Source organism: Sinohyriopsis cumingii, chromosome 5, assembly GCF_028554795.1.
Source record: "Sinohyriopsis cumingii isolate HCF-2022 chromosome 5, ASM2855479v2, whole genome shotgun sequence".
In the NCBI taxonomy this organism is placed as follows: domain Eukaryota; kingdom Metazoa; phylum Mollusca; class Bivalvia; order Unionida; family Unionidae; genus Sinohyriopsis; species Sinohyriopsis cumingii.
In genome coordinates this window covers 25,375,221-25,447,309 of record NC_142965.1, presented here as the reverse complement: position 1 = coordinate 25,447,309, position 72,089 = coordinate 25,375,221, and the positions used below count along the sequence as shown (strand labels likewise).

The window sequence follows — 72,089 nt, the reverse complement described above, 5'->3', positions numbered from 1 at the left end:
TTTGTATATAAGTTGATGTTGATGAGTCCATGGCTGACTGAGCTCATTTGTCCTACTGACGTTTTGTATACAATTTGATGTTGATGAGTCCATAGATGACTGAGCTCATTTGTCCTACTGACGTTTTGTATACAATTTGATATTGATGAGTCCATGGCTGACTGAGCTCATTTGACCTAATGATGTTTTGTATACAATTTGATGTTGATGAGTCCATAGATGACTGAGCTCATTTGTCCTACTGACGTTTTGTATACAATTTGATGTTGATGAGTCCATGGCTGACTGAGCTCATTTGTCCTACTGACGTTTTGTATACAATTTGATGTTGATGAGTCCATAGATGACTGAGCTCATTTGTCCTACTGACATTTTGTATATAAGTTGATGTTGATGAGTCCATGGCTGACTGAGCTCATTTGTCCTACTGACGTTTTGTATACAATTTGATGTTGATGAGTCCATAGATGACTGAGCTCATTTGTCCTACTGACATTTTGTATATAAGTTGATGTTGATGAGTCCATGGCTGACTGAGCTCATTTGTCCTACTGACTTTTTGTATACAATTTGATGTTGACGAGTTCATGGCTTACTGAGCTCATTTGTCCCACTGCCATTTTGTATATAATTTGATGTTGATGAGTCCATGGCTGACTGAGCTCATTTGTCCTACTGACGTTTTGTATACAATTTGATGTTGACGAGTTCATGGCTGACTGAGCTCATTTGTCCTACTGACATTTTGTATACAATTTGATGTTGATGAGTCCATGGCTGACTGAGCTCATTTGTCCTACTGACATTTTGTATACAATTTGATGTTGATGAGTCCATGGCTGACTGAGTTCATTTGTCCTACTGACATTTTGTATACAATTTGATGTTGACGAATTCATGGCTGACTGAGCTCATTTGTCCTACTGACGTTTTGTATACAATTTGATGTTGATGAGTCCATAGATGACTGAGTTCATTTGTCCTACTGACGTTTTGTATACAATTTGATGTTGATGAGTCCATAGATGACTGAGCTCATTTGTCCTACTGACATTTTGTATATAAGTTGATGTTGATGAGTCCATGGCTGACTGAGTTCATTTGTCCTACTGACGTTTTGTATACAATTTGATGTTGATGAGTCCATGGCTGACTGAGCTCATTTGTCCTACTGACGTTTTGTATACAATTTGATGTTGATGAGTCCATGGCTGACTGAGTTCATTTGTCCTACTGACGTTTTGTATACAATTTGATGTTGATGAGTCCATAGATGACTGAGCTCATTTGTCCTACTGACATTTTGTATATAAGTTGATGTTGATGAGTCCATGGCTGACTGAGCTCATTTGTCCTACTGACGTTTTGTATACAATTTGATGTTGATGAGTCCATAGATGACTGAGCTCATTTGTCCTACTGACATTTTGTATATAAGTTGATGTTGATGAGTCCATGGCTGACTGAGCTCATTTGTCCTACTGACTTTTTGTATACAATTTGATGTTGACGAGTTCATGGCTGACTGAGCTCATTTGTCCTACTGACGTTTTGTATACAATTTGATGTTGATGAGTCCATAGATGACTGAGCTCATTTGTCCTACTGACGTTTTGTATACAATTTGATATTGATGAGTCCATGGCTGACTGAGCTCATTTGTCCTACTGATGTTTTGTATACAATTTGATGTTGATGAGTCCATAGATGACTGAGCTCATTTGTCCTACTGACGTATTGTATACAATTTGATGTTGATGAGTCCATGGCTGACTGAGCTCATTTGTCCTACTGATGTTTTGTATACAATTTGATGTTGATGAGTCCATAGATGACTGAGCTCATTTGTCCTACTGACATTTTGTATATAAGTTGATGTTGATGAGTCCATGGCTGACTGAGCTCATTTGTCCTACTGACGTTTTGTATACAATTTGATGTTGATGAGTCCATAGATGACTGAGCTCATTTGTCCTACTGACGTTTTGTATACAATTTGATGTTGATGAGTCCATAGATGACTGAGCTCATTTGTCCTACTGACATTTTGTATATAAGTTGATGTTGACGAGTTCATGGCTGACTGAACTCATTTGTCCCACTGACTTTTTGTATACAATTTGATGTTGACGAGTTCATGGCTGACTGAGCTCATTTGTCCCACTGACTTTTTGTATACAATTTGATGTTGACGAGTTCATGGCTGACTGAGCTCATTTGTCCCACTGACTTTTTGTATACAATTTGATGTTGCTGAATCCATGGCTGACTGTGCTCATTTGTCCTACTGACGTTTTGTATACAATTTGATGTTGACGAGTTCATGGCTGACTTAGCTCATTTGTCCTACTGACATTTTGTATACAATTTGATGTTGATGAGTCCATAGCTGACTGAGTTCATTTGTCCTACTGACATTTTGTATACAATTTGATGTTGATGAGTCCATGGCTGACTGAGTTCATTTGTCCTACTGACGTTTTGTATACAATTTGATGTTGATGAGTCCATAGATGACTGAGCTCATTTGTCCTACTGACATTTTGTATATAAGTTGATGTTGATGAGTCCATGGCTGACTGAGCTCATTTGTCCTACTGACTTTTTGTATACAATTTGATGTTGACGAGTTCATGGCTGACTCAGCTCATTTGTCCCACTGACATTTTGTATATAATTTGATGTTGATGAGTCCATGGCTGACTGAGCTCATTTGTCCTACTGACGTTTTGTATACAATTTGATGTTGACGAGTTCATGGCTGACTGAGCTCATTTGTCCTACTGACATTTTGTATACAATTTCATGTTGATGAGTCCATGGCTGACTGAGCTCATTTGTCCTACTGACATTTTGTATAGAATTTGATGTTGATGAGTCCATGGCTGACTGAGTTCATTTGTCCTACTGACATTTTGTATACAATTTGATGTTGACGAATTCATGGCTGACTGAGCTCATTTGTCCTACTGACGTTTTGTATACAATTTGATGTTGATGAGTCCATAGATGACTGAGCTCATTTGTCCTACTGACGTTTTGTATACAATTTGATGTTGATGAGTCCATAGATGACAGAGCTCATTTGTCCTACTGACATTTTGTATATAAGTTGATGTTGATGAGTCCATGGCTGACTGAGTTCATTTGTCCTACTGACGTTTTGTATACAATTTGATGTTGATGAGTCCATGGCTGACTGAGCTCATTTGTCCTACTGACGTTTTGTATACAATTTGATGTTGATGAGTCCATAGATGACTGAGCTCATTTGTCCTACTGACATTTTGTATATAAGTTGATGTTGATGAGTCCATGGCTGACTGAGCTCATTTGTCCTACTGACTTTTTGTATACAATTTGATGTTGACGAGTTCATGGCTGACTGAGCTCATTTGTCCCACTGACATTTTGTATATAATTTGATGTTGATGAGTCCATGGCTGACTGAGCTCATTTGTCCTACTGACGTTTTGTATACAATTTGATGTTGACGAGTTCATGGCTGACTGAGCTCATTTGTCCTACTGACATTTTGTATACAATTTGATGTTGATGAGTCCATGGCTGACTGAGCTCATTTGTCCTACTGACATTTTGTATACAATTTGATGTTGATGAGTCCATGGCTGACTGACTTCATTTGTCCTACTGAGATTTTGTATACAATTTGATGTTGACGAATTCATGGCTGACTGAGCTCATTTGTCCTACTGACGTTTTGTATACAATTTGATGTTGATGAGTCCATAGATGACTGAGCTCATTTGTCCTACTGACGTTTTGTATACAATTTGATGTTGATGAGTCCATAGATGACTGAGCTCATTTGTCCTACTGACATTTTGTATATAAGTTGATGTTGATGAGTCCATGGCTGACTGAGTTCATTTGTCCTACTGACGTTTTGTATACAATTTGATGTTGATGAGTCCATGGCTGACTGAGCTCATTTGTCCTACTGACGTTTTGTATACAATTTGATGTTGATGAGTCCATAGATGACTGAGCTCATTTGTCCTACTGACATTTTGTATATAAGTTGATGTTGATGAGTCCATGGCTGACTGAGCTCATTTGTCCTACTGACGTTTTGTATACAATTTGATGTTGATGAGTCCATAGATGACTGAGCTCATTTGTCCTACTGACATTTTGTATATAAGTTGATGTTGATGAGTCCATGGCTGACTGAGCTCATTTGTCCTACTGACTTTTTGTATACAATTTGATGTTGACGAGTTCATGGCTGACTGAGCTCATTTGTCCTACTGACGTTTTGTATACAATTTGATGTTGATGAGTCCATAGATGACTGAGCTCATTTGTCCTACTGACGTTTTGTATACAATTTGATGTTGATGAGTCCATGGCTGACTGAGCTCATTTGTTCTACTGACATTTTGTATACAATTTGATGTTGACGAATTCATGGCTGACTGAGCTCATTTGTCCTACTGACTTTTTGTATACAATTTGATGTTGATGAGTCCATGGCTGACTGAGCTCATTTGTCCTACTGACGTTTTGTATACAATTTGATGTTGATGAGTCCATAGATGACTGAGCTCATTTGTCCTACTGACGTTTTGTATACAATTTGATGTTGATGAGTCCATGGCTGACTGAGCTCATTTGTCCTACTGACGTTTTGTATACAATTTGATGTTGATGAGTCCATAGATGACTGAGCTCCTTTGTCCCACTGACGTTTTGTATACAATTTGATGTTGATGAGTCCATAGATGACTGAGCTCATTTGTCCTACTGACGTTTTGTATACAATTTGATGTTGATGAGTCCATGGCTGACTGAGCTCATTTGTCCTACTGATGTTTTGTATACAATTTGATGTTGATGAGTCCATAGATGACTGAGCTCATTTGTCCTACTGACGTTTTGTATACAATTTGATGTTGATGAGTCCATGGCTGACTGAGCTCATTTGTCCTACTGACGTTTTGTATACAATTTGATGTTGATGAGTCCATGGCTGACTGAGTTCATTTGTCCTACTGATGTTTTGTATACAATTTGATGTTGATGAGTCCATAGATGACTGAGCTCATTTGTCCTACTGACATTTTGTATATAAGTTGATGTTGACGAGTTCATGGCTGACTGAACTCATTTGTCCCACTGACTTTTTGTATACAATTTGATGTTGACGAGTTCATGGCTGACTGAGCTCATTTGTCCCACTGACTTTTTGTATACAATTTGATGTTGACGAGTTCATGGCTGACTGAGCTCATTTGTCCCACTGACTTTTTGTATACAATTTGATGTTGCTGAATCCATGGCTGACTGTGCTCATTTGTCCTACTGACGTTTTGTATACAATTTGATGTTGACGAGTTCATGGCTGACTGAGCTCATTTGTCCCACTGACATTTTGTATATAATTTGATGTTGATGAGTCCATGGCTGACTGAGCTCATTTGTCCTACTGACATTTTGTATACAATTTGATGTTGATGAGTCCATGGCTGACTGAGCTCATTTGTCCTACTGACATTTTGTATAGAATTTGATGTTGATGAGTCCATGGCTGACTGAGTTCATTTGTCCTACTGACATTTTGTATACAATTTGATGTTGACGAATTCATGGCTGACTGAGCTCATTTGTCCTACTGACGTTTTGTATACAATTTGATGTTGATGAGTCCATAGATGACTGAGCTCATTTGTCCTACTGACGTTTTGTATACAATTTGATGTTGATGAGTCCATAGATGACTGAGCTCATTTGTCCTACTGACATTTTGTATATAAGTTGATGTTGATGAGTCCATGGCTGACTGAGCTCATTTGTCCTACTGACGTTTTGTATACAATTTGATGTTGATGAGTCCATAGATGACTGAGCTCATTTGTCCTACTGACATTTTGTATATAAGTTGATGTTGCTGAATCCATGGCTGACTGAGCTCATTTGTCCTACTGACTTTTTGTATACAATTTGATGTTGACGAGTTCATGGCTGACTGAGCTCATTTGTCCCACTGACATTTTGTATATAATTTGATGTTGATGAGTCCATGGCTGACTGAGCTCATTTGTCCTACTGACGTTTTGTATACAATTTGATGTTGACGAGTTCATGGCTGACTGAGCTCATTTGTCCTACTGACATTTTGTATACAATTTGATGTTGATGAGTCCATGGCTGACTGAGCTCATTTGTCCTGCTGACATTTTGTATACAATTTGATGTTGATGAGTCCATGGCTGACTGAGTTCATTTGTCCTACTGACATTTTGTATACAATTTGATGTTGACGAATTCATGGCTGACTGAGCTCATTTGTCCTACTGACGTTTTGTATACAATTTGATGTTGATGAGTCCATAGATGACTGAGTTCATTTGTCCTACTGACGTTTTGTATACAATTTGATGTTGATGAGTCCATAGATGACTGAGCTCATTTGTCCTACTGACATTTTGTATATAAGTTGATGTTGATGAGTCCATGGCTGACTGAGTTCATTTGTCCTACTGACGTTTTGTATACAATTTGATGTTGATGAGTCCATGGCTGACTGAGCTCATTTGTCCTACTGACGTTTTGTATACAATTTGATGTTGATGAGTCCATGGCTGACTGAGTTCATTTGTCCTACTGACGTTTTGTATACAATTTGATGTTGATGAGTCCATAGATGACTGAGCTCATTTGTCCTACTGACATTTTGTATATAAGTTGATGTTGATGAGTCCATGGCTGACTGAGCTCATTTGTCCTACTGACGTTTTGTATACAATTTGATGTTGATGAGTCCATAGATGACTGAGCTCATTTGTCCTACTGACATTTTGTATATAAGTTGATGTTGATGAGTCCATGGCTGACTGAGCTCATTTGTCCTACTGACTTTTTGTATACAATTTGATGTTGACGAGTTCATGGCTGACTGAGCTCATTTGTCCCACTGACATTTTGTATATAATTTGATGTTGATGAGTCCATGGCTGACTGAGCTCATTTGTCCTACTGACGTTTTGTATACAATTTGATGTTGACGAGTTCATGGCTGACTGAGCTCATTTGTCCTACTGACATTTTGTATACAATTTGATGTTGATGAGTCCATGGCTGACTGAGCTCATTTGTCCTACTGACATTTTGTATACAATTTGATGTTGATGAGTCCATGGCTGACTGAGTTCATTTGTCCTACTGACATTTTGTATACAATTTGATGTTGACGAATTCATGGCTGACTGAGCTCATTTGTCCTACTGACGTTTTGTATACAATTTGATGTTGATGAGTCCATAGATGACTGAGTTCATTTGTCCTACTGACGTTTTGTATACAATTTGATGTTGATGAGTCCATAGATGACTGAGCTCATTTGTCCTACTGACATTTTGTATATAAGTTGATGTTGATGAGTCCATGGCTGACTGAGTTCATTTGTCCTACTGACGTTTTGTATACAATTTGATGTTGATGAGTCCATGGCTGACTGAACTCATTTGTCCTACTGACGTTTTGTATACAATTTGATGTTGATGAGTCCATGGCTGACTGAGTTCATTTGTCCTACTGACGTTTTGTATACAATTTGATGTTGATGAGTCCATAGATGACTGAGCTCATTTGTCCTACTGACATTTTGTATATAAGTTGATGTTGATGAGTCCATGGCTGACTGAGCTCATTTGTCCTACTGACGTTTTGTATACAATTTGATGTTGATGAGTCCATAGATGACTGAGCTCATTTGTCCTACTGACGTTTTGTATACAATTTGATATTGATGAGTCCATGGCTGACTGAGCTCATTTGACCTACTGATGTTTTGTATACAATTTGATGTTGATGAGTCCATAGATGACTGAGCTCATTTGTCCTACTGACGTTTTGTATACAATTTGATGTTGATGAGTCCATGGCTGACTGAGCTCATTTGTCCTACTGACGTTTTGTATACAATTTGATGTTGATGAGTCCATAGATGACTGAGCTCATTTGTCCTACTGACATTTTGTATATAAGTTGATGTTGATGAGTCCATGGCTGACTGAGCTCATTTGTCCTACTGACGTTTTGTATACAATTTGATGTTGATGAGTCCATAGATGACTGAGCTCATTTGTCCTACTGACATTTTGTATATAAGTTGATGTTGATGAGTCCATGGCTGACTGAGCTCATTTGTCCTACTGACTTTTTGTATACAATTTGATGTTGACGAGTTCATGGCTTACTGAGCTCATTTGTCCCACTGCCATTTTGTATATAATTTGATGTTGATGAGTCCATGGCTGACTGAGCTCATTTGTCCTACTGACGTTTTGTATACAATTTGATGTTGACGAGTTCATGGCTGACTGAGCTCATTTGTCCTACTGACATTTTGTATACAATTTGATGTTGATGAGTCCATGGCTGACTGAGCTCATTTGTCCTACTGACATTTTGTATACAATTTGATGTTGATGAGTCCATGGCTGACTGAGTTCATTTGTCCTACTGACATTTTGTATACAATTTGATGTTGACGAATTCATGGCTGACTGAGCTCATTTGTCCTACTGACGTTTTGTATACAATTTGATGTTGATGAGTCCATAGATGACTGAGTTCATTTGTCCTACTGACGTTTTGTATACAATTTGATGTTGATGAGTCCATAGATGACTGAGCTCATTTGTCCTACTGACATTTTGTATATAAGTTGATGTTGATGAGTCCATGGCTGACTGAGTTCATTTGTCCTACTGACGTTTTGTATACAATTTGATGTTGATGAGTCCATGGCTGACTGAGCTCATTTGTCCTACTGACGTTTTGTATACAATTTGATGTTGATGAGTCCATGGCTGACTGAGTTCATTTGTCCTACTGACGTTTTGTATACAATTTGATGTTGATGAGTCCATAGATGACTGAGCTCATTTGTCCTACTGACATTTTGTATATAAGTTGATGTTGATGAGTCCATGGCTGACTGAGCTCATTTGTCCTACTGACGTTTTGTATACAATTTGATGTTGATGAGTCCATAGATGACTGAGCTCATTTGTCCTACTGACATTTTGTATATAAGTTGATGTTGATGAGTCCATGGCTGACTGAGCTCATTTGTCCTACTGACTTTTTGTATACAATTTGATGTTGACGAGTTCATGGCTGACTGAGCTCATTTGTCCTACTGACGTTTTGTATACAATTTGATGTTGATGAGTCCATAGATGACTGAGCTCATTTGTCCTACTGACGTTTTGTATACAATTTGATATTGATGAGTCCATGGCTGACTGAGCTCATTTGTCCTACTGATGTTTTGTATACAATTTGATGTTGATGAGTCCATAGATGACTGAGCTCATTTGTCCTACTGACGTATTGTATACAATTTGATGTTGATGAGTCCATGGCTGACTGAGCTCATTTGTCCTACTGATGTTTTGTATACAATTTGATGTTGATGAGTCCATAGATGACTGAGCTCATTTGTCCTACTGACATTTTGTATATAAGTTGATGTTGATGAGTCCATGGCTGACTGAGCTCATTTGTCCTACTGACGTTTTGTATACAATTTGATGTTGATGAGTCCATAGATGACTGAGCTCATTTGTCCTACTGACGTTTTGTATACAATTTGATGTTGATGAGTCCATAGATGACTGAGCTCATTTGTCCTACTGACATTTTGTATATAAGTTGATGTTGACGAGTTCATGGCTGACTGAACTCATTTGTCCCACTGACTTTTTGTATACAATTTGATGTTGACGAGTTCATGGCTGACTGAGCTCATTTGTCCCACTGACTTTTTGTATACAATTTGATGTTGACGAGTTCATGGCTGACTGAGCTCATTTGTCCCACTGACTTTTTGTATACAATTTGATGTTGCTGAATCCATGGCTGACTGTGCTCATTTGTCCTACTGACGTTTTGTATACAATTTGATGTTGACGAGTTCATGGCTGACTTAGCTCATTTGTCCTACTGACATTTTGTATACAATTTGATGTTGATGAGTCCATAGCTGACTGAGTTCATTTGTCCTACTGACATTTTGTATACAATTTGATGTTGATGAGTCCATGGCTGACTGAGTTCATTTGTCCTACTGACGTTTTGTATACAATTTGATGTTGATGAGTCCATAGATGACTGAGCTCATTTGTCCTACTGACATTTTGTATATAAGTTGATGTTGATGAGTCCATGGCTGACTGAGCTCATTTGTCCTACTGACTTTTTGTATACAATTTGATGTTGACGAGTTCATGGCTGACTGAGCTCATTTGTCCCACTGACATTTTGTATATAATTTGATGTTGATGAGACCATGGCTGACTGAGCTCATTTGTCCTACTGACGTTTTGTATACAATTTGATGTTGACGAGTTCATGGCTGACTGAGCTCATTTGTCCTACTGACATTTTGCATACAATTTCATGTTGATGAGTCCATGGCTGACTGAGCTCATTTGTCCTACTGACATTTTGTATAGAATTTGATGTTGATGAGTCCATGGCTGACTGAGTTCATTTGTCCTACTGACATTTTGTATACAATTTGATGTTGACGAATTCATGGCTGACTGAGCTCATTTGTCCTACTGACGTTTTGTATACAATTTGATGTTGATGAGTCCATAGATGACTGAGCTCATTTGTCCTACTGACGTTTTGTATACAATTTGATGTTGATGAGTCCATAGATGACAGAGCTCATTTGTCCTACTGACATTTTGTATATAAGTTGATGTTGATGAGTCCATGGCTGACTGAGTTCATTTGTCCTACTGACGTTTTGTATACAATTTGATGTTGATGAGTCCATGGCTGACTGAGCTCATTTGTCCTACTGACGTTTTGTATACAATTTGATGTTGATGAGTCCATAGATGACTGAGCTCATTTGTCCTACTGACATTTTGTATATAAGTTGATGTTGATGAGTCCATGGCTGACTGAGCTCATTTGTCCTACTGACTTTTTGTATACAATTTGATGTTGACGAGTTCATGGCTGACTGAGCTCATTTGTCCCACTGACATTTTGTATATAATTTGATGTTGATGAGTCCATGGCTGACTGAGCTCATTTGTCCTACTGACGTTTTGTATACAATTTGATGTTGACGAGTTCATGGCTGACTGAGCTCATTTGTCCTACTGACATTTTGTATACAATTTGATGTTGATGAGTCCATGGCTGACTGAGCTCATTTGTCCTACTGACATTTTGTATACAATTTGATGTTGATGAGTCCATGGCTGACTGACTTCATTTGTCCTACTGAGATTTTGTATACAATTTGATGTTGACGAATTCATGGCTGACTGAGCTCATTTGTCCTACTGACGTTTTGTATACAATTTGATGTTGATGAGTCCATAGATGACTGAGCTCATTTGTCCTACTGACGTTTTGTATACAATTTGATGTTGATGAGTCCATAGATGACTGAGCTCATTTGTCCTACTGACATTTTGTATATAAGTTGATGTTGATGAGTCCATGGCTGACTGAGTTCATTTGTCCTACTGACGTTTTGTATACAATTTGATGTTGATGAGTCCATGGCTGACTGAGCTCATTTGTCCTACTGACGTTTTGTATACAATTTGATGTTGATGAGTCCATAGATGACTGAGCTCATTTGTCCTACTGACATTTTGTATATAAATTGATGTTGATGAGTCCATGGCTGACTGAGCTCATTTGTCCTACTGACGTTTTGTATACAATTTGATGTTGATGAGTCCATAGATGACTGAGCTCATTTGTCCTACTGACATTTTGTATATAAGTTGATGTTGATGAGTCCATGGCTGACTGAGCTCATTTGTCCTACTGACTTTTTGTATACAATTTGATGTTGACGAGTTCATGGCTGACTGAGCTCATTTGTCCTACTGACGTTTTGTATACAATTTGATGTTGATGAGTCCATAGATGACTGAGCTCATTTGTCCTACTGACGTTTTGTATACAATTTGATGTTGATGAGTCCATGGCTGACTGAGCTCATTTGTTCTACTGACATTTTGTATACAATTTGATGTTGACGAATTCATGGCTGACTGAGCTCATTTGTCCTACTGACTTTTTGTATACAATTTGATGTTGATGAGTCCATGGCTGACTGAGCTCATTTGTCCTACTGACGTTTTGTATACAATTTGATGTTGATGAGTCCATAGATGACTGAGCTCATTTGTCCTACTGACGTTTTGTATACAATTTGATGTTGATGAGTCCATGGCTGACTGAGCTCATTTGTCCTACTGACGTTTTGTATACAATTTGATGTTGATGAGTCCATAGATGACTGAGCTCATTTGTCCCACTGACGTTTTGTATACAATTTGATGTTGATGAGTCCATAGATGACTGAGCTCATTTGTCCTACTGACGTTTTGTATACAATTTGATGTTGATGAGTCCATGGCTGACTGAGCTCATTTGTCCTACTGATGTTTTGTATACAATTTGATGTTGATGAGTCCATAGATGACTGAGCTCATTTGTCCTACTGACGTTTTGTATACAATTTGATGTTGATGAGTCCATGGCTGACTGAGCTCATTTGTCCTACTGACGTTTTGTATACAATTTGATGTTGATGAGTCCATGGCTGACTGAGTTCATTTGTCCTACTGATGTTTTGTATACAATTTGATGTTGATGAGTCCATAGATGACTGAGCTCATTTGTCCTACTGACATTTTGTATATAAGTTGATGTTGACGAGTTCATGGCTGACTGAACTCATTTGTCCCACTGACTTTTTGTATACAATTTGATGTTGACGAGTTCATGGCTGACTGAGCTCATTTGTCCCACTGACTTTTTGTATACAATTTGATGTTGACGAGTTCATGGCTGACTGAGCTCATTTGTCCCACTGACTTTTTGTATACAATTTGATGTTGCTGAATCCATGGCTGACTGTGCTCATTTGTCCTACTGACGTTTTGTATACAATTTGATGTTGACGAGTTCATGGCTGACTGAGCTCATTTGTCCCACTGACATTTTGTATATAATTTGATGTTGATGAGTCCATGGCTGACTGAGCTCATTTGTCCTACTGACATTTTGTATACAATTTGATGTTGATGAGTCCATGGCTGACTGAGCTCATTTGTCCTACTGACATTTTGTATAGAATTTGATGTTGATGAGTCCATGGCTGACTGAGTTCATTTGTCCTACTGACATTTTGTATACAATTTGATGTTGACGAATTCATGGCTGACTGAGCTCATTTGTCCTACTGACGTTTTGTATACAATTTGATGTTGATGAGTCCATAGATGACTGAGCTCATTTGTCCTACTGACGTTTTGTATACAATTTGATGTTGATGAGTCCATAGATGACTGAGCTCATTTGTCCTACTGACATTTTGTATATAAGTTGATGTTGATGAGTCCATGGCTGACTGAGCTCATTTGTCCTACTGACGTTTTGTATACAATTTGATGTTGATGAGTCCATAGATGACTGAGCTCATTTGTCCTACTGACATTTTGTATATAAGTTGATGTTGCTGAATCCATGGCTGACTGAGCTCATTTGTCCTACTGACTTTTTGTATACAATTTGATGTTGACGAGTTCATGGCTGACTGAGCTCATTTGTCCCACTGACATTTTGTATATAATTTGATGTTGATGAGTCCATGGCTGACTGAGCTCATTTGTCCTACTGACGTTTTGTATACAATTTGATGTTGACGAGTTCATGGCTGACTGAGCTCATTTGTCCTACTGACATTTTGTATACAATTTGATGTTGATGAGTCCATGGCTGACTGAGCTCATTTGTCCTGCTGACATTTTGTATACAATTTGATGTTGATGAGTCCATGGCTGACTGAGTTCATTTGTCCTACTGACATTTTGTATACAATTTGATGTTGACGAATTCATGGCTGACTGAGCTCATTTGTCCTACTGACGTTTTGTATACAATTTGATGTTGATGAGTCCATAGATGACTGAGTTCATTTGTCCTACTGACGTTTTGTATACAATTTGATGTTGATGAGTCCATAGATGACTGAGCTCATTTGTCCTACTGACATTTTGTATATAAGTTGATGTTGATGAGTCCATGGCTGACTGAGTTCATTTGTCCTACTGACGTTTTGTATACAATTTGATGTTGATGAGTCCATGGCTGACTGAGCTCATTTGTCCTACTGACGTTTTGTATACAATTTGATGTTGATGAGTCCATGGCTTACTGAGTTCATTTGTCCTACTGACGTTTTGTATACAATTTGATGTTGATGAGTCCATAGATGACTGAGCTCATTTGTCCTACTGACTTTTTGTATACAATTTGATGTTGACGAGTTCATGGCTGACTGAGCTCATTTGTCCTACTGACGTTTTGTATACAATTTGATGTTGATGAGTCCATAGATGACTGAGCTCATTTGTCCTAATGACGTTTTGTATACAATTTGATATTGATGAGTCCATGGCTGACTGAGCTCATTTGTCCTACTGATGTTTTGTATACAATTTGATGTTGATGAGTCCATAGATGACTGAGCTCATTTGTCCTACTGACGTTTTGTATACAATTTGATGTTGATGAGTCCATGGCTGACTGAGCTCATTTGTCCTACTCATGTTTTGTATACAATTTGATGTTGATGAGTCCATAGATGACTGAGCTCATTTGTCCTACTGACATTTTGTATATAAGTTGATGTTGATGAGTCCATGGCTGACTGAGCTCATTTGTCCTACTGACGTTTTGTATACAATTTGATGTTGATGAGTCCATAGATGACTGAGCTCATTTGTCCTACTGACGTTTTGTATACAATTTGATGTTGATGAGTCCATAGATGACTGAGCTCATTTGTCCTACTGACATTTTGTATATAAGTTGATGTTGACGAGTTCATGGCTGACTGAACTCATTTGTCCCACTGACTTTTTGTATACAATTTGATGTTGACGAGTTCATGGCTGACTGAGCTCATTTGTCCCACTGACTTTTTGTATACAATTTGATGTTGACGAGTTCATGGCTGACTGAGCTCATTTGTCCCACTGACTTTTTGTATACAATTTGATGTTGCTGAATCCATGGCTGACTGTGCTCATTTGTCCTACTGACGTTTTGTATACAATTTGATGTTGATGAGTCCATAGATGACTGAGCTCATTTGTCCTACTGACATTTTGTATATAAGTTGATGTTGACGAGTTCATGGCTGACTGAACTCATTTGTCCCACTGACTTTTTGTATACAATTTGATGTTGACGAGTTCATGGCTGACTGAGCTCATTTGTCCCACTGACTTTTTGTATACAATTTGATGTTGACGAGTTCATGGCTGACTGAGCTCATTTGTCCCACTGACTTTTTGTATACAATTTGATGTTGCTGAATCCATGGCTGACTGTGCTCATTTGTCCTACTGACGTTTTGTATACAATTTGATGTTGACGAGTTCATGGCTGACTGAGCTCATTTGTCCCACTGACATTTTGTATATAATTTGATGTTGATGAGTCCATGGCTGACTGAGCTCATTTGTCCTACTGACATTTTGTATACAATTTGATGTTGATGAGTCCATGGCTGACTGAGCTCATTTGTCCTACTGACATTTTGTATAGAATTTGATGTTGATGAGTCCATGGCTGACTGAGTTCATTTGTCCTACTGACATTTTGTATACAATTTGATGTTGACGAATTCATGGCTGACTGAGCTCATTTGTCCTACTGACGTTTTGTATACAATTTGATGTTGATGAGTCCATAGATGACTGAGCTCATTTGTCCTACTGACGTTTTGTATACAATTTGATGTTGATGAGTCCATAGATGACTGAGCTCATTTGTCCTACTGACATTTTGTATATAAGTTGATGTTGATGAGTCCATGGCTGACTGAGCTCATTTGTCCTACTGACGTTTTGTATACAATTTGATGTTGATGAGTCCATAGATGACTGAGCTCATTTGTCCTACTGACATTTTGTATATAAGTTGATGTTGATGAGTCCATGGCTGACTGAGCTCATTTGTCCTACTGACTTTCTGTATACAATTTGATGTTGACGAGTTCATGGCTGACTGAGCTCATTTGTCCCACTGACATTTTGTATATAATTTGATGTTGATGAGTCCATGGCTGACTGAGCTCATTTGTCCTACTGACGTTTTGTATACAATTTGATGTTGACGAGTTCATGGCTGGCTGAGCTCATATGTCCTACTGACATTTTGTATACAATTTGATGTTGATGAGTCCATGGCTGACTGAGCTCATTTGTCCTACTGACATTTTGTATACAATTTGATGTTGATGAGTCCATGGCTGACTGAGTTCATTTGTCCTACTGACATTTTGTATACAATTTGATGTTGACGAATTCATGGCTGACTGAGCTCATTTGTCCTACTGACGTTTTGTATACAATTTGATGTTGATGAGTCCATAGATGACTGAGTTCATTTGTCCTACTGACGTTTTGTATACAATTTGATGTTGATGAGTCCATAGATGACTGAGCTCATTTGTCCTACTGACATTTTGTATATAAGTTGATGTTGATGAGTCCATGGCTGACTGAGTTCATTTGTCCTACTGACGTTTTGTATACAATTTGATGTTGATGAGTCCATGGCTGACTGAGCTCATTTGTCCTACTGACGTTTTGTATACAATTTGATGTTGATGAGTCCATGGCTGACTGAGTTCATTTGTCCTACTGACGTTTTGTATACAATTTGATGTTGATGAGTCCATAGATGACTGAGCTCATTTGTCCTACTGACATTTTGTATATAAGTTGATGTTGATGAGTCCATGGCTGACTGAGCTCATTTGTCCTACTGACGTTTTGTATACAATTTGATGTTGATGAGTCCATAGATGACTGAGCTCATTTGTCCTACTGACGTTTTGTATATAAGTTGATGTTGATGAGTCCATGGCTGACTGAGCTCATTTGTCCTACTGACTTTTTGTATACAATTTGATGTTGACGAGTTCATGGCTGACTGAGCTCATTTGTCCTACTGACGTTTTGTATACAATTTGATGTTGATGAGTCCATAGATGACTGAGCTCATTTGTCCTACTGACGTTTTGTATACAATTTGATATTGATGAGTCCATGGCTGACTGAGCTCATTTGACCTACTGATGTTTTGTATACAATTTGATGTTGATGAGTCCATAGATGACTGAGCTCATTTGTCCTACTGACGTTTTGTATACAATTTGATGTTGATGAGTCCATGGCTGACTGAGCTCATTTGTCCTACTGATGTTTTGTATACAATTTGATGTTGATGAGTCCATAGATGACTGAGCTCATTTGTCCTACTGACATTTTGTATATAAGTTGATGTTGATGAGTCCATGGCTGACTGAGCTCATTTGTCCTACTGACGTTTTGTATACAATTTGATGTTGATGAGTCCATAGATGACTGAGCTCATTTGTCCTACTGACGTTTTGTATACAATTTGATGTTGATGAGTCCATAGATGACTGAGCTCATTTGTCCTACTGACATTTTGTATATAAGTTGATGTTGACGAGTTCATGGCTGACTGAACTCATTTGTCCCACTGACTTTTTGTATACAATTTGATGTTGACGAGTTCATGGCTGACTGAGTTCCTTTGTCCCACTGACTTTTTGTATACAATCTGATGTTGACGAGTTCATGGCTGACTGAGCTCATTTGTCCCACTGACTTTTTGTATACAATTTGATGTTGCTGAATCCATGGCTGACTGTGCTCATTTGTCCTACTGACGTTTTGTATACAATTTGATGTTGACGAGTTCATGGCTGACTTAGCTCATTTGTCCTACTGACATTTTGTATACAATTTGATGTTGATGAGTCCATAGCTGACTGAGTTCATTTGTCCTACTGACATTTTGTATACAATTTGATGTTGATGAGTCCATGGCTGACTGAGTTCCTTTGTCCTACTGACGTTTTGTATACAATTTGATGTTGATGAGTCCATAGATGACTGAGCTCATTTGTCCTACTGACATTTTGTATATAAGTTGATGTTGATGAGTCCATGGCTGACTGAGCTCATTTGTCCTACTGACTTTTTGTATACAATTTGATGTTGACGAGTTCATGGCTGACTGAGCTCATTTGTCCCACTGACATTTTGTATATAATTTGATGTTGATGAGTCCATGGCTGACTGAGCTCATTTGTCCTACTGACGTTTTGTATACAATTTGATGTTGACGAGTTCATGGCTGACTGAGCTCATTTGTCCTACTGACATTTTGTATACAATTTGATGTTGATGAGTCCATGGCTGACTGAGCTCATTTGACCTACTGACATTTTGTATAGAATTTGATGTTGATGAGTCCATGGCTGACTGAGTTCATTTGTCCTACTGACATTTTGTATACAATTTGATGTTGACGAATTCATGGCTGACTGAGCTCATTTGTCCTACTGACGTTTTGTATACAATTTGATGTTGATGAGTCCATAGATGACTGAGCTCATTTGTCCTACTGACGTTTTGTATACAATTTGATGTTGATGAGTCCATAGATGACAGAGCTCATTTGTCCTACTGATATTTTGTATATAAGTTGATGTTGATGAGTCCATGGCTGACTGAGTTCATTTGTCCTACTGACGTTTTGTATACAATTTGATGTTGATGAGTCCATGGCTGACTGAGCTCATTTGTCCTACTGACGTTTTGTATACAATTTGATGTTGATGAGTCCATAGATGACTGAGCTCATTTGTCCTACTGACATTTTGTATATAAGTTGATGTTGATGAGTCCATGGCTGACTGAGCTCATTTGTCCTACTGACTTTTTGTATACAATTTGATGTTGACGAGTTCATGGCTGACTGAGCTCATTTGTCCCACTGACATTTTGTATATAATTTGATGTTGATGAGTCCATGGCTGACTGAGCTCATTTGTCCTACTGACGTTTTGTATACAATTTGATGTTGACGAGTTCATGGCTGACTGAGCTCATTTGTCCTACTGACGTTTTGTATACAATTTGATGTTGATGAGTCCATAGATGACTGAGCTCATTTGTCCTACTGACGTTTTGTATACAATTTGATATTGATGAGTCCATGGCTGACTGAGCTCATTTGTCCTACTGATGTTTTGTATACAATTTGATGTTGATGAGTCCATAGATGACTGAGCTCATTTGTCCTACTGACGTTTTGTATACAATTTGATGTTGATGAGTCCATGGCTGACTGAGCTCATTTGTCCTACTGATGTTTTGTATACAATTTGATGTTGATGAGTCCATAGATGACTGAGCTCATTTGTCCTACTGACATTTTGTATATAAGTTGATGTTGATGAGTCCATGGCTGACTGAGCTCATTTGTCCTACTGACGTTTTGTATACAATTTGATGTTGATGAGTCCATAGATGACTGAGCTCATTTGTCCTACTGACGTTTTGTATACAATTTGATGTTGATGAGTCCATAGATGACTGAGCTCATTTGTCCTACTGACATTTTGTATATAAGTTGATGTTGACGAGTTCATGGCTGACTGAACTCATTTGTCCCACTGACTTTTTGTATACAATTTGATGTTGACGAGTTCATGGCTGACTGAGCTCATTTGTCCCACTGACTTTTTGTATACAATTTGATGTTGACGAGTTCATGGCTGACTGAGCTCATTTGTCCCACTGACTTTTTGTATACAATTTGATGTTGCTGAATCCATGGCTGACTGTGCTCATTTGTCCTACTGACGTTTTGTATACAATTTGATGTTGATGAGTCCATAGATGACTGAGCTCATTTGTCCTACTGACATTTTGTATATAAGTTGATGTTGACGAGTTCATGGCTGACTGAACTCATTTGTCCCACTGACTTTTTGTATACAATTTGATGTTGACGAGTTCATGGCTGACTGAGCTCATTTGTCCCACTGACTTTTTGTATACAATTTGATGTTGACGAGTTCATGGCTGACTGAGCTCATTTGTCCCACTGACTTTTTGTATACAATTTGATGTTGCTGAATCCATGGCTGACTGTGCTCATTTGTCCTACTGACGTTTTGTATACAATTTGATGTTGACGAGTTCATGGCTGACTGAGCTCATTTGTCCCACTGACATTTTGTATATAATTTGATGTTGATGAGTCCATGGCTGACTGAGCTCATTTGTCCTACTGACATTTTGTATACAATTTGATGTTGATGAGTCCATGGCTGACTGAGCTCATTTGTCCTACTGACATTTTGTATAGAATTTGATGTTGATGAGTCCATGGCTGACTGAGTTCATTTGTCCTACTGACATTTTGTATACAATTTGATGTTGACGAATTCATGGCTGACTGAGCTCATTTGTCCTACTGACGTTTTGTATACAATTTGATGTTGATGAGTCCATAGATGACTGAGCTCATTTGTCCTACTGACGTTTTGTTTACAATTTGATGTTGATGAGTCCATAGATGACTGAGCTCATTTGTCCTACTGACATTTTGTATATAAGTTGATGTTGATGAGTCCATGGCTGACTGAGCTCATTTGTCCTACTGACGTTTTGTATACAATTTGATGTTGACGAGTTCATGGCTGACTGAGCTCATTTGTCCCACTGACATTTTGTATATAATTTGATGTTGATGAGTCCATGGCTGACTGAGCTCATTTGTCCTACTGACGTTTTGTATACAATTTGATGTTGACGAGTTCATGGCTGAATGAGCTCATTTGTCCTACTGACATTTTGTATACAATTTGATGTTGATGAGTCCATGGCTGACTGAGCTCATTTGTCCCACTGACATTTTGTATACAATTTGATGTTGATGAGTCCATGGCTGACTGAGTTCATTTGTCCTACTGACATTTTGTATACAATTTGATGTTGACGAATTCATGGCTGACTGAACTCATTTGTCCTACTGACGTTTTGTATACAATTTGATGTTGATGAGTCCATAGATGACTGAGTTCATTTGTCCTACTGACGTTTTGTATACAATTTGATGTTGATGAGTCCATAGATGACTGAGCTCATTTGTCCTACTGACATTTTGTATATAAGTTGATGTTGATGAGTCCATGGCTGACTGAGTTCATTTGTCCTACTGACGTTTTGTATACAATTTGATGTTGATGAGTCCATGGCTGACTGAGCTCATTTGTCCTACTGACGTTTTGTATACAATTTGATGTTGATGAGTCCATGGCTGACTGAGTTCATTTGTCCTACTGACGTTTTGTATACAATTTGATGTTGATGAGTCCATAGATGACTGAGCTCATTTGTCCTACTGACGTTTTGTATACAATTTGATGTTGCTGAATCCGTGGCTGACTGAGCTCATTTGTCCTACTGACATTTTGTATACAATTTGATGTTGATGAGTCCATAGATGACTGAGCTCATTTGTCCCACTGACGTTTTGTATACAGTTTGATGATGATGAGTCCATGACTGACTGAGCTCATTTGTCCTACTGACGTTTTGTATACAATTTAATGTTGATGAGTCCATAGATGACTGAGCTCATTTGTCCTACTGACATTTTCTATACAATTTGATGTTGATGAGTCCATGGCTGACTGAGTTCATTTGTCCTACTGACGTTTTGTATACAATTTGATGTTGATGAGTCCATAGAAGACTGAGCTCATTTGTCCTACTGACGTTTTGTATATAATTTTGATGTTGATGAGTCCATGGCTGACTGAGCTCATTTGTCCCACTGACGTTTTGTATACAATTTGATGTTGATGAGTCCATGGCTGACTGAGCTCATTTGTCCTACTGATGTTTTGTATACAATTTGATGTTGATGAGTCCATGGCTGACTGAGTTCATTTGTCCTACTGACGTTTTGTATACAATTTGATGTTGATGAGTCCATAGATGACTGAGCTCATTTGTCCTACTGACATTTTGTATATAAGTTGATGTTGATGAGTCCATGGCTGACTGAGCTCATTTGTCCTACTGACGTTTTGTATACAATTTGATGTTGATGAGTCCATAGATGACTGAGCTCATTTGTCCTACTGACATTTTGTATATAAGTTGATGTTGATGAGTCCATGGCTGACTGAGTTCATTTGTCCTACTGACGTTTTGTATACAATTTGATGTTGATGAGTCCATGGCTGACTGAGCTCATTTGTCCTACTGACGTTTTGTATACAATTTGATGTTGATGAGTCCATGGCTGACTGAGTTCATTTGTCCTACTGACGTTTTGTATACAATTTGATGTTGATGAGTCCATAGATGACTGAGCTCATTTGTCCTACTGACATTTTGTATATAAGTTGATGTTGACGACTTCATGGCTGACTGAACTCATTTGTCCCACTGACTTTTTGTATACAATTTGATGTTGACGAGTTCATGGCTGAATGAGCTCATTTGTCCCACTGACTTTTTGTATACAATTTGATGTTGCTGAATCCATGGCTGACTGAGCTCATTTGTCCTACTGACGTTTTGTATACAATTTGATGTTGATGAGTCCATAGATGACTGAGCTCATTTGTCCTACTGACGTTTTGTATACAATTTGATGTTGATGAGTCCATGGCTGACTGAGCTCATTTGTCCTACTGATGTTTTGTATACAATTTGATGTTGATGAGTCCATAGATGACTGAGCTCATTTGTCCTACTGACATTTTGTATATAAGTTGATGTTGATGAGTCCATGGCTGACTGAGCTCATTTGTCCTACTGACGTTTTGTATACAATTTGATGTTGATGAGTCCATAGATGACTGAGCTCATTTGTCCTACTGACGTTTTGTATACAATTTGATGTTGATGAGTCCATAGATGACTGAGCTCATTTGTCCTACTGACATTTTGTATATAAGTTGATGTTGACGAGTTCATGGCTGACTGAACTCATTTGTCCCACTGACTTTTTGTATACAATTTGATGTTGACGAGTTCATGGCTGACTGAGCTCATTTGTCCCACTGACCTTTTGTATACAATTTGATGTTGACGAGTTCATGGCTGACTGAGCTCATTTGTCCCACTGACTTTTTGTATACAATTTGATGTTGCTGAATCCATGGCTGACTGAGCTCATTTGTCCTACTGACGTTTTGTATACAATTTGATGTTGATGAGTCCATAGATGACTGAGCTCATTTGTCCTACTGACGTTTTGTATACAATTTGATGTTGATGAGTCCATGGCTGACTGAGCTCATTTGTCCTACTGATGTTTTGTATACAATTTGATGTTGATGAGTCCATAGATGACTGAGCTCATTTGTCCTACTGACATTTTGTATATAAGTTGATGTTGATGAGTCCATGGCTGACTGAGCTCATTTGTCCTACTGACGTTTTGTATACAATTTGATGTTGATGAGTCCATAGATGACTGAGCTCATTTGTCCTACTGACGTTTTGTATACAATTTGATGTTGATGAGTCCATAGATGACTGAGCTCATTTGTCCTACTGACATTTTGTATATAAGTTGATGTTGACGAGTTCATGGCTGACTGAACTCATTTGTCCCACTGACTTTTTGTATACAATTTGATGTTGACGAGTTCATGGCTGACTGAGCTCATTTGTCCTAATGACGTTTTGTATACAATTTGATGTTGACGAGTTCATGGCTGACTTAGCTCATTTGTCCTACTGACATTTTGTATACAATTTGATGTTGATGAGTCCATAGCTGACTGAGTTCATTTGTCCTACTGACATTTTGTATACAATTTGATGTTGATGAGTCCATGGCTGACTGAGTTCCTTTGTCCTACTGACGTTTTGTATACAATTTGATGTTGATGAGTCCATAGATGACTGAGCTCATTTGTCCTACTGACATTTTGTATATAAGTTGATGTTGATGAGTCCATGGCTGACTGAGCTCATTTGTCCTACTGACTTTTTGTATACAATTTGATGTTGACGAGTTCATGGCTGACTGAGCTCATTTGTCCCACTGACATTTTGTATATAATTTGATGTTGATGAGTCCATGGCTGACTGAGCTCATTTGTCCTACTGACGTTTTGTATACAATTTGATGTTGACGAGTTCATGGCTGACTGAGCTCATTTGTCCTACTGACATTTTGTATACAATTTGATGTTGATGAGTCCATGGCTGACTGAGCTCATTTGTCCTACTGACATTTTGTATAGAATTTGATGTTGATGAGTCCATGGCTGACTGAGTTCATTTGTCCTACTGACATTTTGTATACAATTTGATGTTGACGAATTCATGGCTGACTGAGCTCATTTGTCCTACTGACGTTTTGTATACAATTTGATGTTGATGAGTCCATAGATGACTGAGCTCATTTGTCCTACTGACGTTTTGTATACAATTTGATGTTGATGAGTCCATAGATGACAGAGCTCATTTGTCCTACTGACATTTTGTATATAAGTTGATGTTGATGAGTCCATGGCTGACTGAGTTCATTTGTCCTACTGACGTTTTGTATACAATTTGATGTTGATGAGTCCATGGCTGACTGAGCTCATTTGTCCTACTGACGTTTTGTATACAATTTGATGTTGATGAGTCCATAGATGACTGAGCTCATTTGTCCTACTGACATTTTGTATATAAGTTGATGTTGATGAGTCCATGGCTGACTGAGCTCATTTGTCCTACTGACTTTTTGTATACAATTTGATGTTGACGAGTTCATGGCTGACTGAGCTCATTTGTCCCACTGACATTTTGTATATAATTTGATGTTGATGAGTCCATGGCTGACTGAGCTCATTTGTCCTACTGACGTTTTGTATACAATTTGATGTTGACGAGTTCATGGCTGACTGAGCTCATTTGTCCTACTGACATTTTGTATACAATTTGATGTTGATGAGTCCATGGCTGACTGAGCTCATTTGTCCTACTGACATTTTGTATACAATTTGATGTTGATGAGTCCATGGCTGACTGAGTTCATTTGTCCTACTGACATTTTGTATACAATTTGATGTTGACGAATTCATGGCTGACTGAGCTCATTTGTCCTACTGACGTTTTGTATACAATTTGATGTTGATGAGTCCATAGATGACTGAGCTCATTTGTCCTACTGACGTTTTGTATACAATTTGATGTTGATGAGTCCATAGATGACTGAGCTCATTTGTCCTACTGACATTTTGTATATAAGTTGATGTTGATGAGTCCATGGCTGACTGAGCTCATTTGTCCTACTGACGTTTTGTATACAATTTGATGTTGATGAGTCCATAGATGACTGAGCTCATTTGTCCTACTGACATTTTGTATATAAGTTGATGTTGATGAGTCCATGGCTGACTGAGCTCATTTGTCCTACTGACTTTTTGTATACAATTTGATGTTGACGAGTTCATGGCTTACTGAGCTCATTTGTCCCACTGACATTTTGTATATAATTTGATGTTGATGAGTCCATGGCTGACTGAGCTCATTTGTCCTACTGACGTTTTGTATACAATTTGATGTTGATGAGTCCATAGATGACTGAGCTCATTTGTCCCACTGACGTTTTGTATACAATTTGATGTTGATGAGTCCATAGATGACTGAGCTCATTTGTCCTACTGACGTTTTGTATACAATTTGATGTTGATGAGTCCATGGCTGACTGAGCTCATTTGTCCTACTGATGTTTTGTATACAATTTGATGTTGATGAGTCCATAGATGACTGAGCTCATTTGTCCTACTGACGTTTTGTATACAATTTGATGTTGATGAGTCCATGGCTGACTGAGCTCATTTGTCCTACTGACGTTTTGTATACAATTTGATGTTGATGAGTCCATAGATGACTGAGCTCATTTGTCCCACTGATGTTTTGTATACAATTTGATGTTGATGAGTCCATAGAGGACTGAGCTCATTTGTCCTACTGACGTTTTGTATACAATTTGATGTTGATGAGTCCATGGCTGACTGAGCTCATTTGTCCTACTGACGTTTTGTATACAATTTGATGTTGATGAGTCCATAGATGACTGAGCTCATTTGTCCCACTGACATTTTGTATACAATTTGATGTTGATGAGTCCATGGCTGACTGAGCTCATTTGTCCTACTGACATTTTGTATACAATTTGATGTTGACGAATTCATGGCTGACTGAGCTCATTTGTCCTACTGACTTTTTGTATACAATTTGATGTTGATGAGTCCATGGCTGACTTAGCTCATTTGTCCTACTGATGTTTTGTATACAATTTGATGTTGATGAGTCCATAGATGACTGAGCTCATTTGTCCTACTGACATTTTGTATATAAGTTGATGTTGATGAGTCCATGGCTGACTGAGTTCATTTGTCCTACTGACGTTTTGTATACAATTTGATGTTGATGAGTCCATGGCTGACTGAGCTCATTTGTCCTACTGACTTTTTGTATACAATTTGATGTTGACGAGTTCATGGCTGACTGAGCTCATTTGTCCTACTGACGTTTTGTATACAATTTGATGTTGATGAGTCCATAGATGACTGAGCTCATTTGTCCTACTGACGTTTTGTATACAATTTGATGTTGATGAGTCCATGGCTGACTGAGCTCATTTGTTCTACTGATGTTTTGTATACAATTTGATGTTGATGAGTCCATAGATGACTGAGCTCATTTGTCCTACTGACGTTTTGTATACAATTTGATGTTGATGAGTCCATGGCTGACTGAGCTCATTTGTCCTACTGACGTTTTGTATACAATTTGATGTTGATGAGTCCATAGATGACTGAGCTCATTTGTCCTACTGACGTTTTGTATACAATTTGATGTTGATGAGTCCATGGCTGACTGAGCTCATTTGTCCTACTGACGTTTTGTATACAATTTGATGTTGATGAGTCCATAGATGACTGAGCTCATTTGTCCCACTGACGTTTTGTATACAATTTGATGTTGATGAGTCCATAGATGACTGAGCTCATTTGTCCTACTGACGTTTTGTATACAATTTGATGTTGATGAGTCCATGGCTGACTGAGCTCATTTGTCCTACTGATGTTTTGTATACAATTTGATGTTGATGAGTCCATAGATGACTGAGCTCATTTGTCCTACTGACGTTTTGTATACAATTTGATGTTGATGAGTCCATGGCTGACTGAGCTCATTTGTCCTACTGACGTTTTGTATACAATTTGATGTTGATGAGTCCATAGATGACTGAGCTCATTTGTCCCACTGATGTTTTGTATACAATTTGATGTTGATGAGTCCATAGAGGACTGAGCTCATTTGTCCTACTGACGTTTTGTATACAATTTGATGTTGATGAGTCCATGGCTGACTGAGCTCATTTGTCCTACTGACGTTTTGTATACAATTTGATGTTGATGAGTCCATAGATGACTGAGCTCATTTGTCCCACTGACATTTTGTATACAATTTGATGTTGATGAGTCCATGGCTGACTGAGCTCATTTGTCCTACTGACATTTTGTATACAATTTGATGTTGACGAATTCATGGCTGACTGAGCTCATTTGTCCTACTGACTTTTTGTATACAATTTGATGTTGATGAGTCCATGGCTGACTTAGCTCATTTGTCCTACTGATGTTTTGTATACAATTTGATGTTGATGAGTCCATAGATGACTGAGCTCATTTGTCCTACTGACATTTTGTATATAAGTTGATGTTGATGAGTCCATGGCTGACTGAGTTCATTTGTCCTACTGACGTTTTGTATACAATTTGATGTTGATGAGTCCATGGCTGACTGAGCTCATTTGTCCTACTGACGTTTTGTATACAATTTGATGTTGATGAGTCCATGGCTGACTGAGTTCATTTGTCCTACTGACGTTTTGTATACAATTTGATGTTGATGAGTCCATAGATGACTGAGCTCATTTGTCCTACTGACATTTTGTATATAAGTTGATGTTGATGAGTCCATGGCTGACTGAGCTCATTTGTCCTACTGACGTTTTGTATACAATTTGATGTTGATGAGTCCATAGATGACTGAGCTCATTTGTCCTACTGACATTTTGTATATAAGTTGATGTTGATGAGTCGATGGCTGACTGAGCTCATTTGTCCTACTGACTTTTTGTATACAATTTGATGTTGACGAGTTCATGGCTGACTGAGCTCATTTGTCCTACTGACGTTTTGTATACAATTTGATGTTGATGAGTCCATAGATGACTGAGCTCATTTGTCCTACTGACGTTTTGTATACAATTTGATGTTGATGAGTCCATGGCTGACTGAGCTCATTTGTCCTACTGATGTTTTGTATACAATTTGATGTTGATGAGTCCATAGATGACTGAGCTCATTTGTCCTACTGACGTTTTGTATACAATTTGATGTTGATGAGTCCATGGCTGACTGAGCTCATTTGTCCTACTGACGTTTTGTATACAATTTGATGTTGATGAGTCCATAGATGACTGAGCTCATTTGTCCTACTGACGTTTTGTATACAATTTGATGTTGATGAGTCCATGGCTGACTGAGCTCATTTGTCCTACTGACGTTTTGTATACAATTTGATGTTGATGAGTCCATAGATGACTGAGCTCATTTGTCCCACTGACGTTTTGTATACAATTTGATGTTGATGAGTCCATAGATGACTGAGCTCATTTGTCCTACTGACGTTTTGTATACAATTTGATGTTGATGAGTCCATGGCTGACTGAGCTCATTTGTCCTACTGATGTTTTGTATACAATTTGATGTTGATGAGTCCATAGATGACTGAGCTCATTTGTCCTACTGACGTTTTGTATACAATTTGATGTTGATGAGTCGATGGCTGACTGAGCTCATTTGTCCTACTGACGTTTTGTATACAATTTGATGTTGATGAGTCCATAGATGACTGAGCTCATTTGTCCCACTGACGTTTTGTATACAATTTGATGTTGATGAGTCCATAGAGGACTGAGCTCATTTGTCCTACTGACGTTTTGTATACAATTTGATGTTGATGAGTCCATGGCTGACTGAGCTCATTTGTCCTACTGACGTTTTGTATACAATTTGATGTTGATGAGTCCATAGATGACTGAGCTCATTTGTCCCACTGACATTTTGCATACAATTTGATGTTGATGAGTCCATGGCTGACTGAGCTCATTTGTCCTACTGACATTTTGTATACAATTTGATGTTGACGAATTCATGGCTGACTGAGCTCATTTGTCCTACTGACTTTTTGTATACAATTTGATGTTGATGAGTCCATGGCTGACTTAGCTCATTTGTCCTACTGATGTTTTGTATACAATTTGATGTTGATGAGTCCATAGATGACTGAGCTCATTTGTCCTACTGACGTTTTGTATACAATTTGATGTTGATGAGTCCATGGCTGACTGAGCTCATTTGTCCTACTGACGTTTTGTATAAAATTTGATGCTGATGAGTCCATAGCTGACTGAGTTCATTTGTCCTACTGACGTTTTGTATACAATTTGATGTTGACGAGTCCATGGCTGACTGAGTTCATTTGTCCTACTGATGTTTTGTATACAATTTGATGTTGATGAGTCCATGGCTGACTGAGCTCATTTGTCCTACTGACTTTTTGTATACAATTTGATGTTGATGAGTCCACAGCTGACTGAGCTAATTTGTCCCACTGACTTTTTGTATACAATTTGATGTTGATGAGTCCATGGCTGACTTAGCTCATTTGTCCTACTGATGTTTTGTATACAATTTGATGTTGATGAGTCCATAGATGACTGAGCTCATTTGTCCTACTGACGTTTTGTATACAATTTGATGTTGATGAGTCCATGGCTGACTGAGCTCATTTGTCCTACTGACGTTTTGTATAAAATTTGATGCTGATGAGTCCATAGCTGACTGAGTTCATTTGTCCTACTGACGTTTTGTATACAATTTGATGTTGACGAGTCCATGGCTGACTGAGTTCATTTGTCCTACTGATGTTTTGTATACAATTTGATGTTGATGAGTCCATAGCTGACTGAGCTCATTTGTCCTACTGACGTTTTGTATACAATTTGATGTTCATGAGTCCATGGCTGTCTAAGCTCATTTGTCCTACTGACTTTTTGTAGACAATTTGATGTTGTTGAGTCCATGGCTGACTGAGCTCATTTGTCCTACTGATGTTTTGTATACAATTTGATGTTGTTGAGTCCATAGATGACTGAGTTCATTTGTCCTACTGACATTTTGTATACAATTTGATGTTGACGAGTTCATGGCTGACTGAGTTCATTTGTCCTACTGACGTTTTGTATACAATTTGATGTTGATGAGTCCATGGCTGACTGAGCTAATTTGTCCTACTGACTTTTTGTATACAATTTGATGTTGACGAGTTCATGGCTGACTGAGCTCATTTGTCCTACTGACTTTTTGTATACAATTTGATGTTGATGAGTCCATGGCTGACTGAGCTAATTTGTCCTACTGACTTTTTGTATACAATTTGATGTTGAGGAGTCCATAGCTGACTGAACTAATTTGTCCTACTGACTTTTTGTATACAATTTGATGTTGACGAGTTCATGGCTGACTGAGTTCATTTGTCCTACTGACTTTTTGTATACAATTTGATGTTGATGAGTCCATGGCTGACTGAGCTAATTTGTCCTACTGACTTTTTGTATACAATTTGATGTTGATGAGTCCATGGCTGACTGAGCTAATTTGTCCTACTGACTTTTTGTATACAATTTGATGTGGACTAATCCATAGCTGACTGAGCTCATTTGTCCTACTGACTTTTCAATATGATGTTGACGAGTTCATGGCTGACTGAGTTCATTTATCCTACTGACTTTTTGAATACAATTTGATGTTGATGAGTCCTTAGCTTACTGAGCTCATTTGTCCTACTGACGTTTTGTTCTGCATAACAACTCTTTTAATTATTATTGGATTTCAACCAAATTTGGTATGCAACTTTGTAAAGTAATCAATCCGCCATTCAGGACGACTAGAATAGGTTAACTTTGTTGTTGTTTTTCATCGTAAATCTTCAGATTGATGCTTCTATGGTTGGAATTATAAAATTAATTGTTAAAATTATGTTTTGGAAATGCTTCAATGGCAGGAGCTGGGTGTGTGACTTACCTTACTGAGCGCAACCGTGGGTTCTATCACAAAGACTCCTTACCTACTTGTTTACGCCGCCATCTCTCTCCACCAAACGATATTCATAGATTCCCCACAGCTACCTGCCGCAAAATTATCGTTTTGGAGAGACAACGTTTTAGGTGTATCTAGCCATGAGTTCTGTGATATTGATTTCTTCTTTTAATCTGTCAGTCTGTTTTTGTTGATGTAATCGTTAATATTCGTATAACCTGTCACTATACTACATTATATTTAAAAGTATAAAGGTAGCGAAAAACATACATATGCAATAATTATTAATCTAACTACCACTAAATCATCAAATTATATTATTTCTGCAATCTGATTAAAATCGCGATCTAAATTTATTTTCGAGAGATATTGGTTTTAACCAGATCGACTCTGATACCAGTATCTTCGCTAGCCAAGGTTCCGATAAGTTAACCTTTTTAGGATGACCATACGAACCCCTGTGAGCTAGTGAAGATGGCGTATCATTGGTTTCTATGCGGTGTTCCAAGTCCAAAGGAGGATACGCTTCACAGAAACTATAACAGCATGGCGGCTGAAAAGATGTTTGTTGTCTTCGGAGCAACGGGTCAGCAGGGTGGCAGCGTAGCTCGTGCACTTGTCAACTACCCATCATTTCACGTGCGCGCAGTGACTAGGTCCCCGGAGGGTAAAAAGGCCAGGGAACTGAAGAAAATAGGTATTGAGGTGGTTAAAGGGGACTTTGATCACATGGATAGTCTGAGGAAAGTCTTAGCCGAGGCATATGGTTGTTTCCTTGTCACCGATTATTTTGACCACTGTGACTTGAACCGGGAAATCCAACAAGGCAAAAATGTTGTTGAAGCGTGTAAAACGGCGGGAGTGAAACACCTTGTTTTCAGTGGACTGGAAAACACTGCAGGATCAGGGGTACATGGACCAGTGCCCCATTTCGATGGAAAAGGACAAATTGAAGATAACATTCAAAGCATGGGTGTTCCTTGTACTTTTATAAGGGTTTCCTTTTATTATGAAAATTTTATTAACTTTTTCCCGCCGGAGGAAACAGAAAAGGGTAAATTCTCTGTTTCTATTCCCATGGCAGACAAACATTTGTATATGATTTCTGTGCAAGATTTAGGCCCATGTGTGGTGGAAATTTTCAGAGATCCAGGGAAATATGTTGGTAAAAAAATTGGTTTGGCAGGGGACAAGTTGACTGTAGAACAGTTATGTTCAACTCTTTCCCAAAATATGGCAGAAAAACAGTTTCAAAATACTGGAATTACTCTTGAGCAGTATGCAAAATTATCTTTTCCAGATGCACAGCATCTCGCCAATATGTTTCATTTTTATCAACTTAAGGAAAAGGATCTGAGAGATATGAAGCTGACGAGACAGCTCAACCCAAAGACTTTATCTTTTGATGCTTGGACTCAAGCAAACATTACCCATTTATGCCAGGCTCTAAAGTACATGTTAGTAAATCTATTCTCTTACAGACAATTAGAGGGGGCATGGTCAAAGTAGGAGTTGTCTCCACAGGCAGTTATTTGTATGTTAAGCTAAAAGGTAATATATGAGGCATCTAGCATTGAGAAATACATGAAAAGGTGTTACAGAAAAAAAAAATATAAAAGGACTCTTTAGCTTCCTTTTAAGTATTATGTGCAAATGCCTTCTATGTGTCATTATCAGTCAGTTCGGTATGACAGATGTAATCATGACACACTAAGATGCCTCAAAGTGGTTTACTTTAACCAGATGTAGAGAGAAGAAAGTTTGTACCTACTTTGACTATCCTGTTTCCAAGTGCCTTTGTAGATACAGACAGTAAAATTTGAGTTATTAGAATATATACTGTACTAATTGCTGCAAAGTCCGTGGTCAAAACACAAATCAGTTTAAGGAATATTATGTACGTGGTGGGGGGAATATATAGGGATGGCAATGAGAAACATGGATGGTTGGCCAACCCGAAATGCATTTTTCTGGCCTTACCATATATACTTGCATATTAAGTCATATGTAACTGCAAATGGCAGAGATCCAGACCTGCCATCACAATGCAGCAGCAGATTTGGGTTCATGCAGTTTGTACAGAGTAATCAGTAAAACTCGCAACATGGACCCTGATCTACCAGTGCATTATGCAATGCCTCATTAGGGTTTATATTGTTTGAAACTGGGTCTGAATTATAAGTGATTGCATATGGTACTTTTTTGTTGCAAAAGGGTTTCAAAGATATAAAAACAATTAACTTGGTACAAAGTCAATACTTCATAGGATCCATTGGTGCAGGGCTAAGTGTTGTATGGCTCATAAATTGAGAATACTTTAGAGGTTCATGTAGATGGCTATGCATCAACAACTGTCAAATAAACCTCCATAAATATCTCACTGTACTTATCAGTGCTTTAATGATTCGACAGTATATCAGTATATAAATAAATGTTCATACATAATTTGTATTAGTAAAATTCTTCTCTATCAATATTTTAACCATAAGTGTTTATTTAAATACAGTACGCACAGAGGTACTGACCATATTTCATTATTTTAAACCCCTTAGTGTTTATTTAAATACAGTATGCATGGAGGGTACTGACCCTATTTCATTATTTTATCCTCGTTTTTTTAAATACAGTATGCACAAAGGGTACTGACCATATTTCATTATTTTAATCCTGTTTATATAAATACAGTATGCACAGAGGTACTGACCATATTTCATTATTTTAACCCCCTAAAACGGTTTATTTAAAAACAGTATGTAAGGAGGGTACTGACCATTTTTCATTATTTTAACCCCCTAAGTGGTTATTTGATGCAGTATGCACAGAGGTACTGACCCTATATCATTATTTTAACCCCCTAACTGTATATTTAAATACAGTACGCACAGAGGATACTGACCATATTTCATTATTTTAGTCCTGTTTATTTAAATCCAGTATGCACAGAGGGTACTAATCATATTTCATTATTTTAACCCATTAACTGTATATTTAAATACAGTATGCACAGATGGTACTAATCATATTTCATTATTTTAGTCCTGTTTATTTAAATCCAGTATGCACAGATGGTACTAATCATATTTCATTATTTTAGTCCTGTTTATTTAAATCCAGAATGCACAGATGATACTAATCATATTTCATTATTTTAACCCATTACTGTATATTTAAATACAGTATGCACAGAGGGTACTAATCATATTTCATTTGTGCTGACGAAGTGATCTTGAGTGTTGTTCAGTAAATGATTTTTATGAAATCTCTGGTCTCCAAAATCAATTTCTCTCACCAGGTGCAGCTATCTCTCAACTCCTTTCAAGAGTGGAGTCTACCTGGACAGTGACCTCTGTATATACTTAAATAACTTGCTGTAGGTGGTAAGAGTACATTATATCCCATAGAAGCTTCATTAACATGAGATATTCTGGAGGGACTTCTGACCTTGCCATGCTTGACTAGCATGAAATATTCAGGAAGGATTACTTGTAATCTCATCATGCTTCAGTAGCATGAGATATTCTGGAGGGACTACCAGTAATCTCACCATGCTTCATCATGCATGAGGTGTTCTGTAGGGTGTGTTTGTGTGATTTAGGTTTTTAAAGTAGCTTTAACAATTTTCCAGTCATATCGCTATGATGTCTGTAGTGTACAGTTTTAAAGTGATGTCTAGCACTGGGACATCATGCCGCAGACATGTAGCATGATGTCCCATCCAGTCACATTATCCTGACACCAGTCCAAGCATTAGCCTCTTAATGCTGAGCACCAAGCGAGGCAGCTGTTAGTACCATTTTTAGAAGTCTTTGGTATATAACTCAGCCAGGGTTTGAACCCATGACCTTTGGCATCCAGGGCGGACGCTCTAACCACTAGGCCACCGGAGCTGTGTGTTGTTCTGAAGGGACTACTAGTCATCTCACCATAGTTTAGTAGCATGAGATTCTGGAGGGACTATTAATCTCGCCCTACTTCTAGAATCAGATGTTCTGGAGGGACTACTAATAATTTTGCCATGCTTCACTGGCATGAAATATTCCAGAGGGACAACTAGTAATCTCCATACTTCTCTAGCATGAGATTTCTATCGAGACTGCTAATAATCTGTCCATGCTTCACTAGCATGCAGAATTCTTGAGGTACTACTAGTAATCTCACATTGCCTCAGTAGTATGAGATGTTCTGGAGGGACTGCTTAGTAAGATGGGATGTTCTGGAGGGACTACTAATAATCTCACATTTACTCAGTAGCATGAGATATTCTGGAGGGACTACTAATAATCTCACATTGCCTAAGTAGCATGAGATATTCTGGAAGGACTTCTAATAATCTCACATTGCCTAATCAGCATGAGATATTCTGGCAAGCCTAATTATAATCTTGCTGTACACATACATTAACATATCTGTCTGAAATTTGGTCATTATTTATCTTTTAGCTGCAAAATTTAATCTCTCTCATGGCCACATGCAGAATCCATGTTATTTTTTGTGGCCAAAATAAGGAACCGCTGATAGAACATGATGATTAATAGAATGACACGTACAAGTTCATTGAGGATGATGAGGATTGATATCAGGCATTTTTATTATAGTATTGTAAATAGCACAATGCTCTTTTGTTTCCAACATGTGAAATAACTAAAAAAATCCCACAATGCTCATTTGAATCCAACATATGAAATAACTAAACAATCCCACAATGCTCTTTTGTATCCAACATATGAAATAACTAAACAATCCCACAATGCTCTTTTGTATCCAACATATGAAATAACTAAACAATCCCACAATCCTCTTTTGTATCCAACATATGAAATAACTAAACAATCCCACAATGCTCTTTTGTATCCAACATATGAAATAACTAAACAATCCCACAATGCTCTTTTGAATCCAACATATGAAATAACTAAACAATCCCACAGTGCTCTTTTGAATCCAACATATGAAATAACTAAACAATCCCACAATGCTCTTTTGAATCCAACATATGAAATAACTAAACAATCCCACAATGCTCTTTTGAATCCAACATATGAAATAACTAAACAATCCCACAATGCTTTTTTGTATCCAACATATGAAATAACTAAACAATCCCACAATGCTCTTTTGTATCCAACATATGAAATTACTAAACAATCCCACAATGCTCTTTTGAATCCAACAAAATCCACTGAAAGTTTTGTAATGCTTTCCTTGCATTGATATAATTGAACCTATTACTGTTTTTATCATGGGCTATGTAAATACATGCATAGTGCTGTTCTGTCTGATTGATTTGATTATCTGTCACTTTAATGAAATGATTATGTGATTACTGTTTGTGTAATTGCTTACCTGCTGATTCAGTGCTAAGATTGTTTTTAAAAATTATAAGTTTTTGCAAGATATCTTGTGGATGGATTAATTGATCATCAATTGGTTATTGATTGGTTAGCAGAAACTGGGGATCAGTTATGAAATTTTTGCCAGTTCCCAATGCTTTATAAAAGAAAAGAGCTGACATTCTTAGTTCTAGGTATAATGGTACCAATTGCGCAAGTCCAGGTGGGCGGAGCTTAAGGTGTATGGAACATTGTATTCAGAATTAAAGAACAACACTAGCTGTGATTGGTGCATTATGTAGGAGTTGTCCTTTCTGTTTGGCTTAAAAAAAAGTTGAGCCTCTTGGCAACATGTGAGTTTGTGTTAATTTCTATCTAGATCATATTTTGTATTTTTTATGATTTTTTTAAAATATGGTACACATGGCTGAAAATGTGCTTGTTGTGACTAGATAACTCTTACCCCTGTCTAGTTCCAGTAGAGTTATCTCTCTTAAATGCAATGGAGTACCTGGTTATGTCATTGTCAAATTGACAATCTAGCATTGTTCTATATGACAGTGTGTGACATGCATGCCCAAGTAGGACAGAAAGTATATTTATTTCACAAAACATTAGCATTGAGGTATATGGAAAAACAATTGGTACCATGATACCTCTACTGGTCATACACCTGAGGAGTTTAAAAATGGCCTGTTGTCTATTGACCAATGTCCATCTGTCTGTTAGCACAAATTTATTAATGCTACTCCTCCTAAACTGATTGGAGAATTTCGATAAAATTTTACACAAACATTTATCCCAAGGTCTGGTTGGTTTAAAATGAAAGTGGTATTGCTCAGACATCCATCATGGCAGCCACAACAGCCATCTTGCAAATCATGTTATTGCTACTCCTCCTGAATGGATGAACACATCAGCATGGGATTTTCACTAAATGATTTATTATGATGTCTAGTTGGTCCTGAATAAAAATGGTACAGTTCTGTCCAGTATATTTGTCCAGTATGACTAATATGGCAGACATCTTGAAAATCTTGTCAATACTTCTCCTTTACAAATCAACATGAGGTTTTAACCAGAAGACTTCTTACATCTGGTTGGTCTCAAATTAAAACGGTTCAGTTTGGAAGTCCAATACAACTGGCACAGATAGCTACCATCTTGAAAACCTTCTTGACAATACTCCCCTTAACATAAAGTCATCAGGTTTTCACCAGAAGACTTCTTATTGTGTCCTGAATGAAGATGGTGTCATCTGAATCCAATATAGCCACTATGGCAACCATCTTGAAAATCTACCTATTGCTTTGCTGAATTTGTGCCATAGAAACAAAGGGTTTTCACCAAAAGACTTATTATGATACCTACAATTGGCCCTAAATGAAAAAGTTCCCTTCCGACATTCAGTGCAGCTGCCACAATTTTCCTGAATAGACGGTTATATTGGCATAGGGTATTCACCAGAAGGACTGCTCCAGTGGCCAAAGTAGTCAAGAGTGTTCACCTCGGATGTGGTAGATTGCGAGTTTAAACCCCAGCCAAGTTAAACAAAATACTTATAAAAATGATACTAACAGCTGCCTCACTGGGAACCCGGTATTAAAGGGTTATTCTTAGGACTGGTCAGCCGGGTGTCAGGATAATGTGACTGGGTGGGACATCATGCTACATGTCTGCGCCTTGATGCCCCGGTGTTAGACATCACTATAAACTGCCACTAGACATCGTAAAGATATGACTGAAAAATTGTCACAGCAGTGTTAAAAATCCAAATCACCCACACATTCACCAGAAGACTTCTGATAGTGTTGAGCTTACCCTAAATGAAAATGGAGTCAAACATTCATAGATGGTTTCCAAACAATGCAGTTGAAGGAATAAATGGTCTTAAATTCCTGGAAGTTCAATTTAGAGAGTCAGTCCCATTGACAGTCTCTTATTTTTGCATTCATTTTTAACTCTCAGTGGGCTTGGGGTTGTATAATAGGCCCAATGCACCCTCCCACAGGTTCTAACAAAGGGAGGCAACCCTTTTGCCCACTGATGCCTGCTGTGATGATCTTCCAGCTGAGAAGATACTGTCTTTTAAGAGTGCAGTTTACATACAAAAATTGGACCTTTGTATTTTTAGGATATTTACCATTTTGGGCTTTACCATACATAATTACAAGTCAAGTCCGACTGCAAACTGCACAGACCCAGAAATGTTGTTGCATCATAGCCAGCTGATCTGGTTTGTGCATTTTGTTAGAAGCAATCAATAGAACAAACATGTATCCTGGTCTGCAGGAGCATTATGGTCTGGCAGATGAGGATCTTTGTTGTTTGCAGTTAACTTGACTTATAAGTTTGTATATACATCATCTTTATGTTGCTTTTTATGGTACTCGGAACACAAACAATCCCACAATGCACTAAACAGCCATGACTCTACTGATATGCCATTAAACCCTATACATTCAGTAGTAATATGAAATTGAACCTATGAACCGAGGCTAGACATCTTGACAAAGGGCCATTATAATTATATGTATCTGGGTTTTTTGCACTAAATATTTACATTTCATATGTATCTCATGTCACTTTGTTGAAAAAAAAGCCATTAGTATTAAATATAATGTAATTTTTTTTAATAGGAACAGAAAGAAACAATGTCCTAGAGAAGGGGAAGAAAAACATCACAGAAAGAAGCAACGAAAAAAAGTAGAATAAACGTAACTTCTGAAAAAATGAACCAAACCTGGCCATAAAAAATGTATCTTCTACAGGATTTACTACATGAGGTAAAAGAAAATGGAACCTATGACAAGATCATGTGATAGAGTTTAACATGAAGAATAACTGGACAAAATGTTTAGCAGCAGCAATGCCTGACTTTGGTAGGAACTGAACAGTGGGAATTGGTAAAGTTGCACATTTTGGTGAACATGAATTTTTATTATTTTCCCCAGCTACAGTGTCTTAATAAGCAGGAAGATTGCAGTTTTCAAGGTAAGTGGAGAATGCAGCTTAATGCAGTATTAAAGGTTCATAGAGAATGCAACTTAATGCAGTATTCAAGGTACATGGAGAATGCAGCTTAATGCAGTATTCAAGGTACATGGAGAATGCAACTTAATGCACTATTCAAGGTTCATGGAGAATGCAGCTTAATGCAGTATTAAAGGTTCATAGAGAATGCAACTTAATGCAGTATTCAAGGTACATAGAATGCAACTTAATGCAGTATTCAAGGTACATGGAGAATGCAACTTAATGCAGTATTCAAGGTTCATGGAGAATGCAGCTTAATGCAGTATTAAAGGTTCATAGAGAATGCAACTTAATGCAGTATTCAAGGTACATGGAGAATGCAACTTAATGCAGTATTCAAGGTACATAGAATGCAACTTAATGCAGTATTCAAGGTACATGGAGAATGCAACTTAATGCAGTATTCAAGGTTCATGGAGAATGCAGCTTAATGCAGTATTAAAGGTTCATAGAGAATGCAACTTAATGCAGTATTCAAGGTACATAGAATGCAACTTAATGCAGTATTCAAGGTACATGGAGAATGCAACTTAATGCAGTATTCAAGGTTCATGGAGAATGCAGCTTAATGCAGTATTAAAGGTTCATAGAGAATGCAACTTAATGCAGTATTCAAGGTACATGGAGAATGCAACTTAATGCAGTATTCAAGGTACATAGAATGCAACTTAATGCAGTATTCAAGGTACATGGAGAATGCAACTTAATGCAGTATTCAAGACACATGGAGAATGCAGCTTAATGCAGTATTCAAGGTTCATGGAAAATGCAACTTAATGCAGTATTCAAGGTACATAGAATGCAACTTAATGCAGTATTCAAGGTACATGGAGAATGCAACTTAATGCAGTATTCAAGGTACATGGAGAATGCAGCTTAATGCAGTATTCAAGGTTCATGGAAAATGCAACTTAATGCAGTATTAAAGGTACATAGAATGCAACTTAATGCAGTATTCAAGGTACATGGAGAATGCAACTTAATGCAGTATTCAAGGCACATGGAGAATGCAGCTTAATGCAGTATTCAAGGTTCATGGAAAATGCAACTTAATGCAGTATTAAAGGTACATAGAATGCAACTTAATGCAGTATTCAAGGTACATGGAGAATGCAACTTAATGCAGTATTCAAGGCACATGGAGAATGCAGCTTAATGCAGTATTCAAGGCACATGGAGAATGCAGCTTAATGCAGTATTAAAGGTTCATAGAGAATGCAACTTAATGCAGTATTCAAGGTACATAGAATGCAACTTAATGCAGTATTCAAGGTACATGGAGAATGCAGCTTAATGCAGTATTCAAGGCACATGGAGAATGCAGCTTAATGCAGTATTCAAGGCACATGGAGAATGCAGCTTAATGCACTATTCAAGGTACATGTACATGGAGAATGCAACTTAATTATTTTTTTGTAGCAGAAAGTTGATAGCTACATGTCACACTGGCAGCATGGATCAGCTTCCATCGTGTGTCCAAGTTGAACAAGGAACTTTACTCCAGTTACCTTGGTACTACTAAGTAACCTACATGTGTTGCTGTGCCAAACCAAACCAAGGAGCTGTGGTTGTAAGTAGCATGATAAGCTTTTCTGTGTCTAATCAGCTTCATTGCCAAGCTCTTTAAGATTGTTCTGCCAAGCTTGAAGAAGGTAACCTCATTTGAGGGACTGGGTTTTTGAAGTACCAAGCTTGAACTAGATAACCTCATTTTGAGGGATTAGGCTCTTTAGATGCCAAGCATAAATTTGGTAACCTCATTTGAGGGATTAAGCTCTTTAAATGTCAAGCAAGAATAAGGTAACCTCATTTGAGGGGTTGGGCTCTTTAAGTACCAACTTGAAGCTTGAATTTTAGGTAACCTCATTTGAGTTGGGCTCTTTAGATGTCAAGCATAAATTAGGTAACCTCATTTGAGGGATTGAGCTCTTTAAATGTCAGGCATGAATAAGGTAACCTCATTTGAGGGATTTGGCTCTTTAAGTACCAAGCTTGAATTAGGTAACCTCATTTGAGGGACTTGGTTCTTTAAGTACCAAGCTTGAATTAGTTAACCTCATTTGAGGGATTTGGCTCTTTAAATGTCAAGCATGAATAAGGTAACCTCTTTTGAGGGATTGGACTCTTTAAGTACCAAGCTTGAATTTTAGGTAACCTCATTTGAGGGATTGGGCTCTTTAGATGTCAAGCATAAATTAGGTAACCTCATTTGAGGGATTGGGCTCTTTAAGGTTGTTGTGATTTTCTTCAGTGCCAAGCATGAATTAGGTAACCTCTTTTGAGGGAAGCATGAATTAGGCAACTCATTTGAGGGAAGTGTGAATTAGGTAACCTCATTTGAGAGATTGGACTCTTTAAATGTCAAGCATGAATTAGGTACCCTCATTTGAGGGTTTGGACTCTTTAAGGTTGTTGTGATTTTCTTCAGTACCAAGCATGAATTAGGTAACCTTATTTGAGGGTTTGGGCTCTTTAAGGTTGTTGTGATTTGCTTCAGTGCCAAGCATGAATTAGGTAACCTCATTTAGTTCTTTTATATTGGATTACTTTGGGAATGAAGCATTTTTAATTTAGTAAGATAAGTGTTGTGTAATAAATAGTTTAGGTCATTTGTAATTTATACCCAAAATACATGCTGACTGTGTCAGTCATTTATAATTTATACCAAAAATATATGCAGACTATCTGTCATTCAACACATGGGGAAGTATAAACATTGAAGACAATTTAGACACAACCAGTATAAATTAATGAAATGAAAGTTATGAGGGTTTGGTTGAAAGCCATAGGATCTGACAGTTGCATGGAAACTTGCAAATGAAGTTTCATTTGAAATGTTTTAGACTTGCAAATGTAACTTTTCACAGATTTCATTTGGTTTCAGATGTCTTACGATCTTTCCAGAATTTAGATAATGTAATGCCTTCAAATCTAGTGTCAAAATATTCTCCCTTTTTCAAACAGTCTGATATCATAAACCTGTTATTTCAACAAGAGCATTTTATTTGGATCACCAAATGAATGAAGTTAATGAAAATATTCAATATTAATCAGTGCTTATGTGGCATTTGATTCACAATCCATTCACACTCATATGTGGTTTAACCTGCCATGCTAATTTTGAAAGGTTGCTGTCATTGCTCTGCATCAAGGCATTTATTCATTTGTGATGGTATTTAAGTCATGTTCGTAAAAGTGTACACAAATCACATATACAAAAGCACACCTTACTGGCCAAAGTATACACAAAATGCATATACAAAAGCACACATTACTGGCCAAAGTGTACACAGAATACATGTACAAAAGCACACATTACTGGCCAAAGTGTACACAAATTGCATATACAAAAACACACCTTACATATCCAAAGTATACACAAAATGCATATACAAAAGCACACCTTACTGACCAAAGTGTACACAAATCGCATATACAAAAGCACACCTTACATATCCAAAGTCTATGCAAATTGCATATACAAAAGCATACCTTACTGGCCAAAGTGTACACAAAATACACATACAAAAGCACACCTTACTGGCTAAAGTGTACACACAATACATATACAAAAGCACACCTTACTGGCCAAAGTGTACACAAAATACACATACAAAAGCACACCTTACTGGTCAAAGTGTACACACAATACATATACAAAAGCACACATTACTGGCAAATATATACACAAAATACATATACAAAAGCACACATTACTGGCCAAAGTGTACACAAAATACATATACAAAAGCACACCTTACTGGCCAAAGTGTACACAAAACACATATACAAAAGCACACCTTACTGGCCAAAGTGTACACAAATTGCATATACAAAAACACACCTTACATATCCAAAGTATACACAAAATGCATATACAAAAGCACACATTACTGGCCAAAGTGTACACAAAATACATATACAAAAGCACACATTACTGGCAAATATGTACACAAAATACATATACAAAAGCATACCTTACTGATCAAGATGTACACAAAATGCATATACAAAAGCACACCTTACTGGCCAAAGCATGCATAAAATACACATACAAAAGCACACCTTACTGGCCAAAGTGTACACAATACATATACAAAAGCACACCTTACTGGCCAAAGTGTACTCAGAATGCATATACAAAAGCACACATTACTGGCCAAAGTGTACTCAGAATGCATATACAAAAGCACACATTACTGGCCAAAGTGTACACACAATACATATACAAAAGCACACATTACTGGCAAATATGTACACAAAATACATATACAAAAGCATACCTTACTGATCAAGATGTACACAAAATGCATATACAAAAGCACACCTTACTGGCCAAAGCATACATAAAATACACATACAAAAGCACACCTTACTGGCCAAAGTGTACACAAAATACATATACAAAAGCACACCTTACTGGCCAAAGTGTACTCAGAATGCATATACAAAAGCACACCTTACTGGCCAAAGTTATACACAATACATATATAAAAACACATCATACTGGCCAACATGTACACAAAATACATATACAAAAGCACACCTTACTGGCCAAAGTGTATAAAAAATGCACATGAGAAGTATATCTTACTGGCCAAGGTGTACACAAAATACATATAAGTAACGCACCTTACTAGCCAAAGTGTGCACAAAATGCATACACAAAAGCACACTTTACAGGCCAAGGTATACACAAAATGCATATAAGTAGCACACCTTACTAGCCAAGAAGTACATATACAAAAGTGCACCTTACTGGCCAAGATTTACACAAAATACATATACGAAAGCACACCTTACTGGTCAAGCTGTACACAAAGTGCATATACAAAAGCACATCTTACTGGCCAAGGTGCACACAGAATACATATAAAAAAGCACACCTTATTGGCCAAAGTGACAGACTAATTCTCATGCCAGTGGAGGCTTTTTCTTAACACAGGTTTCAGTTGGGTAAGAAACTGTTAGTTGCAGACTGGTGTAGAACTGTAATGTGCATGTATTTTACACACAAATAAGGGTTAGATACTGTCAGTTGCAGACCAGTATAGAATTGTTACATTGTTACGATTCAATGGTATAAAACTAAGTAACAAAAGAGCTAAACCCAACAAGTTTTGTAAAGTTTAATAAATAATTTATTCAATGGCGTCACTTGGGTTGGTGTCACCTGGTGTGGTTACTCATGGTGTCACCCCCATGGACCTCCTTCCTGCATAAAAGTTCAAAAAATTTATAGACAGTCATTTTGGTGTCACCCCTTTGAGATGGTGTCACCCGGTGCGGCTTGCACCTCCCGCTCCCCCCTAGCGACGCCACTGAATTTATTTCCCTTGAATGTAAAGCAAAATTTTTAAAAGAACTCACATTATTGTGGCAATACAAATTGGATATGTATAACATATATTCATTAATAAAAGTGAACACACAGTAGAAATAAAATATGCATAACAACATTTGCATTTATTTTTTAAAAAACTGGGGGTTACATTCTGTCGCTTGCAGATTGGTGTAGAATTGTTACATATACATTTATTTTACAAACCACTAAGGGTTACATTCTGTCGCTTGCAGATTGGTGTAGAATTGTTACATATGCATTTATTTTACAAACCACTAAGGGTTCCATTCTGTTACTTGCAGACTGGTGTAGAATTGTTATATATGCATTATAAAAGCAAGTTACTCTCTCCATAATAAGGGTGCCCCAAGTGGCAGAGTGGTCTAAAGCGCTTTCCATTACGGATCACTGCCATCTCACCTCTGTCTGCGTGGGTTCGAATCTCGGATTTTGCCAATGTGGGTATGTGAGAAAGCTTGCCAGTAGCTTCTCGTGGGTTGGTGGTTCTTTCCGGAGTTTTCCCGGGTTCTTCCTCCACCATTAATACTGGCCGCCTTGTATAGCCTATCTTGTGCTGAAAACTGGCGTTAAACCATACAACAACAACTCTGCATAATAAGATTTGACAGCACTGAGTAAGCTTAATAAAACAGTATCCCTCAAGGGCTTGACAACTACAAGAAAAATCATGCTTTAAAAAGATTGCCTGACCTTTTTTGGCCTCCTGCCACATAATTTACTTGTCAAAGTAAACAATTTATTAAAGCACAGCCTTCAAGCTGTTTTAGAAGACAAATAGTAGTTTAGACCTATTAAAAGATCAAATGGAAATGTTACTGCAAAAATTAACATTAGATACTAGTAATACTGTTTTCTATGCTTCAGTTGCAAAATTAGATGGGAATATGAAATTCTGTTATATTTTTAAAAAGATTTGTAATTCATTCATTGATGATGTGTTACTCGTTTAATTTAATTTTACTACTTTTTTTATAAAAAAAGGAGTATCTTAAAATTAGACCACCACTGGATCATAATTGACTTCTATATGTTTATTATTGCAGTAGAATCTGTATTAAAAGTCCACCTTTCTATTCAATCATTTTTGTCTATATTTATTATTACTGTAGAACAGATCTTGAAAGACCACCTCTCATCAAAACATTGTAATTATGTATTATTACAGTAGAACTTGTTTTGAAAGACCACTTCTCTCATCAAAACATTATTTCATTTATGTAGTATTACAGTAGAACCTGTCTTGAAAGACCACCTCTCATCCAAAAACAATTATTGTCTCTCAAGATAAATTGTCATTCATGAAAGCTAATAGCATTATATAATCAATAAATGTTTGCTCTAAGAACATGGTCTCAAAGACGGTGATCTCTTGTAGCAGTGGCCTTTCAAGACAGGTTTTACTGTATTAATGATTTTAACAAAGAAAGAAACATTAAGAGGACTTTTAGACGAGTGAAGAATAATCAAAATGGTTGGGGGCTCCACATGGTCAAGTGGTCTAAAACACTTGACTTTGCATCTCACCTGTATCCATGTGGGTTCGAGTTTTTGGGCTTGGCCAGCATGGTATGTGAAAAAGCTTGTCTGTAACTCCCCACTAATTGATGGTTCTTTCTTCAAGACCAACAGATTAAGTTGTTCTCTGTGGCATAATGAGATCCCTACCATATACGGGTCAGGTAAAATGTTTCGTTGGTCACTGTTGCCAATATTAGGCACTTGCGTAAAATGTTTTTAAAATTGAAACTAGAAAATTATTTCTATCTCAGCATTTGTCTAGATTAACTTTGTACAGTTGTCATTCAGGAGAAATTCTGCTGCTAAGCAGGATATCACAAAAGATCACTATGTAAATAAATGCTGATGCAGAAAGCATGTGTCATACAGTTATTGAAACAGTGACATATTACTTCACCGATCTCATTAGTGAGTTCAGTCTCTTTTGCACTTTTGGGAAAACCTTGTGGCATTACAGTGGAAACTTTGATTTGCCTCGGACCCTCATTTTGAAACAACCTCACAGAGTCATGCAAAATGTCTCGTTTGACAGGACTGGGGCATAAGGATGGACGATTCTCTCTTGCTGGTTTAATAGACAATGACCTTATTCACCCCCAGGCAATATGGATTAACTATAAAGACAAACAATATACACGACCACTGCATCAGTTTCTGTACTGCAATGGCAATTCATGACATGTACATTAGCCTGGTTTTTGGACTGTAGCATTTATCACTGGTAGCCACACTCCTTTTTTATTATTATTCTTTTTATGTTTGTTATTGATCAGAACAATCGTTACTAATCAACCGGTTTGTTGTAACAATTGATTATATTTAGGTCAGTGGTGTCTATGTTCTTGCGATACAGTCGTTTAATAGGGATTCTGGGTCCTATTCTACGATAAGGCTGGGAACAGGCCATGTGCAGGAATAGTTAGCATGGTTTCTTTGCTTTGTATGCTTCCTGCATTGCTCTTCCTTATACGAATTAATGGAAAACAGCACAGGGAGCATATGGAGTCAGACCACAATTTTTTTACAATAGTTTCGGTTCAGTACCCACGAATGTAGTCCCAGTCTATTTCTAGAGCATTTTTTCCTGTCTCCTTTTTTGGTGGTGAGACAAGAATCAGATTTAGACATTCTTGGTATGGATTTAAAGGTAATTGTTTATTCTTTAGAATATGAGCTTATGGTGTGGTTGTCTGTGTGTTTTGGCGACAGTGTACAGTGGGTAATAAGGTCTTGGTGATGATCTGAAAGTGAAATCTGTGTTCCATTGCATGCTGGTCGTGTTCAGCAGGCGGTTGCTCAAAACGAAGTGTTTATGTAATAAAATCGATCCATGCATTAGGATTGTGGTCGGAAATGACAGGTGGTCGCTTATAGCAGAGATCGCTCATAACAGATTTTACTGTAACACATAAGGATGAGACATTTTTGAATACAGGAAGTTGTGCATAACTTTTGATCCCACTATGAGTGTCATACAAGTGGACACCATGTATCAGAGATCTATATGAGTGTCATTCAAGTGGACGACACCATGTATCAGAGATCTGTATGAGTGTCATACAAGTGGACGACACAATGTATCAGAGATCTATATGAGGATCTGATAGGTCGGTACAGTAAAATAGGTGACAATGAATTCAGAAAAGATGTTCTTAGAAAATTGAAATCTGACACTTTGAGAAAGAGAGTGGTCATGAGTTCAAAACAAAAACATAGTAGTCATGGATTATCTTTGGATATGAAATATATCTTAATAGATCAGTCAGAAAATAAACTATTTTTTCACTTAAAACTGAAATCAGATTTATGATCAGAAGACTGGTATTTACTAGCTTCTTGAAATCTGATCTGATTTTGCTATATAAAGCCTATGGCATAGAAACAGGAAATGGACCTAAGAGTGGTCTAGTTAATAAACTATGTAACTATGGAATGAAATGCTAAGGCCATACTTTTTAGTACAGAATAATCCTTAATTGCCAGTTCTTCAAAAGCCATTTGTAATCAAGACAATTCCAGTTGTTACATGGCAAAGGTCAGCCATGTACTAAAAAAAGAAGTAGAGTGGGAAAAGGAAAATGGAAAGGAAAGGGTAAAGGGTAAAAGAAAATAGACACCAGTAATACTGATAATTCAGTTTACTCTGTATGTAAAGGTTAGTATGCAGAGATCCAGTGTGATTTGTGTGATGATTGCTTTGATTGGTTTTCTCAGGGCATAGAGGAAGAGATGTGGAGCAGGCACTGAAAATGAAAAAATGTTTACTGTTATCAAGTTTGAAATAGGACTTCTACATGAATAAATGAAATATGACATTTGTTTTGATCCAAGTGCACAACTCAGCCTTTTTCAACTCAATGGTTAATTTTAATACCACACCTCCTAACAAAAGCCTAATTGATAATTGTTGAGTCAGGCTTAGCATTAACTTGTCAGAGGAAAATTATTTCTTGTGCATCTCAGACCATCAATTTGCCAACACCATAGATTTTGGTAATATTATAATTGCTTCAACATTAACCTCCCAAATTAGAGTTTTGTTTGTTAAAGCTCAGTTCGAATTTCTTTTTTATTTTGTAAATAATGAAGAAGATGGCTTCACAAAAATATAGCCTTTTGTTTTCAGTTTTTGTCTTGATTCTTTATAGATTGTTACGCCATGACAGTTTCTTTTGGTATTCTTACCACCCTCAGAATTTCACTCGTGTATTGAATAGGGTAAGGGTTGTCTTCCCCATAAATTTCTTTATAGTAGCTTTTCTTACATTTTATTACACACACACACACACACACACACACACACACACATATATATATATATATATATATATATATATATATATATATATATATATATATATATATATATAGTGAAAAGTCATATATGAAAGTCCTCAAAACCAATACTTAGAATGCCGTTCCTGATATTGTTGGGTAAATGATGTGGTTCCATCATGATGACGTGGTTCCATCATGACAATAATTTGTTTTGTTGGGTTTCTATAATATTTGGCAACCATCTTTGTCTTCATGGGATTTTCATGCAGAAAGTGCATTTTTAAAATATGTGGTTATTGCTTGACCCACCCATGCAGTAAAATATTGGCTTAAAACCATATTTATAAAGAGCATCAAACACATTTCCAGGTTGTAATAAAAAGATCACTAGGTGATACCTGTCACAGTATTTGGATAATTGGCAAATGGACATCTGAAACCTGTTATACCCTGAAAGATGTGTTGCAACGCATCATTGGCCATTTTACTTTCTATTTTACCCATGCTGGCTGCATGCATCATCTTTATCTCTGGACCAGAATCAGTTTGATCAATCAATGTGCTACCAGATTTATAATGAACAATGTTTTCTTGCATGGATATTTTATCCAAGATCAAACCTCCAAAAATGCCATGTGTCACAGTTTGTCCTTTTGCCTCATTAAACATCCACTCCCAACATTTGTGGTATTATTCCAAGGCCCTGACACGGCTGACATACTGCATTTATATACAGTGATAGTAACTGCTCAGATGGGAGATGTAACCAGCCATTTTTAGTAACGTAACTATAATGGGGGATTTCTGTTGTACAGACTTATTTCCATACGTATCACTTGCCTTGGTCATCTCATGCCTTAATATTTTATACATTATAAGCCATGATTTCTGAACAAAGAAGTGTAAGCTGGTGCAATATTTCTGAAAACTGATACTATATCTTTAAAATGTTTGAAGCGGGAGATCGTGGGTTCGAACCCCGGCCAAGTCATACCAAAGACTTGCAAAAAATGGTACTAACAGCTGCCTCGCTAGGCGCTCAGCATTAAGAGGTTAGTGTTAGGACTGGTCTGCCTGGTGTCGGGATAATGTGACTGGGTAGGACATCATGCTACATGTCTGCGGCATGACGCCCCAGTGCCAGACATCACTATAAACTGTCACACTGCAGACATTGTAGCGATAATGCTGAAAAATTGTTAAAGCTACATTAAGAATTCTAATCACACACACACTAATCAAAATGTTTGTATTCAGGCAAAGGAATTCATTTTCTTTATCCTGATGCAATGTTGTGCTTGATGTTCTGATAGATTATGCATACCAATATTCATTTGTCTATCTTTTGTACTTTTGACCAAATTAAGGAAACGATGTGTCCAAGAAAAGTGCAAGTCAATAGTCATTTGAAAATGGTGATTTGTCAGCCAGTTCCATCATGTAAACCATCTACATCAGCAAAACCATCATCTGATGAAGAATTACAGGCATCAAAATCAGTCTGTCCAACCTGTGGTAGTTACATTGGAGTAAATCCTTTGGTAACAGAAGGCCTTATACCTCAACACTTATCTAACATCTTCCCAGCAGTGCCTGTTAAACCGCAAGTTAGAAGAGCAAATCTGGTGTTACATTCAATAGTTTGTAACTAACATGCAATGATTTTTACAGAAAATTAGAGGAAAAGGCGCCAGAGGTTAAGAAAAAGCAAGAACTGAAAGAAGGACGTAAGAAGGACAGATTAGAGAAGAAAGCACAGCTGAAAGAGAATAAAGAGATGATTAAATCAAGAAAATGTTTGGAAGGAAAGAAAATGAAATCTAGCTTTGATTTTGATATATGTGGTGTGTGTAAGTATTCTGATCCACCCTGAGTGGAAGAGTCTGATGATGAGAATGTTGAAGATGAGGCTATGAATATATTCTGGGTTCAGTGTGGCAAGTGTCCACAGTGGTATCACCAGTCCTGTATTGGAATATATGCCCATGAAGAGGGTAACCTTGGCAAAGATGACACAGAATTCATCTGCAGTCTCTGCCTGAACAATGAAGAATAGTTATATTAGTATTAATAAATAAATCATTAATAAAAAATGTATGCTACAATAATGACAATTTATAATAATTTCTTTAATGTTGTGTGGTTTTTATATTTTTTTTCCCTAAATAATATGAAACAGAATTCATCAGCATCCTGTGCATGAACAATTAAAAGTAGTTTTATTAGTGACAATAACATAATTAGTAATAAATTATTTATGATACAATATTGATAAATTAATAATTGGTTGAAAAAACTACATATATACATTCAAAATACAGTGATGTACCAACGCATAACTCTCAGACGACCATGTCATTAATCCAATCTGGCGAATTAACCTTTATTTTCACCACTGCGGTCACAAAGCCTTTTGGTTCGCTAAAAACATGCCAGTTTGGGAAGTATGACTACGATTACCTCCCATTTGCTTTCATAGTGTCAAAATACTTTGACTCGCATCGGAAAGCACGGGTCGGTGGTGGGTATGATCCGTAGAATTGACCTAAAGTTTGCAAATTGTAACAAGATAACCGGGTTGGATTTAGGATTTATAACAGAGCACTTTTGATGGTGATACAAATACAATGTTTAACGATGAATGACTTAAATGAGAGAAGAATTATGATTAATATGCGCGTGTATTAGATCCAAAAATTTGATAAATTAACACAATCCTCACGAACCTAATAATGCAACAAATGAAAATACACATAATTGACCTTAAAATGTACAAGGACAAAGGTGAATGATTCACAGTAATTTCACACAACGAAAAGAATGAATAGTAAAAAAATAGGTATTTTACTCAAATAGTAAAATGATGAAAACAAAAGAGACAGATATCATACAAAATCGTTTCATTCCCAAAAGTGCTCGGTATAACAAACTATAACAAACCCCAAAATTAGTCTGCGGCTAAAATATTATATGCATGGAGTAACACAAACACTACGTCACTAGTATAATTGGGCTACCAGTCACACTGGTCAATCAAGCAGTCAGTATTTCAGGTAGTTACCGACCACCATTCAGCTCCTTGGTCAATCAAGCAATCAGCGCCCACCAATTCGGTCAGCAACGCCCGATCACCATGCTACTCGACCAGCAACACTGTTCACTCAGCCCTACGGCTGCTATGGTTCAGCTTTACAGCTGATATTGTCAACTTCTATGGTTAGCTCTACAGCTGGTACCACGTCGACTCCGATTAGCTTAAATTAAAACTAACAATGTGTACTAAGAATGACACGAGCATATACTATATAACACGTAATGATGTTTTATACGGTAAGCTGTACAAATTACATTATCGGCATGACATTACAAAGCAATAAACAGGTTCGGAAGAGAACCTACCCGTGTCCGATAAGAATCCTATGGTACTAATCGTTTCTTAATAAAATGCAATTTTATTGCTAAGTCACAAACAAGAATAGATTTTTATATGCATTATATTACGTAAACCGATGCTGCATAGAAAATATACAAAAGTAAACGTGGTAGTACAAGTAGTACAGTAGCTAACCGATATTTTCCACCGCCTTTGCTTCAAATCGTTTGCATTTGTCATTCTCACCGCGAGAGGATCAGACGTGTTTTTCTGTACCTGACCACTAGCCACTTCACAAACAATAAAACTAATGGGTGACTCGTGGAAATAATCATGGCATGTTTGGATGTACAGTTATGTGAGAACTTTTACATCGACGTTTTTGACAGAATGATTTTAGTATGCTATGTCCCCAGTTCGCTCTTATGATATTTTACAATAGTGGGTTTTTCCTATTAGAGTAATAATTTCAATGGGATGTATGGTTTTGAAATTTCATAAGGAAAATATACCATACAAACGTAATAGTCGTGATATTTTTAAAAGTAGAAATAACATTCTCTCTCTTTTTCTCTGTCATAGTAATTTTGATTAAAATCTAATGGTATCTGTTCCCGTTTGAAGATACCTCTCCAAAATTGTGATCAGTAGCCACCATAAGTACGCAAACTGTTCAGTTTGTCGTGTAATTGTTTTTCAAAAACTTACACCCTAAAAATTGTAGAACGATTTTTTTCTTCCATCAGTAAATCGTTGGATGAAATAAAATCTTGTAATTGACTTGAGCTTGTACAATTCGGGTATCTTAGCTTTATCCTAATTTGGTACTGCAATGTGTCACTGAAAAAAATTCTAACATTAGATCTACTGTTTTTTAGAAAGGCAACAAACACGGCTTTTTCAAGAATGACGCGAGTGACATTTCACTATATAACCCTGACTAGGGTTAACTCTGAACTGTAAAACCAAAACATGCGTTCAGAGAATAAGTAACAATGCTCGACATATTTTCTCTCCTATTTTCTCTGTGTCACTATATATGCTTAACATTTCACGCTTTTCCAAGCTATAGTCGGCAGTCCAGAGCACGTGCAGGATGTTTTAATTGACTCATGGCGGTAGGATTGTTGGAACGAAAACAGTCTGAGGTGAATAAAATATTGTACAGTGGGTTGCTTCTTCCGTGTTTTTGTTTTGTTTTCTATCAGCTGGAAAAAAGGAAATTTCAGAGACAATTAATAATAATAATAATAATAAAGTAATGGCTGACACACGGCGCTGTTAGAACAAACGGTTTAAAACCTGTGTGAAAATGTAACAGAAATTGAGCGCAGAAATCGAGAGTAAATTGGACAGATCATAAAGCGGGATCATGAGATCATAGATTGAGTGTTTGAGGACAAACTGGAGTGATCAAAAGCGAGTGAGAGTAGCTGAGGTCGAGAGGGAGTCGACAACACCTTGTATTTGGAATGTGAATAACTAGTGCATTACTACTTAAAAATCATAAGGCAACAGCATAAATTTGGAATGTGAGCAGTTCGTGTAGGTATGGTAACTGTACAAGGCCTCACGTAATATTTGAAATGAGAACGCTTGTACTATAGAGATGCTAGGTTATCGGCTACTCATTTTAACTTCGATAATTTTTCGTTTAAAATCTGGAAGTGCAATTACAATTTCGTCAGCTCAAATTGTAGCTTGTGCTGCAGCGAAACCATTCGAATATCATTCAAAGTTTTGAACTCAAACTATTTATCGGGCCACTTCTGAAACTTTAATAAATTAATGAAAATACTAAGCTCTGTGCTACTTTAGTCCAAAAAACAAAACACATGGACCTTTTTGACCTCAAACATGCATCTTATTTTTTGAGAATTTTTATATTAGGCAGGCGTATGCAACATTAAATTTGTGCTTTAAAAACTGTCCCATGGTTGGTGCTGAAGAGGTTCATGGTTGTTGTTGTTGTTGTATGGTTTAACGCCATTTTTCAGCACAAGATAGGCTATACATGGCGGCCAGTATAATTGGTGGAGGAAGAACCCTGGAAAACCCCGTGAAGAACCACTGACCCACGAGAAGCTACTGGCAGGCTTTCTCACGTACCCACGTTAGCCGAGCCTGAGACTCGAACTGACGCAGACAGAGGTGAGATGGCAGTGATCCGTAACGGTGAGCACTTTAGACCACTCGGCCACTCGGGGCCCCCAAGAGGTTCATGGTAATGTAATGACTAACAGACGGATAACACGACGAACGGTTTAATGGACACACCGATGGGTATGACAAATCACCAGGGCCAAATCGGGAGATGGGTATCTGGACACCACCACCACCGGTACCCCCCCCCCAAAAAAAAAAACGTACACACAAAGGTACATTCACTTGAAATTTGACCATCGTTTTATTTTTGCACACGTTTATTGGGAATTATACACATTCTAAGTAAATAGACACAGACTTTTGCGTTGGTGCCATTTTGAGGAACCGGTCAGGGTCCTTTCGACATTTTGGAACACCCCACCCCCGATACTTGACCTGATCCGACCCTGTGTCACAATATATCTGCAAATTGTACGTGCCTGTATAAGACACAAGTTTCCCTTGGTTTTACGGTTCCATTGCAAATTATTTGATACAAATTACTTTTTTATATTTACTTTTAGTTTAACTAAATCGTCCTTATATCCCACGTTCAAATACCACTGTCTGGAATGAAGTACGCAAAGGTCTTCAAAAATTGTTCAATCATTGCATGTACTATATGCATGAACAATATTATTGTAGCAAGTAAACATATTTCGCAGTCCAGTCTAAAGCATTAAACTGCTGAATCATGTGCTCCGCTACTTCTATATTTGCGACGAACAATGAAGTCTATGATGCATAAATGAGATTTAGCTAGCGGTATATTAACGTTGAATAGAGCTCACATGATAAGAGAGAAAACAATTCGCGTCTAGTTAGGAAGCATCTTTAAAGTGACTGTTTTATTTAGACCACTGACATTCAGATCTAGCCTGACATGATGCAGACATATTCCAGTTTATCATTTTCTTAATTGTTATCTGAAACATAATTCATCCACAAAGGATTGACAGGTAAAATATATATATATATATATATATATATATATATATATATATATATATATATCGGGATATATGGTAAGTTCATGATCATTCCATGTTTATGTAGAAAGATTACCTTGAAACCCCTATTCAAAGTTAGTAGTAAAGTATTATTGGAACAAATCATTCCTAAAATAGGTGAACACATGCTGTTTTTATAAAACAAGAAGCAAAACGGATTACATATTTAGTTCAATAAATAACGAACACATTGATCTGGTAGGTGTAGAGAACTAAACTATGTAACCCGCAAGATAAAGGATATTTTAGATCGCAGAATTAAAGTTCGATGTTGATGAAGTTATGCACTTTAGGTGCACACGTTCGAACAGGACTGTTATATAACAAGACCACCACAAATAGCTGAGCGTTGATCAGGAGCTTTCAAGGGTGTACCTCCTCACAAGCATGGCTAGTAAGAAGATAGTTGTCTTTGGGGCAACCGGAGCCCAGGAAGGGTCAGTGGTACGAGCCCTCCAACAGAACGCATCATTTGCAGTTCGGGCTGTGACAAGGAATCTTGTCGGGAAAGGGGCTCAAGAACTGAAGAAACTTAAAATAGACGTAGTAAAAGGAGATATAGACGACACAGAACGCAGAACGAATAGTCTAAATTTATTATATTCCAGCTTATTTTTATAAGTCGGGAAATAAACTGGAAATACATAAAAAGGTTGTGCATTTGCAAAAACAAGCCATCGATTAGCTTTATATTCTAGAAAACATACATGTGAATAGCCAAAGAAAATCGAATTTTATTGAATCTATGCTATGTATACTTTCTCCCTTTCTTACCTTTAGTTACCGTCATTATTGGTCATTCATTTTCTATATGATCAAACTTAGAAAGATACTCTGCCAGCGTACCAGCGTGAAGGCAATTTAAAAAAGAATAAATTCCATATATATATATATATATATATATATATATATATATATATATATATATATATATATATATATATGTGTGTGTGTGTGTGTGTGTGTGTGTGTGTGTGTGAACATGCTTTCATTTCGAAGCGACCGGTTCATAAAATAAGTAAGTTTCTTACGTGGGGTGTCTTCTCATATTCGTCTTAATTTTGATAGAAGTAACATTCATTCACAGAGGTTAGTAATGCTATCTCATTCATTCACAGAGGTTAGTAATGCTATCTCATTCATTCACAGAGGTTAGTAATGCTATCTCATTCATTCACAGAGGTTAGTAATGCTATCTCCAGCTCCTACTGCCATTAGATTTTAACTAAAAAACATAAAAGATGTAGCAAACTTACATGAAAAAAGTTGGCTGCCTGGGATTATATATTTTAATTTTTCCTTCTGGCACAGTTTTAATTCACCCTTGTTTGATTTCTGCATGAGCTTATACGAAATAATAAAGTCATTGAATTTTACTGGCGTTGAGGTTTCTGATAATTAATAATACCTTAATAAACAGTTTCCTCACAGAATTATCCATCATTTCATACCGCCTTCAGCTCGTCCTCTGCTGCAGATCCTTTCCAGCTCACCGTACGATTACTCCATCTCGTCCAACGATCTTTCGATCTCACCTTGTTTAGTTCACAATGCAATTACCCAAGCTCACTCAACGATTATTCAAGTTAATCTTAAGATCTCTCTCCAGCTCACCGTACGATTACTCCATCTTGCCCAACGATCTTTCGATCTCGCCTTCTTTAGCTCATAATACAATTACCCAAGCTCACTCAACGATTATTCCAGTTAATCTTAAGATCTTGTTCTACAACTCAATACGATTACTCCAAATCACACCGATTACTCCAGCTCACCCTATGAGTACTTCAGCTCATGTTACGATCTCTCCAGTTCGCTTATCTATCTCACCATATGATCTCTCAAGCTCACCCTACGATAGTGAAGCTCATCGATTTTGAAGGATTTTGCGTGCCATAGGAGAGGGCGAGTTAGAGTAATTGAAAGCGAGTAACGAGTTTAGGTTGAGCAGAATAAGTGAGAGAGAACCTGATTAACCCATACAAAATGGGAGAGAGCGAGTTGGAATAGTCGATTGAACAATCGACCGATCGATCGATCGATCAAGATTGAGACTTGAAGAGGTGTAAAGAAAATCATTAAACAAAATAAAGGAATAAAATAAAACTTAAATTAGGGTTCAGTGACAATATATTTGAACAGTTGCGTATCTTCTTAGTTGGTAAAGACAGAAATGAAGTTTAAATGAAATATATGGCATTTATTTTATCTGATTGGATTCGAGGACAACAATTAAGTATATGGGAGCATCTTCTGTCGGGTTCTTTGGTTTCCTCAAAAATAAAAACTATATCACACAAAATTCCCTAACTATCAAGATCACATTGGTGTAGAGGCTGTTGTGCTATTCAGTTAAAACTATTTTTGTATTTTGATTAAATTAAATTAAAAAGTGAATCAGAGCTTCTCAGCCGCATGTATCAGCCCCGATTGTCTTGACAGTAAGTTTTCATTCATCTCAAGTCCGCACCATCCACCTTGTTCCATCCGTTCTGGTCGATGCTCACATCCGTAATATCGTTCCGGTGTACACTATCTGATCTAAATATCGTATCAAAGATGATCACACTTTCTAAATTGTGATTATGTTAGAAATTCATCTTGGCCTCTCCCAGATTCTGAAGCCCTCATTGTAACTTGATTATCTTGAGAGAAAAAATCATAAAAATATATAGATATAAAAAACTAAACAAATAAAACAAAACAAAACAAAACCGAACAAAACAAAAAAACCCAACAATTTAAAAACTAAAACACCCCCTCTACCCCCCCCCCAACAAAAAACAACGAAATAAACATGAAAACATTATATATATATATATATATATATATATATATATATATATATATATATATATATATATATATATGCCTAACCTGTCTCAGTGTAGATGGGGTTCAGGTTATAGGATAAGTAAATGACTAACAGTCCGACTACAACAAGGCGTACGGACTAATGGACACACGAATGGGTATGTCAGATCACAAATATCCGCAATGTGTACGTGCCTGTATAAGATTAGAGTTTCGCTTCTTTTTACGTTTTAGGTGCAAACTAGTTGATCCCAAATTCATTTTTTTTTTATATTTATTTTAATTAAATCGTCCTTATATTCCTATTTTAAATGCCAGTTTCTAGAACAGTGTACGAAAAATTGCCCAGTCATTGCCTGTACTATAAAATATCCTTGTGCAAATGTAGTACGCAATTACAGTACTAACACGAAAGTGCTGAATCAGTACATGTAATGTTATGTTGGTGGAACTAAATATAGGATAACAGGACAAGTTTTTCAAATTTCATCTCAAGTTAATAAATATGGAAGGTCAAAGCATCAGAAATAACAAATTAGCAAACAAATTATACACCTTTCATGGTTTCTGCTGATATCAAGTGCAAACAACTTATTTCATTGCCTGGGGAAACAAGAATTCTCAAAAATGTGAGCATTGTATGTACAGTGTATATATTGAAAATAAATCTAGTAATGGAATGTTGTTTTTTGGGGGTTAATTAATGAAGCAGTCACTAGAGCATATAACCAGGCTGTTCTTGAGGCATAATTTACATGTGTATGTAACTGACACACATTTCCAGTTCAAGACGAGAGTATGTTATAATGCAACTCTATTCCCATGAAACGAAAATAAATACCAAAATATTCTTGGCAAATTCTATATTTAGATAAATAAATAAAACCTCTCCCGCGTGAAACCCTCCAAGATCCACACGTTTTGTGGATTTTTCATGAAAATTTTCTCAGAGCCGTATCAAATTCTTACCAAGAAAGTATAGTTTAAAAGAAAAGCCAAATGGTTTCCTTTCCACAGGTTATAACGTAAAATGTTCCCGCTTTCAGGAAATTATCCAATCAAAGTTAAAAGAATGGGAGCCCCGTAAAGAAGGGTACCCTCTCTGTACAAAAAAGAGTAAGATAGTGGCCCTCGGCCCGACTGAAGCGCCCTCTAGTTACCTTGTTATCGCTACTAAATATAGTATGCGGTTCAGTCCAAAACTGCTGAAAAATCAATCTGATCAAAATCAGATGTTAGCTGTCTCACGTGATTTTAATCAGATTGCCTACAGAATGCATTTGTAAACATTCGGTGTGCAAAATCTAGAACACGGTCAAAATCCTGAACTCTGTTGCTCGTTTGTATGATATCGACGAATGATGTCTATGTTGCGTCGTATATTGACTTTTAACAGAACTCACATGATAAGAGATAACATATTTCGCGTCTAGTTAGGAAGCATCTTTAATGTTAATGTTTCTGTAGATCATTGGCATTAAAATCTAGCCATACGTGTGACGAAATTTTATTACAGTTTATAATTTTTCTCATTTTCATTCAGAAACAGCATTGATTGTCAAAGGACTGTCAGGTAAAATATATATCGGGATATATGGTAATTTCCATATGCCCTTGTTTATGTTGTCACGTAGCTTTGAAACCTTAATGTTAGGTATTATACAACTGTTTTTGGAACAATTCATTTCTAAAATAGGTAAATACTGGCTATTATTACAATACAAGAGGTAAAAATACAACATATTTAGTTCATTAAATATCGACCACGATTTGGTTTGAGGGGCTTAGAGAACTAAACTATATTTCCTCACGATTAAGGCTATTTGAGATCGCAGCATTTAAGTCCGTTATTGATGAGGTTACCCACTTTGGAGTACATGTTCGAACAGGGCTGTGTATATAAAAAGGCTGTCACAAATTTTAAGCGTTGATCGGGAATCTTCAAGGGTATACAGTATTCAGAAACATGGCTAGTAAGAAGATAGTTGTCGTCTTTGGGGCAACGGGAGAACAGGGAGGGAGCGTGGTACGAGCCCTCCAACAGAACCCATCATTTGCAGTTCGCGCTGTGACAAGGAATCTTGACGGGAAAGGGGCTCAAGAACTGAAGAAACTTAAAATAGACGTAGTAAAAGGAGATCTAGACGACATAGAAAGCCTGAAGAAAGCTGTGGCCGGTGCATTTGGCTGTTTTCTTGTGACCAACTACTGGGAACATTTGGATGCAAATCGTGAGCTACAGCAAGGGAAAAACGTGGTCGATGCATGCAAGACTGCTGGAATCAAACACCTTGTCTTCAGCGGTCTCGAAAATACAGAAGGATCAGGGGTAACAGCTCCAGTTCCACATTTTGATGCTAAGGGTAAAATTGAAGATTACATTCAGAAAGCGGGAATTTCGTACACTAGCACCAGACATTCGTTCTACAGTGAAAATTTCCTGAGTTTTTTCCCACCCAGGAAAATAGCGGAAAACAAGTTTGCGGTATCAGTACCAATGGGAAATAAACCTCTGTTTATAATATCTGTCAAGGATTTGGGCCCCTGTGTAGCTGAAATTTTCAAAGATCCATCCAAATACAGTGGAAAGAGGATTGGCCTTGCTGGGGACAAACTGACTGTTGACCAAGTGTGTGCTATATTTTCGAAGCATCTGAAACCGAAACAGTTTGAGAACACCAAGACATCTCATGAGGAGTTCGCCAAATTAGGATTTCCAGGAGCAGCGGAACTGGCTCACATGTTCCATTTCTATCAGCTGAAAGACAATTTGAGGGATGTTGAACTGACCAAGAAGCTGAACCCAAAGGTCCTGTCTTTCGATGCCTGGGTTCAGGCGAACAAGGACAAATTGAATCAAGTTATGAAATAAATTATCTTAAGAATGGATCTGTCGAAAACTCGTTGCGATGTGAATCAAGTATTTCAGTAGTGTATTTACATGTGTAATAGTGTACATACACTACATACATGGATGTAAAAGTCGGAATATTGCATTGATAAAGGATTAACATTTTATATGGGACATTATTATATGACTGCGATCTAATACACATTGTAATCTGATTACATACCAATACACATCTGTATTTTGAACTAAAAGATACAGCTTTTGTCACTTTCACAAGAAGCTTTAATTAGCTCCATATCTGTGAATTAAATGTATTGTTCTTACTTTTTTGTTTTAAAGTGTTGTATCATGGCATGATGTGTTGTAAGCCCAAACTGGTACACAAGATGAGCACAATCGACAACAAAGGACTGCAACACAGATTATTTAATCTGGAATCTGTATGCAATGTTTGCAAGTGCTGAACACATTTATTTGCTCTCACATTAGTAGTAAATGGGGATGCATTAGGGACAATGGGACTTAGCATTAAAAACACCCCTGGGACCGATTAAGGACAATGGAAATTTAACATGGAGAAAAATCGTGGGTCACTTTAGGGACAATGGGAATTGAACATAGAGTTTGGGTTTGTCTAGGGACAAGGGGAATTGTACATGGGATTTTTTTTTTTTTTTAAAAAAATTTTGAAATTTAAATTTAAATTTAAATTTAAAAAAGGGGTAGGCAATTGAAAGGCTATCTCTTTTCGAGAAATATGGCTGGTCCTGAAAAGGGCCTTTGGGTTTATGTTAATGTATTTATTAACATAAAGGGCACCGCATTGGTCTTCTTCTTGTCCTTAGGCTGCGTCTCACTGTTGGCCCGTAAATCGGGACTCTTTTGAGGCATCCTTGCCTCTCCACGTAAATCCTACGTATCCACAGACTGGTGTTTGTCCTGTGGACAACGGTCCACTTGGATCGGACATACATGAGCATGTCCGTCCTGAACATCATGGAAGACACAAGCGTAGAAGATTGCACATCGGTCCACATCTTGAAGCGACGAGAACAGGTGAATCAATGCACTGAACTGCGCTTATTTATAGGTAGAGGTAGGATTGAAACGGATTGAGTTCATTCACCAATCCAAACACGCGTTACAAAATTCAGTCAGCCCGCATCCAATCCGAAGAGAGCAGTCTGTGACGTCTCGTAGTCTATATAGATTCGCTAGCGCTTGTGTGCAGTCAATCTATGCGGCAGTGATTCAACATGACGGAAATTCAGAAAACGATCCATTGGGGTGCACCAACAAGGGAGACTGCCCAAGGGAACCCGGACTTACTTTCAGAAGAGGTGAATTGGGATTTTGTGGATTTTCTTTCCTCGTAAGAATTTGTTCCGGAACCTTCGTTACCTTCTTCATTACCGCAAGTGGAGAATTTTAGACAGAGACAGAAAGAAGAATTGGAGAAATTTATACAACGACAAAAGGAAGCGGAACAGGCTTTTCTCCTACAGCAACAGCAAGAAGAAGAGATAAGAAAAAAAATAACAGCAACAACAGCAAGAAGAAGTAGCAGCAAAGAAACAGGAGGGTGAAAATCAAACGGTCACGGTACTGTTGGACATTTTAGCGGAGTTAAGAAGTTTGAAACAAATGTATCAGACTTCTTTATTACGACCGAAGAGAATACGACCTTCCCGAGCTAAACACGTCAACCCTGTGACTAAGCCTACCGTACCACCCTTAGTGATTTCAACCCAATCATCATCGTCATCAACGTTACGCAGTCCAGAAGTAGGCCTTGGCCGTGGCAAAGGCATAAGGCAGTTAAAGTTGATTGCTTAAACTCACCCCTACACCGAAATAAAAAGGCCCTTTTCAGGGCCACCCACATTTCTCGAAAAGAGATAGCCCTTCAATTTTGCCAATAACTCAAAAAAAATAACCCACCCATTTTACCCTTATAGTACGTGTTTTTTTTTGTATGAGTGCGTGAGTGTAGCTTCTTATTTTAAAATCAAAACTCAAAGACACTTACCTTATATCATTAATTTATTCTTTTCTCCATTGTTACAATACAATTCACAATTCACAACAAAACACTTTAATTAAAAGTTCATTAACGTCTTCTGTTTCCTTGTTTAGTCTCTCTGTTTTTTTTAATTTTTTCACCGTTACACTCTTTTCCTCTTCTTCCTCCTCGCTTTCTTCCCTTCTTCTTTTTTTCTCCTGTTTCTTTTTCTTCACCTGTCTTCTTTCTTCCTCAGAAGAACCCCTCTCTTCCTCTGAAGAATCCCTCTCTTCCTCTGAAGAATCCCTCTTTTCTTCTGATTCCTCTTGTTTCTTTTTTGGGCAATCTGGAGACCAATGTCCTTTTTCTTTACAATAATAACAGGTATCTTTACTTTTGTCTTTTTTAGCCCCTGTTTTTTTTTTCTTTTTTCACGGTCTAAACACTCTGAAGACCAATGCCCTTTCTTCTGACAGATATAGCAAGTATCTTGACTTTTATCTCGAAAGGAAGGAGAGTAGTCCGTCGGCTTTTCTGAAGAGAATTTTCTAATGACCCCTCGCAAAGCTCTGACGAAACGTTCCATCTGCGTAGTCTCTTCCATCGTTGTGCTCGGCTTGAGAGTGAAATGAATAGTGAAAGGACAAGACACACACCCTTTTTATATACGCTGGTCTGCCATGACTATAAATTAGTTTATGGTGTTTAAACTTGAGTCATTTGACGTTTTGCACTCAAGATGAAACGATCCTATTTATTCGAGAAGAAAGAAGAAGAAGAAAGTGAGAGGCAGAAACGTGATCTATCGCCTCGTACCAGGGCTGAAATCTTGGCACAAATTCATGCCAGTGATTTTGAAGAGGACATGAGTGAACCAGAATTTGAAACCTCTAAACCAAGTTCACCACCCTTAGTCAACCCTGAAAAATACTATTTCATTCGAGAGACGGAAAAGCGCTCCTCTAAAAAATTTAGAACCACGGCTTACACCTACACGGTGAAGTTTAAAGATTTCAAGGCCGACGTACCGTTGGAGAAAGCAGAAGGGTTCATCACCGAGATGTGGGATTCTTTGCTCACCGCACTCAAGCGACAATGTCAAGCCAAAGAAGACGATCGCTTGACACTATCCATAGATCACGACGGTTTGAAATCCCCTGTTTGGATCGAGTTTAGCAGACCCGCAGAACTAACCCCTTCCAAAGTCATGGACAAGATTCAACACGTACAACAATCTAATGACCAGTTTGACATCACCGATGGTAAAGCCACACTGAAAATGGCCCACGTCTCTCCTCCTCAAGGGACCGGACAACGCAAAAAGATGTTATTGGTGGACGACCTTCGCAACACCAAAAAGAGTCTCGTCCGAATTCACAACCCTCAAGACCAGATGTGTTTAGCCCGTGCCATCGTGGTGGGACGAACCTATGCCAACAAGAACGACACGGTAGAATGGAAAAGAACCTGGGAGAACATTCGAAAATCGAACCGAACCAAACAACGAAACGAAGCAGAACTCCTGTTGCAACAAGCCGGACTGTCCAAAGACACACCCTGTGGCATTCTTGAGATGCAAAAATTGCAAGATGCCCTAGCTCCACGCTACACCTTGAAAGTGCACCCTCAAGAAATGCGCGGGCCTCTGTTGTTTCGAGGCCAAGATTTTAAGGACGGAAAATACATTCACCTTTATCATCACGATGAACATTTCGATACCATTACCTGTATCACTGGATTCCTGGGATACGGTTATTATTGTGAGAAATGTGACTATGGTTATAATAATCGAGAGCAACACAAACACTGTGGATGGAAATGCTCAGGATGTTTGGCCTCTCCACCCTGTCTGAGCGAAGAACCAGTGCCTTGTTCAACTTGTCTGCGCACGTTTGTCAGCCCAACCTGTTACCAACAACACTTGAAGACGCAAGGTTCACAGAAGAAATGCGCTTGTCAACTGCTGAGATTGTGCCCTGCGTGTAGACAAGGCATACGTACCAATAGTACTAAAGCACACGTATGTTCAGGAAAGAAAAAATGTCACATTTGTCACCACATCGTGGACTTGGAACACCAATGCTACATGCAAAAATACCAACCCCCACCAGAGAAAGAGGACGGTCACAAGAAGAAAGGCAATTTCATCTTTTTCGATTTCGAATGCATGCAAGAGACTGGCATTCACATTCCTAATTTCTGCGTGGCTCATCGAGCGTGCGAGAAGTGTATTCAAGAACCTATCGTCAGTCATTGCCCTCACTGCAGCAAGATTCCTGGAGGGCGTGAAAAAATCTTTCGGGGACCAAAGACGCTAGCCGATTTTGCACAATGGGTCTTAGACCCCGTCGACAAGACGTGGAGCCAAGAGGACATCGAACGTTACGGAGATTGTCATCGTCATGCCACAGTGATGGCTCACAATTTCTCCGGATACGATGGACAGTTTCTTCTCAGATACTATACGGAACAAGGCACCGAGCGTCCTAAAGTGACTTTGAACGGAGCCAAAATCATTTTCATGCAAGTGGGACAAGTGCAGTTTAAAGATTCGATGAGCTATTTGGCCATGCCTTTGAGTCGAATGCCTAAAACGTTTGGAATGACAGAAATGGCTAAAGGGTACTTTCCACACTTTTTCAATACGGAAGCCAATCAACACGCCGTTCTACCCCATTTGCCTGAGGCTCACTATTACGACCCCGACAACATGCGTACCGAACAACGAGAAGCTTTCTACGCTTGGTACCAGGCTCACGCCTCGGACCCTTTCGACTTTCAGGAAGAAATGCTAAAGTATTGTCGTTCCGACGTGGACATTTTACGGCGTTGCTGTGGAAAATTTCGAGAACTGTTCATGGAACACGGAGGAGTCGATCCTTTGAAAGAAGCTTGCACCATTGCCAAAGCGTGTTCCTTAGTGTACCGCCAACGATTCATGCCTGAAAAGACCGTGGCTGTCATCAGTCCTCAAACGACCAACTATGTCAAGCGTCAATACTCGGTCAAAGCCCTACGTTGGTTACATTACTTGTGCGACAAGGAAGATAAATGGATTCAGCATGCCCGCAACGGAGGAGGCGAAAAGACCATCGGAACGTATTCGGTCGATGGCTGGGACTTAGAAAACCCCAAGATCATGTACGAGTTTAACGGTTGCTTATTTCACGGATGTCCCGTCTGCTACCCTGACCGTGACACTAAAAATCAGTTTTTACAACGGACCATGGAAGACTTGTACCAGGACACTTGTCAGCGACGCCTAAAGTTAGAACAGCAAGGATACCAAGTGGTGGAAATGTGGGAACACGAGTACGATCACCGTATGAAAACCGATCCCGAGTTTAAACGCCTCGTGGAAAGTTACCAGTTCATGGACCCGCTGAACCCGAGGGATAGTTTGTACGGAGGAAGGACCAATGCCACCTGTTTGCTGTACCAAGCCGACGAAGAGAAAGGAGAAGAAATCAAATGCTTGGACGTGTGTTCGCTGTATCCCTACGTGTGCAAATATTGTCGCTTTCCCGTAGGGCACCTGCAATTGTTCACGGAACACATCGACCTGAAAAACATTCGACAATACGAAGGCTTGATCAAGTGCAAAGTTTTGCCTCCCACGAACCTGTACCATCCCGTCTTACCTCACCATTGTCAAGGCAAACTGATGTTTCCCTTGTGCCGTACTTGTGCCGAAACGTGCAACCAAGACCAACCTTGTCAGCACAGCCAGGAAGAACGGGCCTTGACGGGAACCTGGGTCAGCGTAGAATTGTTCAAAGCTCTGGACATGGGATACCAACTGTTAGAAGTGTACGAAATTTGTCACTTTCCCAAGACACAACAATACCACAAGGGTGACCCTACTCAGAAAGGCATTTTCGCCGACTACGTGGATGCCTTTTTGAAACTGAAGCAAGAAGCCAGCGGCTATCCTTCCTGGTGTCACACTTCCGAAGACCAAATAAAATTCAAAGAGAAATACTACGAACAAGAAGGCATCACTTTAGACCACATAGAGAAAAACGAAGGCAGGCGATCGTTTGCCAAAGTGATGTTAAATTGCTTGTGGGGTAAAATGGCACAACGACCATGTTTACCCAAGACGGAATATTTGACAGAACCTTCCCGCTACTTCCAGATGATTCACGACAAAACCAAATACATGAAACACGTGGACGTCGTTCGAGAGGATTTGATCTTGGTCAATTACGAAGAAGATCTGGACTTTGTACAAGACGACCCTTTTGGAAATGTCATCATTGCGGCTTACGTGACAGCCCATGCTCGCTTAAAATTGTACGAAGCTTTAGAACTGTTAGAAGAACGCGTCCTGTACTTTGACACGGACAGTTGCATCTACATCCATCACCCGATTCAACATCACCCTGACATCGAAGGAGACCGTTTAGGAGCCTGGACAGACGAGCATCCCGACGACAAGATTCTAAGTTTCGTCAGTGGTGGTCCCAAAAATTACGGCTACGAATACCGTGACAAACAAGGAGAATTGCACACGACGTGCAAAGTGAAAGGACTGACTCTGAATCATCGTACCAGTCGAGTGGTCAACTTTGGGGTATCGAAAGAAGCCTTGCAATCGGGAGAGGATGGAAACTTTAAAGTGACCACCTATCATTCGAACAAGATTGTACGTTTACCCACTCACCACATCGTCAGTCGACCCTTGGAAAAAGTCTATCAAATCGTGTACCAGAAGCGAGTTCGACTTCCCAATCATTTCACCTTACCGTATGGACACGTTGGTATAAAACATTGGTTGTAAGAGGATAGTCACCCACCAGAAAGATGGCTTCGCCACAGCAAGAATCGAGTGAGAAACCCGATGAGAACTCCAAGTTCAAACCCTACCATTTTCCAGCCTTCTTACCTGACTATTGTGATTGTGCCCGTCGATTGGACACGTTTCAGAAATGGCCTACGGATAGGGAAGGATTACCTTCTTCGCATGTTTTAGCTAGAACAGGATTTGTCTACTTGGGACCTGAGTCAGGATTGGGATACGAGGTACAGTGTTTCGCTTGCGGACTGAAGTTACGAATGGATCTATGTATCTATAAAGATTCAGCTATTCTGGAACATACTCGATGGTCTCCGCACTGCCCTTACCTTTCTATGGCCTTTCCACCCATCACACTAAGGTACAATGTTGACGGTACCTTAGAGACGGTACCTTCCAGAACAAGACATAAAAAACGTAAAAAAGGAAAGATGTACAAGCTGGAGACTGCATTGCGACTAGTATAAAAAAGGGGGCTATGGTCAAGACCGATAGTTCATTGGGACTACCAAGACCGAGCGAACAAGATGAATACTTTGAAAGAGACATCGTTTCAGTTTGGGGATTGTAAAAAAGTTGTATCTTCCTCTAATGTGACTAATATTGGATGGATAAGACCCAGGCATTGCGACGGAAAATGTCCGGAAGGAAACTGCGATTGTCCATGTGGTTACCATTGTAATTGCGTAACGGAGTTTGCAGACGAGTGCGATTGTGAGCCTTGCGATGGGTACGATGCTGTACGTTGTGACCTTAGCGATGCCGTAAAGCATCATGGGAACTTTGTTCTCACTGCCCCTATCATGGAAAGGGATGCAGTGCGTGTCAAACCTGAGGGATGCGAAAGCGATGCCGCTCGTCCTCTTAGACATTTTACCGGGTTTAAAGGGGAATGTTCACCTTCACGTCCACCCCCCTACGGATGTCATCCAGCCCTGAGCAAACTCCTGTTCATGTCACCCAACCCTCATCGAAACGAAACTGTGAAAGACGAATATTCGTTCCCTGTGCGTTTGTCGGAATACTGCGACTTTGAAAATCGTCTTCAATCGTTCAGAGGAAAATGGCCTAAGTATCTGGGAGGACCGACCCCCGAAGAATTAGCCAGAGCCGGATTTTTCTACTTGGGCGAAGGAGATAAAGTCAAGTGCTTCAGTTGCGGTTTGTCACTTCACCACTGGGAACCGCAAGATTCGGCCTACGTAGAACATGCTCGATGGTCACCGAATTGTCATTACTTACCCTTAGTGGGACCGAGACATTGAAGTAACTTACCATGTCGTTGACGAAGAAGAAACCAAATTGGCTAGGAGTCGAATGTTGGACATCACCGAGACCAGTATTTAAACTTCATTTCAAAAACGATATTGAATCATTACCTAAAGAACTGCAAGAGAAGATTTACAAAGAAGTTTGGCAGGGGTTTGCCAGAGTGAAATCTCAATGGGTCACTGTAGAACTTTTGTGTCGAGAAATTCATAAGAGGAAAGTGAAAAAAGTTAGATTTCTTTGGGTCAAGGGTGCATTCATCCTATTATATCGCTTTAGACCGTTTACATTACAAGAGTTCAGTGACATTCTTGGACGTTACCCTGAATGGTCAGAAATTACTCACTATGTGGATTACTTTTGCTCTCTATGAGAAGATTGTGATTTGTACGGACTGACTTATTCATGAATACTTTACAAGAGAACATTTTGGGCTTGCCTGTGGAGTTGAGAGAACGCATTTACCGAGAGCTGGTGAAAATACAAGTCAAACGTAAAGAACAGTTGCATCCGCTACGTCACCAGATCTTTAACCACTGGTACCTGAATGGTATAAAAGAACTGATTCGTCAGAAATTGTTTCAGTGGTCAGACATTGTTGAAAATTTTGAGGTCGCCAATGATCGACATGTTCATAATTTTGGTTACTTCGAGATTCACCTAGTGCAACGCATTGAGGAAGACAAGTTAAAGGATTACAAACATATTTTACGTGGAATCTACTTAGAGGAAGAGGAAACTCCTAAACGAAGTTTGACGTTTCGGTTACAGTATGCAAGATTTAGATCCCCTACTGGAGAACGAAGATCTCTGGCTAGAAAGTACGTGTATTGCATCCGAAAAAAAGAGAATATAAAAACAGGCTGCCATGCCACGACTTATGTCACAAGTCATTGAACAAATTCCGTGGAAGGAACTCAATGACCATATTCAAACCGTGGATCATTACCATCGATTATTACAAGAACTGTATCCATTCAATTTGGGTCGACAAGTGGTGTGTGTCTTAGTGACTTGTTTTCTGGGATTTCGTTTACCAGCCGATTCTTTGTGGACTCTTTACGATCACTACTTACCATACCCCATGGCCTTAAATGGTCACGAAAAACTCCTTTTGCTCAAAGCCTTGCGTTTTCATCTGGATACTTCTCGACCTCAACAGGAAAAAAGATTCGTCAACTTTTAGCTACCCAAGACGTGTATGACGATGTGTGTGCAGCTTGTGACTTACATCCCCATTGGACAGATGTCCGTGCCTGGAAAGAATGGGGTTTTGAGGCTTGGACCCAAGAAGTGGCCCAGTATGCACGAGAGTTGTTCAAGGAAAAAAGTTACTTTTCAACCTGTGTTAGTGACGGTGCCAGAAGAACCCGTCACCCAGGACAGGACTGTCGTGGACAGGCCTGAAAGACCCTTTCGGGAGGACACTTGTATGACCTTACCCCCTACTATAGAACTGGTTAGAACATTACCCAAAACATGTGGTTGTTGTACAGACACTTGTGTTTATTCCACGTTCATGGTTATCATGTGCCTTTTATTCTTGTACTTAAGCCTTTGACTTTTATGTATTTTTGTCTTTCGTATTCATGTTTGAAAAAAAACATTCAATAAACGTGTTCTGAAAAAGTATATAAACTCTTGTCTTGTTTGTTTTCGTGTCACAAGTGACATTCCTCTCACAATGGCTACCTCTGCTGTCTCTGCTCCCTCTTCCTCTACTGTCAAAGTCATCGACGAACACTTAGATCGTGCCAGTTGGGAGGCTTTGTATCTTCGCCATCCCTTTAACATGCTCATTGCTGGACCTAGCGGTTCAGGCAAAACCGAATTCGTCAAACGTTTGATCGAACATAAACATCATTTGATCGATCGGCCACCTCAACGGATCGTGTGGTGTTACAAAGAGTGGCAATCGGCGTACAACCTCTTGCGAGAAAGTCAAGGCGATTCCATCGTGTTTGTGGAAGGCATTCCTAAAGAAGACGACGGCATCGTCTCTGACTTCCGTCAAACCCATTTGGTCATTTTCGACGACATGTTAGGAGAAGACGAAGAAGAAATTAAACTGTGGTTCACGCGCAAAGGGCATCACCGTAATGCCAGTGTCGTTTACATCACCCAAAATTTGTTTCAACAAAGTAAAGCCCATCGCACCATCAGTCTCAATGCGCATTACGTGGTCTTGTTTAAAAGCCCTCGAGATAAATCGCAAGTGCAAGTCTTAGCCAAACAGTTAGTGACGCCTTGGCTGACTCAGGCGTACGACGATGCCACTCAAACGCCACATGCCTATTTACTCGTCGATTTGAAACCTACGACCCCCGAGGATTTGCGATTTCGTACCCACTTGTTTCACCACTGGTGCCAAGACGGAGGGCCTGTCCTGTACACGTCTCCGTCCTCGACTTCATTTCACTCCCCATCAAAAAATCTATAAAAACCTCAGACCCTTTTTCGTCTGTCTCACACAGTGTGAACATGACGTCCCTTCAGTCGCATCTTCCCGTCAAATTGATTCGTGCCTTGTATGGCATCAGTCGAGAAAAAAATCCACAAACACGAGCTCGTGTCTTAGAAGCTAGTCTCAAAGAAGTCTTACGATGGTTCACGGTGACGGCACGTCAATTACTCCAAGGAATCATTCAGATTCCTCATCAAACCAAACGCTTTTTCGATCGAA

At 38.2% G+C, this 72,089-nt stretch overlaps 2 pseudogenes across 1 annotated transcript; both read left to right on the top strand.

Moving 5' to 3' along the window:
- Window positions 1-31,591: 31,591 nt before the first annotated feature.
- On the top strand, window positions 31,592-45,926 carry LOC149798820 (nmrA-like family domain-containing protein 1 pseudogene; annotated as a pseudogene). The gene is made up of 2 exons (XR_016420973.1): window positions 31,592-32,574; window positions 39,087-45,926. The product of XR_016420973.1 is annotated as a nmrA-like family domain-containing protein 1 pseudogene (transcript).
- Window positions 45,927-60,452: 14,526 nt separating this feature from the next.
- On the top strand, window positions 60,453-61,358 carry LOC149798819 (nmrA-like family domain-containing protein 1 pseudogene; annotated as a pseudogene).
- The last annotated feature ends 10,731 nt before the right edge of the window (window positions 61,359-72,089 follow it).